Source organism: Mustela putorius, unplaced genomic scaffold (genome assembly GCF_011764305.1).
Source record: "Mustela putorius furo isolate JIRA1106 unplaced genomic scaffold, ASM1176430v1.1 tig00000242_pilon_pilon_pilon, whole genome shotgun sequence".
NCBI lineage: Eukaryota > Metazoa > Chordata > Mammalia > Carnivora > Mustelidae > Mustela > Mustela putorius.
In genome coordinates this window covers 5,536,397-5,608,485 of record NW_025421325.1, presented here as the reverse complement: position 1 = coordinate 5,608,485, position 72,089 = coordinate 5,536,397, and the positions used below count along the sequence as shown (strand labels likewise).

General features: G+C 43.2%; 1 protein-coding gene across 11 annotated transcripts; it reads left to right on the top strand.

The window, feature by feature from the left end:
• The first annotated feature begins 16,141 nt into the window (after positions 1-16,141).
• Positions 16,142-56,013, top strand: MFAP3L (microfibril associated protein 3 like). 11 transcript variants are annotated; one of them, XM_045078307.1, is made up of 4 exons: positions 39,412-39,581; positions 41,190-41,314; positions 41,757-41,875; positions 50,168-56,013. In XM_045078307.1, the coding sequence occupies exon 4, from the start codon at positions 50,182-50,184 to the stop codon at positions 51,100-51,102; it is 921 nt and encodes a 306-aa protein (XP_044934242.1). In that variant the 5' UTR covers positions 39,412-39,581; positions 41,190-41,314; positions 41,757-41,875; positions 50,168-50,181; the 3' UTR covers positions 51,103-56,013. The 11 variants fall into 11 exon arrangements, with proteins under 11 accessions (XP_004758149.1, XP_004758147.1, XP_012914632.1 ...); XM_004758092.3 differs by lacking the exons at positions 39,412-39,581; positions 41,190-41,314; positions 41,757-41,875 and adding exons at positions 16,142-16,270; positions 37,583-38,009 and having other exon boundaries at positions 50,171-56,013; XM_004758090.3 differs by lacking the exons at positions 39,412-39,581; positions 41,190-41,314; positions 41,757-41,875 and adding exons at positions 16,142-16,270; positions 37,583-38,009.
• The last annotated feature ends 16,076 nt before the right edge of the window (positions 56,014-72,089 follow it).

Genomic DNA, 72,089 nt, shown 5'->3' with positions numbered 1-72,089 from the left:
TGAGGGCTCTGTGCTGCTGAGGTCATGCCTCTGATTGTCCTGTTGTTCCATGTAGTTGGAGCCTTGTTGGAGGGCTGCAGCTAGCAGAGTGACTTTCTGTTTCATTTTCTTTTCACCCTTTCATTTGGCTATGGTGTCTAGGTTGCAGTACGCCTTGTTTGCTATTTCTAGTAGTTGAGTGATGTTCATCCCGGCAAAACCATCAAGTTTTTGGAGTTTGAGTTGGATGTCAGGGACTGACTGAGCCATGAACGCTGCATTTACCATTTGTTGGTTCTCTGGTGCCTCTGGATCAAGTGGAGTATATATGCAGAAAGCCTCTCAGAGCCGCTCATAATAAATACCGGGTTTCTCTTCTCTGTCCTGAGTCCTGAGTCACATCAGCCATTTTTGATGTTAGTAGTCCTTTTGGCTCCTTGACAGAGGCCCCACAGGATAGCGTCTTGGTAGTGCTTGATGGCATTCCAGCCTTCCTCTATGTTGAAGCTCCAGCCAGGTCGGTTTTCCAGGGCAGACTCTTGGGCCCCTCCCTCTGGGTTTAAGGTGCCGACTTGTGCCATATCTTTGAGACATTTATGCATCTCCTGGAGAATTTTTCCTCTTTCCTCTGTGTTAAACAAGGTGCAAAGGAGCTGTTGGCAGTCTTCCCAGGCTGGTCGGTGGTCTGGAAGGTGGATTCCATAAGGTTGATCATTGCCCGTGATTTTTCCAAATAGGTGGGAGTGTGATACTTCCAGTTCAGGAGGTCGGTGGTTGTGAAGGGCTGGTAGTAGATAATGGGCCTGCCTGGTTGGGTGTCATCTACTCCAATTATGTCAGGATCTCGGGTTTCTCGGAGGGGCATCTGGTAAGCAAGGATTTCTCACATGAGGAGGTGATGTGTGATGTTCCATGGCTCGTGTTCTGGGGAGGGGTCCCTGTCAGGGACAGTCAGTAAGGAGTCTGGGGAGAGGTCCCCATTAGGAACAGCTGGCAAGGAGGCTGGTGCTGGTTGAGGGGTTACTGGCATCTTGGGGAGTCAGAGATGGTGGGGAAATTGTTGCTGTTGGTGAAACCAGAGGCATCAGTGGGACGACTGATGGTGTAGGAGTGGGTGAAGGCAGAGAAGGTATGTCTGGTGGTGAAATGGAAGGTGGTGGTGTGTTGGGTCCCACTTTGAGTGCAGTTGGGAGGGCTGAGGCAGTTGAGAGGACCGGAGGCCCATAGGATGGTGGGAGTTTGTCATCTGGGTCCCCTTGATGTATAGCCTTATTTCAGATGCCTTTGGTCGATTGTGCGATGAGAATCCTGCACTGTCTCTTGCCATTGACACAGAACTATACCCATGAGGGGAGGGTCCTGGGTATCTCTAACCAGGAACTGATATATGAGAACTTGTCTGGATGTCCTGGGTCTCCCTTGACTACACAATAAATTTGTTGGACAGTGGGGAGGTCTAAGTTTTCTTCTGAAGGCCAGCCATCATCAAAAGTGGGCCACTCCAGCTCACATAGGGTTCTCAGTTTTCCTGGGGTCATATGTACCCTGTAGTCAGCACTAAAGCCTTTCCTGAAGTTTTTTCTTTTCTTTTTTTTTTTCTTTAAATATTTTACTTATTTATTTGGACAGACAAAGATCACAAGTAGGCAGAGAGGCAGGCAGAGAGAGAGGAGGAAGCAGGCTCCCCACCAAGCAGAGAACCCGATGTGGGGCTCGATCCCAGGACCCTGGGACCATGACCTGAGCTGAAGGCAGAGGCTTTAACCCACTGAGCTACCCAGACACCCTTTTCCTGAAGTTTTTAAGCATACAAGCTAAGACAGTGGGTTTGCTGGGTTTCCCACCCATTGTGAAAGGTGTCGCAAACAAAGGGTCGGGTACAGCACTCAGGTGCTGCCCTGCTCGTGTTCCTTGTGGGAACTTAGGAGTCTTAGCTAAGGTCTATCCGTATAAACCCTGGACCAGGCTACTCCGTAGAGTAGATGACCATTATGCCATATGACACTCTGCAGGACTCAGGGTGCAGCCCACTCAGACTCCATAGCCGAAGCAGTGGAGCCATACAGACACACTCATACATTCAAGCGTTCCTCAGATTTAAACAGGTTGGACACCCTCCTCTGGTTATCGCTGGCTAATGGGAGGTGATCAATCTCCCCTTCCATCCTGATAGACGGGTCTGACTCGGACAGTGGCCCTGGGGCTTACCTGGTTCGAGGGGTGGATCCAGTCAGTTCTCGCCAGTCTCCTATTGTTGGTCCAGCAGGACGGAGGCAAGCCGTGGCTGTCCAGGAGAACCCAGCCTTGGGTCCACTGAAATCAGCAGGGCACGCCTAAACCCTAGGGTAGGTACTCCGTTGCCCTCCGCGGCCCATCTCCAAATCCACACTGGTGGCACAATGGGCCAGTGTGGTTGGGTTTCCTGGTCAGGGAACCAAAAGTTGTGGAAGTTCTGAGGTGATCGAGAAACTCAAGCGGCATGTGGAGCGCTGGGAGAACGCAGCTTTATTAACGCCAGCGGGCTCAGCGGGATCCTTCCCAAAGTCTGAGCAATGGACTTTTGCTGGGACAGGTATTTATAGGCAAACTAGGGATTTTTCTCCATTTCTCACAGCTGATTGGCTCAGGGGTCTCGTGGTAGTTCTTAAAGCCATGTGGAAGTGACTTGGTGAGAAGTGCCAAGTCATCCTTGGTGGCTCCTCATCTCAGTAAGGTGGCCATTTTGGGCTTTCCACCTTAGAACAAATCAGTATTTGAATTAAGTATTTGAATTGTTGGTTTAATTAAGATAGACATGTCTTTAAAATTAATCAGTACTAAATGTAAAACTTACTCTATCGAGGTTTGCTGAAGGTCAAATAAGCTCATATTATCTCTGTTGTAATTTGTTAGCAAAAAGATGACTAAACTGACAGTTAACTGTCTCTGAAATTTTGATGGCTAATTGTTAAAATCGCTTTCAAAGTCTTTGGTAATCTGAAACTTTAAAGTTTTGCTTGCATGATAAATGGAATTAAATTTGCTGGACATCTAGGTCTTTCCCAATGGGATAAAGTGCTAAATCACTGTTAACTGAGCATAAATTTGTGTTTTTACTTCTTACTGCAAAGAAACTATGGATATTTAAATCTGTTGGTAAACATGTTTTGTGCTTAACTGATTCACAAGTTTGCCAACTGAAGAATTCTGGTATAACAGTTCATAATTGGTTAATACTTAGTCGTCACTGGAGACTAAGGAGTTTCTAAGAAATTTGCAAATTTCTGCTAACTGTGACTAAGACCGATGGAAATAAGGGAAACAACTCTGTATATGGAAAAGTAGGAGATATGTAAGAAAGATATGAGAAATGGGAATACATTTTTGTTGAAGGTATAAGAAGATAATTTGTCCTAAATGAGAGGGTTGTCAGTAAAGAAATGGCTTGGGACAAAATCAGAATGCCCGGGAAACTTGTAGAAGGTTTTTGATGGGAAATCTTTGGAAAGGAATTTTAGGTGTGGTCAGGACGGACTAAGATAGAAATGAATGGATTATAAAGGTACGCTTTATAGGTACACTATATAAAGGTACATATATGTGTATGTGTATATATATATATATGTGGTGTGTGTATGTATATATATAGATATATAAATTATATATACACATATACATATATGTACACATGTACATATGTACCACATATGTATATGTGTGTGTATATATATATGCTGTATATATATATAAAGGTACACTATAAAAGTACACTTTTGAAAATTCTCTTTTCAAAAGACAAGTTTTCTTGAATTGTTAATCTGCTCTGGTTAAGAAAATGGTGAACAAAGTTTTTCTTTTTTTTTTTTTTCTTCTTTTGTCTGCTCAGAAAACCAGTTTTTATGTTTTGTCTTTTATCCTGTCTTCATTACTTGGTTAAACCTTCTCAATATTAAGGGGGTTACATTTTGCTAACAACTATAGAATCCTATGTATTTGCCTTTCAAATTTTTGTCACCTTGGTTAAAAAAAATAAATTTTTGTAATCATCTGTAATGCTATGCAGGCATGTGTCATAACTTCCTAAGGTTTTAACAAACTCCCCAAGATTTAAATTATAAATGAATTCTCTTTAATTCATTAGGCCTTTTTCTTCGGTATGCTAAGTTATTCCTGAAGTACTGTTTAACAAATAATAAGCCTTAGATTACATTTGGATAAATGCTGTAACTATTGTAAAGATAGTATCCGATTCCTAAAGTTTTAGTGTGTTAATACAAGGTCATCATTACTGGATCTTCTGGCTGTTGAAGTGTTATGTGTCACAGGAATAACCTGGTTTCCTTGCCAGCTCTGTTGTAAACTCTCATCAGATCTGGAGCTATGTCCATCCTGAGTTTTCATCATTTATAATTGTTCTAATTCTCTTGTAAAACGAGTTTTATCTTCAGGGAGATTCATATAAGGGACTTTCAGGGCAACACCGGTATTCAATATCTTTAAGATCAAAACTGAAATGGGTAAGAATTTCCAAAACTAACTAAAGCTGCATTCAAACTGAACAAGAACTAGTAGCATGGGACTAAATAAATTAAAAAGATGACTTATAGTGTTATGACCCTTGTTTGAAATATTGCTGGTTCTCTGCTCTTTCATACTAAGGAAACTTTTTCTTAATCTGTGACTTACAGAAATGTAAAAATATTCATTTGTAAACAAATCAAAGCATTCAACTTCTGTATCTGAACCCTCTGAAACACAAAATGTCTCAGTAAGTATTCCTTCTTCCATGGAAATCCTAGTCATTTGCATAAGTCCAATAAGAATCTGTTCTCCTTGTAACAGGACACCATAGGAAACATTGGTTATTTTACCAAGGTTTTGACTGGAATGTCATATTTGAGAAACATGCTTAGACTCAGATATGACCAGACAGTGTAAAGGAGCTAAGGTTGACTTTATGAAACCTGGAATCATTTATGGAACCGTTGGCCTGATACCTTACTTACAGATTTCCCAGCAGCCTCACCAGGTGAGTAAAGGATGCCATTTACTGGCAGGTGCAAGAGCCTCAGGATACGTTGGGAACCTCAGGAGGAGGAGTTTACCCAAGTCTGCAGGTATCTCAGGCATGTCTGATGGCAACCACTGGGCGTGGCTTCTGGCCTGCAGAGGATACTGAAAGTTCAACCTAGAGATTCCTCATAAATTTCCATCAAAGCAGATTAAGAAAGATCTGTATGATAATGCACTGTTCTTGCTGAGCTTATGTAAATAATTAGACCAAGTTTGTTAAAACTGAACTTGTTTTTCAAATAAATTAGTCCTGATTTGGCTATCTCTGGAAATGAGGGTTATTTTAGAGAGAAAAATTAGTTTTAATAACACGCCTTTATGGGTGTTAAATTCTAGATTTGGTTGTCCTTAAATGTTTGTTTACCTAAGCTAGATAACTTGAGGTAAACTTCAGAGAAGTTACTCGATAACTCGTGTAAACGATCTTGCCTTTGTCAGTCAGTCAGCCCTAGACAAACAGCCTTACTGAGTGCCCTAGCACTGGCCATCCCAGACATTACCGAGCCCTTCCACTTGTATGTGGATGAAAAGGCAGGGGTGGCTAAAGGAGTTTTGACTCAGACTCTGGGGCCTTGGCAAAGGCCAGTAGCCTATCTTAGCAAGAAACTAGACCTAGTAGTGGCTGGGTTCCCCCTAGCCTCCACATAATTGCTGCCATGGCCTCCTGGTCAAAGATGCAGATATATTTACAGAAATGGACTAAATTAGGATCCCCTATGAAGGGGATTGGGCTAAGACTAGAACAGGAAATAATTCCCCCTTGAAGACTAGGAAGAAATTAGTAAGCCAGATACATCAGATACTCATTTGGGGACATGAGCTTAAAGAGCTTATGGTCAAACAGTTCCAGGTTTCTAAATTAGGGCATACGGCTCAGGATGTGGTTGACAGATGTACTCAATGTGAGGCGGTAAATGCGGGAGAAACCAGAATGGAAAGAGGGAAAAGAGAAAGGAACCAGGAATTTATTGGGAAATAGATTTTACAGAGATGAAACTGGGAAAATACGGGCACAAGTATATGTTAGTTTTTGTAGATGCCTTTTCAGGCTGGGTAAAGGCTTTTTCTGCCGAACATGAGATGGCTGGAATGGTAACCAAAAAGCTACTAGAGGTTTGGGTTACCTCTTGCGATCGGGTCAGACAATGGCCCTGCGTTTGTGAGTTCAGTCTCACAGGTATTGGCCAAAGCCATAGGCACTAATTGGAAACTACATTGTGCCTACCGGCCCTGGAGCTCGGGGCAAATAGAAAGAATGAATCGGACTCTTGAAGAGACCTTGACAAAGTTAATTCTGGAGACTGGAGGTGGGTGGGTGGATCTCCTTCCCTTTGCCCTCCTCAGGGCGCGATGTACACCCTACTTAAATAAGGGGACCCCATTTGAAATAATGTTTGGGAGACACCCCCCCCTTGATTACAAGAGGTTGCTATAACAGAAATGACTGATCAGTCTGTACTCCAGTCACTGCAGGCATTACAGTCTGTCTAGCCCACACAAGGATCCTAACTGCCCACACTGAGATGGAGACTGAGCTGGAACCACATCCTTACCAACCTGGGGACTTGGTTTGGATGCGCTGCCACCAAGTGAAAAACTTGGAGCTTCACTGGAAGGGACCCTACATCGTGATCCTGACCACTCCCACTGCTCTCAAGGTCAACTCCCTGGGTCCACTACACCTACATCTGGCCAGCTGACCTGCATGTTATTCTCAAGGACTTTGTTCCAGAATGGAAAAGTTAGTCCGACAAGACAATCCCCTAAAGCTAAGACTGCACCGTTCTCACGTACCCCACTAATGTTACTTATACTATGCCCTCTTCTTACACCAGTATGGGGAATGGAAAGTAACCCTCATTATCCCCCTTCTTCTCTTTACCTTTTGGCCCTGCATTAGGCAGAGTCAGTACAGTTCAACTCATGGTACTCAGACAGCAATACCAACCACTGGACTTTGTTACTGAGCAGCTTGGACCCATGATTGGGTACTTCCTTAGGTTCCTCTGAGAGGGGGAAATGTGGAGGCTAAGAAAAACAAGGCTGTACCCACCCTGAGTCTAGCCCTGACATAAGTGCGGCCATCTTGATGTTCCCGATTATCACAAAATATTTCTTGTGTTCTGACCTACTCAGGTTAGCACTTTAAACAGTCTCTCTCTCTCCTTTAATGATTGATTTTAACCCCTGGATTCAGCTGCCTCCGTCTTTCATAACTCCCCTACACATTCCTTAACTGATCAATGTTGACCCAAGTAGGTAGGGAAAACTCTACGCCCCTACTCAGCAGGAAGAAGTTACAGAAGATGAGACCTTCCACCTTCAACAACCTTAAAGATTTAAGGGTCAAAATTGTTAAGGGGGAAATGTGGAGGCCAAGAAAATTAAGGCCATCCCATCTCAAGTTTAGCTGATGGGGGAAACAGAGGGAGAAGAAAATCATTAAAATTCCTCACCTATTGACAAGCCCTTGAAACAGAGTGGCTCTCCCCTGGGGACTTAACTGCCCTGACCTTGAGATTTTGCTAAGGACAATCCTAGCTTGACCAACCCCCTACCCTGACAGGTCCGACCAGAATCCTGTTAAGTCTACTTTAACAATTACTTTAGGAAACTTTATCTCTAAACCTCTAAGATAGTGTCAAGAATCATTCCCAAGTATATACATCTAAAGGGTCTCACAAGAAGATTTTCATTATTGGTATGAATAACCTTTTCCTCAGACAACAGCTGGCCCCTCAAGGTCCTGGAGACCTTGCTTCCAAAATTCCTTAGAGACTTATATCATCCATAATCCCCTTCCTTTGTCCTCACCCAGGGCCGAGTCCACCCCTACTCTGCCTTTAAAACCTCTGACTGTAATCTGGCTCGGGGTCCAAGTCCCTACTCCGCTGTGTCCGTATACTTGGGCCCAAGCTTAAGCTTGTCAAATTAACCCTTGTGCGATTGCATCGGTGCTTGACTCCTTGGTGGTCTCTCGGATGCGAAAACTCGGGCATAACACGGTCACTGCCAAAACTTCCAGCTAACAGATGATCCTTTCTGCTCAGGGAGAAGTTCATGTGTTTACAGCGTTGGATTCAGCTGCCTCCACCTTTCCTAACCCCCCTACACATTCCCCAGCTGATCAATGTTGACCTCGGTAGGTAGGGACAACTCTTGAGCCCCCATTCAGCAGTAATAAGTTACAGAAGTTGAGACCTTCCACCTTCAACAACCTTAAAGATTTAAGGGTCAAAACTGTTTTGGGGGGGGCACCTGGGTGGCTCAGTGGGTTAAAGCCTCTGCCTTCGGCTCAGGTCATGATCCCAGGGTCCTGGGATTGAGCCCCGCATCAGGCTCTCTGCTCAGCAGGGAGCCTGCTTCCTCCTCTCTCTCTCTTCCTGCCTCTCTGCCTGCTTGTGGTCTCTGTCTGTCAAATAAATAAATAAAATCTTTATTAAAAAAAACTCTTTTGGGGGGTATGATGAGGAAATAGAAGGCAAACTGAGGACAGGGGGGGGAGGGGGGGGAAGCTGACGAGCAGCAACCTCTTGGCACCACCCACTCCTGGGTGGGACCTGTGTGACATTCCTGCAGGAATCACCCATCTTTGTTAACACCTTGCTAGAGGGGAAAAACAACCTTAACCTGACAATGGCAAGGCCTCAAGTTCTCTAGTATCTTGTAGGTTTAATTTAGCATATGAAAGTTCTTTGAAACCTCCTCACATCCTTGTCTTAATCAAGCTTTATATACTTTAAACTGTTTAAATCTCTGTGCTGATGGTCTGCGCCCAAAAAATATTATGCCAAAGTGCAGCGGAAGGACCCTTTAAAAAAAATCAGTGGTCTGGTCCTGGTCCTGTTTTAATTTCTGTGTATTTTTCCTAGGAACGCTGACGGACCCATGTGACTCCCTGAGCGCCTGGTACACACCTGCAATTGCTCACACTCCAGAGGAACTTCTGGATTCATCCCAAACACCTCATCCCACCATTCTGGAGGCTGAGGATTATGGCCCTAAAGCCTGTTCCTCCACAACAGCCACCTCATGGGAGAGCAACCTGCCAAGCAGTGATCCCAACTTGGGGGCAACTGAAGACCCTCACAGTGCAGGCGTGGGAATTGCTGGAGGGTCAGAAAGTTAAGAGTGAACCCAAAACACTTTATCTAGCCATGATAGCACTTGTTGCCTTGCCAGGTATCCACTGCCTATGCCGATACAAGTTACTGGGCCATTGCTCAAGCCATCCGAACTTGCCAAACAAGCATTTGATAATATACAAAATTCATTGCACTCAAATGGCCTTACTTCCTTTATTCGATTGCTGTCACCCTAACTTTTGTCCTGTTTGCGTGTCCTTTGCCAGTCTGCATTCCAGTGGGGTTCCCATCCCTCCGGGGGTTCCCATCCCTCCGGCAGCTCCAATCTGGCCTCCATGAGTTTCATATAAAAAATAAAGAAGGTGTGGGGGGGCGGGGGGCGTGGAGACCAGACTGCAAGCTGACAGGGTCCTTGCAATGTTAGGGCCAGTGGAAAGAGCAGCCCTACCCACCACTGTTCAGCCCTAAAGCGCTGCCATAACACAACTTGCAGAAGCCCGTAAACCACACAACATGTTAGCCCTGAAGCTAGTTGATCTGAGTGGGGCTAGTTGATCTGAGCTAGCCTCACAGTGGGGCTCCTTCCCAGCCTCTGCCCTCACAGAAGCCCGTGCCCACACAGTTTACTTCTGGTGACCAGACAGCAAGCTGACAGGGTCCTTGCAGTCTTAGGACCAGTGGAGAGAGCAGCCCTACCCACCACGGTTCAGCCCTGAAGTGCTGCCATAACCACAGCTTGCAAAAGCGTGTAAACCACATAGCAGGTTAGCCCTGAAGCTAGTTAATCTGAGGCCACGTAGTGTAATAGCACTGAATGAGAAAACTGTTACTTACCTACCGGTAGATTGTTCCATTGAACCATCTATGCAATGATCAAAGGAACTCCCACGTGAGTGTATTGTATCATAATACACGTGAGTGTATTGAATCATAAAACTGCTGTAAACAAATAAACATCTTAGCTTTGGCTGTGACCCTCCCGGTCCCTTTCTTTGTGTTTCTTTCTCATCCCCACCCCCACCTCCAGTTTCTCCCTTCAGTCAAGGCTGGTCCTTGGCATTTTCTGGTGTTACATTTAACTATAAGCTAAAAAGAAAGAACGTAGACTTTCCTTCCCTCCCTTCCAATTCTAGTATACTTACTAAAGAGAGGCATGAAAATCAACGGCACCCAAATGGGCAATTCACCTTTCCGAGTTTATTTTGGGTTTCTCGTTGTGCGGATGTACCAGGTTATTCCGCCTAAGGTCACAGCGATGCAGCAGATGCTCTCCTGGGCTGGAGAACGCCTCCGGCCTGAGTAGCGCTCTGACCTTGGAACCGTGACCTCCTTGTCAAGTGCAGGGAACAAAGGAATGCCCTTGGGAGACTCCTGGAGGATATGTTGGCTTCCTTCAGATGTTCGCTTTCCCACTAGTTGAACAGTGATTTGTTTGATTACTTGGGTCCCTCTACAGTGTCCTCTGCCACTCTATGGTGGGAAAGTGGATGTCTGGCCTTCTCTCCTTCCCAAGGAAATTATAAACCAAAAACTTCCAGCTATGTGCAAAATATAACTTTTCCAGAATCCAAGAGAGAAGCCCCTGTGAAGTCAAGTTTTTACAGAGGGTTCCCTGCAGAACTCACCCAATCTCCCCAGCCAGTCTTTCCAGGGCCCTTTTCACATCTCGCTTAAGGGATCCCCTCTTCTAACCTTCCTGTGCAAATACCGTTCGCCATTCAGAAAGCCCCTACACACGGGAAAAGATTCCTGGATTCATCCCTATGTGACTCATTGTGTGCACGGAAGTCCTGACATTGGGAGGCTTGGCTGCAATGACCATTAATGTTCCAGGCTGGCAAAGTGTCCAGGACAGTAGGGCTTTGGTGCCGTCCCCCAGGGAGGGCCAGGAAGGGCGTGACCCTTTGAGCTGGAGCTTCTGCCCCTTGTGAGTTGCAGGCACACCATCTGCTCTCCTGATTGTTGCTGCTGGCTAACTGGTTAGACCACACACACGTGCACACACACCTCCAAAGGACCAACACAAATGTTCAGTCTAAACCTATAATGAGGAAGGGAGTATTTTTCTAATAGTGATTCATACTTCTCAAGATGCTTCACTCTCCTTGGCCAGCAAATCACAAGATTGTGGAGAGAAGTATTTGTTTTCTGTCATTCCTCCCCCAGGCCCTGTCCTAATTGTGTCTTTTCAGACTCCCAGGAACAAGGAAAAAGACAAAGGTAGAGTCATAGACCTCTTACTGTCCTCTTGCAGGAAAGGGGTAAGGTCAGAACTTCCACAGCCCCACCCACCCTTTGTCAAAGGAGGCTGAATTGAAGAAAGGTGCTGGTGAATAACATGGGGTCTACATGGTTACTGAATAAAAATCCCTGTGTTTCAACACAGAGAAAGAAGCTCCCTTACTATGGGCTCTTCCATATTCTCCAGATTATAAAATAAGTCAAGGCTATTTAATAAGCACAAACATGAATGATACTTTTTTGAAAGGGACCAATGATACCCTTTCCACTCACATATATCTCTCTGACAAGGAAAAAGAATTACTGGGGCTACTTGAAGTTCTAGACTAACAGTTACTATTTTCCCTTTTATCTGTATGAGGTAGAGCTATGTTTCTCAAATACAGTGTGTGAAATCCCCTTGAGGGCTTGTTAAAATTGCTGCCCCCGAGACCATTCTATCCAGGAGGTCTGGAAGACATTCCTCACCCTGCAGGTGGGGAGGTGTAGCTTCCAAAGCAGGTAGTTAATTAAGTTCCCTCCACAGTTAACTCTAGGTGCTCTGAGCAGACAAGGGGAGCTGGAAGAACTCTAAAGAGTATGTTCATTCCTAAAGGGTTAATCTGCTTTCCAGAGGTGCCATATCTTTAACACACAAAAAAATAAAATATATTCTAAGGACTAACTATATAATTAGAGGATAATAACAACCCCATGGGGGAAAAAAACCACAGTGATAAAGAATAATGGAATTTTTGGGTTAATTACCAATACAATGTTGAGCTTTGTGCAATTAGAGACAGATAATACAAGGACAAAAGACTGGCTCACAACACACTTCCCGGATTTCTGAAACTGAAGAAAATTTACTGCGTTTAAGATCAAGTCCGAGATCTTGCTTATATTATTCAAAAAAGCTGGGGCACCTGTGTGGCTCAGTCGGTTGAAGCCTCTGCCTTCCGCTTGGGTCATGATCCTGGGGTCCTGGGATGGAGCCCTACATCGGGCTCTCTGCTCAGCGGGGAGCCTGCTTCCTCCTCCCTCTACCACTTGTGATCTCTCTCTCTCTCTCTCTGTCAAATGAATAAATAAAATCTTAAAAAAAAAAAAGCATAACTATTCAGCAGGTTGTATGTGATATGACTTTTGTTCTGGTACTTTTTCTTTGCATTCTATTTATAATACTCAAGAGGAATTTTAAAAATGAATGAACTTTAAATATTGTATGGGTACAAATGTCGATCATTCATTTATTAAGTAAAACGTTACTGAAAACTGAAAAGCAAAGACACAAAGATGACTGGGGCAAGCCCTTGTTGTCATATGGCCTACAATGTAATGGAGGAGTTGAAAAAAAAAACAAGGTTAGGTGTCAAAATGAAGACAAAGTATATGGTATATAGGTGAAGTATTCCCAAGGAAGTCATCTTGAGGAGGTCGCAGGGCACCAAGCCTGACCTGGACATTGAAGGCTTAACAGTTGCCAAGGGGTGAACAAGTGCAAAGAAGAAACAAAAGAACTAAAGGAACATGGAGGCATGAATTTGCATAGCAAGTAGTTCGGGTTGGCTAGGATATGGGCCATTAGGAGACATTGGCTGGAGATTAATCTGGAGAGGGAGACAGGGGCCAGTTCATGCTTCAAACTTGGACTTTATCCTGAAGGCACTATGAATCCATGCACTAAGGGCTTAGCAAATATACTAAAATATAATTTGCTCAGAAAGAGAAGTCTGAGGAGGCATGGAGACTGGATTGGAGGAAACATGGGGAGAGAGAGGACTCATTTGGAAGGGATAATGGGCCTGAGAGGGTAGTGCAGGTGGATGGTCCATATGCGGAGATGCCTAAATGTAGGGTGGGCAGTTCCCAGTGGCTAGCTGGATGACAGAGGAAAGACAGATGGATGAATCGAGGATAACATCTTTACTTGTGGTGTGCAGAGTTGAGAAGATGCGGGTACCAGGAACAAGTTAGGACACAGAAGCAGGAGAGTGACTCTTGAGTTGCTCTTGAGTTGTGTTTGGGACATACGGAGTTCAAGTTTCCTGAGGGTCACAGCAATTAAGATATTGGTAGACCACATATAAGAGTCCAAACCCAGGGAGATTTGGACAGAATATAACATTTGGGGCAAAGATACTCAAATGTATCTTTGGGGCAAAGATACTCAAAATATTAATAACCAGTACAGACCAATGGTCAGGCATAGATACTGACCAAAGAGAATAGGTACCTGATTGACCAGAAAGAACTGTGGCAATTAACAGCTTGCATGACCTTATGTGTACACACCAACTGAACACCACCTTGGTACTGTCAGTCATCGAATTAGAAGAGTAGAAGGGAAAGCAGAAGGGAAGAGGCCACAGGACAGAACACTTAAGATGGGGTGGTGAAAAGGAAAAGAACCCGGAGGAACCATCAGAAAGATAGGAAAACTAAGAAAGGTTTAGGTTACGGAAGACTGGGGACCGGGAAGCTTCAGTGGGGAAGGAATGGCAGTATGAACTATTAGAGAGACGCCTTACCCACCTCTTCCCCAGCCAGACTGTTTGTGGTGTAGATGTCTACATGGAACAAGAGCACTGCTCAGGAACTTGGGGGGTCTCAAAGCTGAGGGATGAGGGTGACCCAGCACAAATTAGAGTCTAGGGGGAAACACTTAAGCTCTTCCCAGGAGTGACGGTCCACTAAGAACAGTGTCTCCAATCATGCTGAAGTTGAAACAGGGAGGGATGAGAGGGAGAGGTTGAAATGAAGCCAACCCTTACTGAGGGTGTCTCCCACTATCACACCAAACCTCACTGAGCAGCTGACCCATCTGCCCATTTTCCTCCTCAGACAGAAAACAGACACCTATCCCACTAACCTGCCTGGGCTCACTGCAAGGCTCTGGGCTTTTGCGTTTATTCACCTCAAACCTGTAAAATCTCTTCCCTGTAATCTTTCTCCACTTCAGTCTTCTCTTCTGTGACAGAGCATTAAAAGCAAGTTTCCCCACACCCTCCTCAAGCCAATTTAAGCCAGCAGGAGAGCATTCTGCTCATTCTCTGAAAAATTGAAAAAAGATGGACAGGGGTCGCAGTGAACACAGAATTGTTGGAAGGAAAAAAAAAGTAGTATGATACTGTGGTATTATTTGAAAGTGACGACATTTAATCTTTGATAAAACAGGAGAAAATTTAGGGTTCTAGTGCAAATGTGAAGAAGTGAAAATTCAGGGTTCTAGTGCGAATGTAAAGAATACTTTATAAAAAGGGTGTCGGTTTCTTTAAAGAAAGAGGGGCTGAGAAGTTCGTAATTATTGAAGATGCCATAAAGCCAATGCTAAACCAGTATTCCTAATTTTAATCTCTGCGGGAAAAATCAGGCTTTGAATCGCCTGTAAGCCAGATCCCACGCACCCAGCCCCTCAACGCGGGCCTGGCTAGGGGTGACCTGTCCACGTGTCGAAGCTATAGCGCACCTCCAGGGCCCTGCTTCCACCGGCCTCCTGACCTTCGATGTCGTGACAAGCGAGCGCAGCCCCATCAACCTTGAGCAGAACGCCGCGTGCGGCATTCTGGCACTGTCCGGAGCATGCTCAGTCGAATCCTGACCCACTTTGCAGGTCCGAGCTCGGGGCAGGGGGTCGGAGGTGCTACTTAGTTCAGTTTGCCAAGGACGGAGAGAAGGAGGAGAGAGACGGGGAGTTGCTTAAAGATGCCTCTCTCTCCTTGTCAGCGGTCCCTGACCCGGCGGCGGAACATGCCCAGTCTGGCACAGGAGCCACCGGGAACGTCCGTGTGGAAAGTCCACCCTTCCGCGTTTTCTCAGCAACCAAGAGAAGGGGGCGGTACTGGAGCGAAAGGGTCAGATTGAAGGCGTGGCCAAGGGGCGGCCCGAAAAGAGCCGGGGAGGAGGAGTCTGGTCCCAGCCCCAGAAATTGTCTCTCTCAAGTCTAAAAAATAAAAAGTGGGGGTGGTGGTGGGGGTGGTGTGCTTACAGCGCGGAATGGTGCTGCCGAAGTTCTGCGGGCGTTTTTAAAAAATAATTTTAGAATAACATGTCTTACTTCAAAAGCACGGGACTGTCCGTTACAGAATACTTAGAAACAGTAAATAATCAAAAAAGAAGAAAATTAAAAATCCCGTGGAACCCCACCACTCAGAAGCCACCGGGGAACATCCTGCTGTACTTTCTCGCAGCCGCTTCTGTGTGGTCTTTGGAAGTGACAGCATAGGCACCCGGAAAGGCCTGCGAAGCTTTTGATGGCCAGGTGGCCTCCCAGGTGGCCTTCCAGGTGACCGTGGAGTAGGCAGGTCCGGAGGCTGGACGCTCGTCTTCTCCCGTGTCCCAGGAGGGTAACCCAGGAACGACACTGCGACGCGACGCTCAGGAGAGTAGCGCTGGAAGCAGGGCGCTCCCCGACAATTATCAGTCACCTGCCCAAGCACCGCAGCGTCGGAAACGAGCCCTCGGCCCCAGGGACACCCTAGGCGCGCTGGAGCAGATCCCGGGAGACCTAGGCCAGCCGCAGAGCCAGCGCCGGCAGAAGGAGGGACTCCCGGGCACGCTCAGCCCGCCCCCCACCCCCGCGGGCGGACCCCGCGGCTCTCCCAGGTCCGCCCGGCACCGCCCGCTCCGCCCCGCGCCGGTGGCTGCTGCGAAAACCCGGCGGCGACACCCCGCGCGGCCACGCGCCTCCGCGCCGCCCTGCGAGTCGCACTGGGCATGCTCGGCACCGGCCGGCTCCGGCTGCTGTAGGTGGGGAGCTCCGCACTCCCGGCCGCCCGCGGCGCAGCCCGCATAGCTGCCCGGCGCGGGCGGACTCAGCTTGCCCGCAGTAGGCGCTCCCGGGCATCGGGCGCGGGGCGTGGAGCGGGGACAGCTCGCAGACTGGCCATGGCGAGGGGCGCAAGGCGGCCACCTGAGTGGCGCGGCGGCGTCAGGTTAGCAGGGGCGCCCGGACAGCAGGGGCGGGGGGGCGAGGGTGGCAGGGAGCCCGGCACGGGGTGGGCGGCCAGGTCGCTGTGGCCGCTGGGGCCGAGGAACTTTCGGGCGCTTAGGCTGGCGGAGCCTAGGGAGGAGGCGTCGTGCAGGAGGCGCCGCGAGGTCCCAGTAGCGAGCTCCTGCGGGTCGTAGGATGCTTCGAGATCCGTGCGGGGTGGGACCTGGGGGGCGGTGGGCTGGAGACAGCCAGCCACCTCTCAGGCTAGTGCCATAATCTTTCTACGGCGAAGAGCGCGGTGTCTACCGTGTGCTGCCGAGGAGCCTCCCAAACCTCCGGCGGGCAAGGGAAGCCAAGCAGCGGCGGTGGCCTTCGCCGGACTCCAGATCGCTCGGGTCACCGTGCCTCAGTTTCCCCGGGACGGGGATAGGGTATACTGTCCCGTGGCCCGGAGGCCCCGAGTTCGGGTTCTGTGCCCAGTCTGGAGAGTGCTGCGTCCTGATGCTGCAGGAGTGCGGGAAGCTGTGGGTGCAGCAAGCCGCGGGTGCAGCAAGCCGCCGCCTCGCGACTGGAGCTCTCGGAGTTTGTCGCATTTGACTCCATAGCAAGTTAACATCGCATTGCTTCATGGCGTGGAATGGGGAAACGTGCTTCATCAGCTTAAAAAAAAAAAAAAAGAAAAGTAATTGCAAAGCCGATTTATTTTAAGCTGGACTATTAACTTGTCTTTGCCTCCAAAAAAACCCTTGAGCTTGCAAGTTGCAAGATTTATGAACCAAGCTAGCAAAAAACAAAAAGAAGAAGAAGAAGAAGAAGTATGTAGGTTCATTATCTGCTCACTGTAGAAAATAATCTATTATGGTTGAATTGTCATTGTTTTTAAGGATACTTGTTAGCAGAAAAGTTTGGTTACTGTAGCAGTCTTTATTTTGTGTTAGCATATATTAAGAACTTGGAAATCTAGCTTTGGAGAAGCTGAGTGTTTTTTGTAAAGGTTTCTCACTTTTGCTTCTAGATGAAACACATTTTTTTTTTCAGTTGCTACTATGGTGAACATAGTAAAATTGTTCAGGATGAAATGTAAGATGGAAGAAGATTTATATTGAGAAGGGAGAATGCTGGAACGATGTGGTTTTACTGGCATTTCACTTTTACAGAAAAATGAAGTTTGTAGATCCCACTGGGGTTTCTACTGTTGGTTCTTCCTGAAACATTTAGTACCATTACCACTTTTAGGATTATTGGATTTAATCCCAGCAAGGTAAACAATCTTTGTTCTAGTGGGAACCTGTTCTACCTCTCAGGCTATATCCTTGAGTCTGTTCCCGTAAGTACCACTTAGTAGGTTCAGTTGTTTTATTTATTACGCTTATTACAAAACTTGTTTGCATTCTTGACAGACCTTAATAGACTTTGGAGGTGCGTTGACTTTTTGTTGGTTTGTGAATAGCCTTTAATGTTTGTTCTGGTCTGAGATGGCTCCCGCTCTAATTCCAGATCCTCTGTGTGATTTCCTCAGTGAGCTTTATGCTTACCCTATACATCACCAAGATTTAAGAACAGGGAAGGTTTGAAATGTCCGGACAACAGCAATAGCAACAACCTGATTAGTATTTCTACTACTTAGGCCTGAAGTCCTCCATGTTAGCTCAGTTGGTTGGTCGGAGGTGTTCATGGCCCCTAAATGTACTTCTAAATACAGTTACAGAACAGTTTAGAAGTTAGGAAAAAACACCTAACACCAGCACTGAGAAATTGCACATCCCTTCTCTGTAAAACTGCGCCAAGTTGAAAGTCGGCCTTGAAGCATGGCATCCATGAACAGCTGATCCGTAGAGCAAGTCTTCTGTTCTCAGGCTGTGTTCCCAAGGAGCAGGCAGTGATGTCTCCCCCTTAGCCTTGGCTTCTTCCTGACCTAGAGGAAGCAGCAAAGCTTCAGCGTCCCTCTTTGTCAATGTGAGCTTTAATACGGATCAGTAGGCCCCTTTTTGGATCTAAAAAATCTCATTTTTTTCAAGATTAGGAAAAGCAGTGAAATTGAACAAAAGGCGTGTTTGAACGTCATTTATTGCTTCAGAAATTCCTCAAAAGAATGGGGTTTCCTAAACTAAAATGACCCAAACTGACAGGATTTAGATCGAAGAGGGCTTTTACTCTTGCTGATGAAGAAAAAATAGCAAAGTAGACTTTGTATTCAAATTAGGAAATAGGTGATCATTTCTTCTTTTTTGGTGCCTCTTGGGTTCTTTCAGCTCAGCTGCTAGGCAAATAATTTTTCGTCTTATTTCTGTACTGTATGGTGGTATCAATGACATGAGATATTCACAGCAAACTATTGGCCTTTAAAAATAGATCTTCCAGCATTCACATGGCCATAATTTATTCAACCTCTCATTTGACTTGTCATTTGAATAGTTGAGTAGATAAGGCTATTTAAATTTTGTTTAATTTTGGACTTTTTGTTCTATTTTTTTAAATGAAAAACTTCTAGATACTGAAATACCAAATAAATATTGTGGTAAAGTGGCTTTTAACCTCCAACGTAGTACAGTCAGATGTGTTAGATGGGCATCATCTTTGGGAATTCAGAAGTCATTCAGAGAGTATCACTTCGCTCACCTAAACGAGCACTTGGGGTGCCGCTTGCCCTTTTCCAGCCACGCCCAGGAGGACACTTAAAACTGAAATGTTTTGATCCATGGTGGCTTACATTAAAGTTAGAAATGTCTTTTTTTTTTTTTAAGATTTTATTTATTTATTTGCCAGAAAGAGAGGGAGAGGGAGAGAGAGAGAGCGCGCGCAAGCGAGCACAGGCAGGCAGAGTGGCAGCAGAGGCAGAGGGAGAAGCAGGCTCCCGGCCGAGCAAGGAGCCCAATGTGGGACTCAATCCCAGGACCCTGGGATCATGACCTGAGCTGAATGCAGCTGCTTAACCAACTGAGCCACCCAGGCGTCCCAAAGTTAGAAATGTCTTAAGAAAATATCCTTAGATGTGAATGGTTTAAGTTTGCTATAATATGTCCCTGGAATGGTTAAAGAATTCAGGAGTTTGACTGATAATGTGTTAAGACCCAGTTAAGAGCTGTCGGAACTAGTTTCTAAGCTATACTCAAAACAGAAGCCGTGTGAATTTACTATGTTGCCTCTGCCTCTACCTGAGGTCTTGACTTATTAAAATAATCACCTTCATTTTTCTTCCCCACAGTGTTTAATAGTTAGGCCCCAGGGCTGCAGAAATGAATAAGACTTAGTGACTCAGAATCTAGTCAGACAGACATACTTGAGGACAAGTAAACTATAGTGCAAGGTATGTGCTCCAGGAGAGGTATTTGTACGTGGGACTAAGGAGACAAGAGAAATGAGCCCCTTGGGTTGGAGGAAGAGGAGGGCCCTGTGAAAACGGTGGTATTTCCATAGGATCTTAAGGATTGCCTTAGGAATTTGGGTAGAAGTCTTCTAACTGTCCAGGCAGAAGGAACACTACTATGGTAGTTAGAATAATGACCCCTGCAAAGATGTCCACTCTGTGACCTTGCAGATGTGATTAAGTTGAAGATTTGGAAATGGAGAGATTATCTGGATCATTCCATGGGCCGAATGTAATCATGAGAGTCTGGATAGGTGAAGCAGGAAAGCCGAAGTCAGTGTCAGAGTGAGTGAGGCCATGTGAAATAGATTTTGACTGGCCGTTGCTGACTTTGAAGATGGGAGGGGGCCACGACTCAAGAATGCAGGCAGCCTCTAGAAGCTGGCAAAGGCAGGGAGACAGATGCTGTTCTGGAGCAACCAGAAGGAACACAGCACTGCCAGTTCTCGTTTAGCCTGGTGAGATCCCCTTTGAACTTTTAACCCACATAACTGAAAGATGATACATTTGTATGTTGAAGTCACTAAGTTTACGACTTAGTGTCATAGAAAGGAGCAATAGAAAGCTAATACAACCATTATGCAAAGAAAGACTTGGTGTGATGGAATATTGAGCAGAGGCAGGAGAAGGGGAATGCAATGGTCCTTTCATTGTGATGGTGCCATGCAAAGGAGTTTGGATTTTATCTTGTCACATGTAGAGAAGCAGTGGGAAACCAGCTAAGCATTTTTAAACAGGAACATGGGAGGAACAGACTGCTGCCAGACTTATCTTCCTAAAAAAGCAATATATGGCTAAACTCCCAAGTTTCATACAGCTTTTTGACAAAGGGTGTCCAGCCAGAAGTGGTCAGTGACAGAAATCTAGAACCCGCATGATATATAATTCAGTTCTCCGAATTGTTCTGAAATGGCATTTATATACATCTGTGAAATTAATAGCTTAAGAGACTCTTTTTCACAATTTGTAGAAGAAGGTCATAGAAAATAAAGTAGAAGGGCCAAGTCACATTTTGATTCCTTTGTTTCTGCCCATTGTCCTCTTAGCACACAGCTGCTCTGCTGACTGTATACCGCGCAGACATAACCAGGGAGCCATGAGAGCCCAAATCTAGTGAGCTTTCTCTAGTGCAGTTCACTTGAGATGATGTAATGTCACCTGGGCCAGCTCTGACTGGTTGCTGTAGCTTGTGGGGTGTTTGTGGGCTTGTACAGGCTCAGCTGGGAAATGGCCAAAATCAATTAGTAATCTTCACTATAGGCTCCGTATTTGCCAGGGTATGGATGAAAGCTATGATTCTAGATGACCTAACTTCTGTAAGAAATTCAGTCATTCTTTCCAAACATATTTGTTGACTCTTCAATATAAGGGCTTAATTTCTGTCCTAGAAAAACTTGTAGTTGGTCGAGTTGCCATCTCTGTGTCTGGAAAACCTCACCTGAAGAAATCTACCTTAGTGTTAAAGAGTGGCTCTGAACTGAAGCTAAACTATATGTTAGAAAAAATTGGTAAGAGAAAAAATACTTTCCTGACAACATGGAAGCCCCATGGCTACCTGGGGGAATCCTGGAGGGCTTTTTTTTTTTTTTAATTAAATTTTTTATTTTTTATAAACATATATTTTTATCCCCAGGAGTACAGGTCTGTTTCTGGAGGGCTTTTGAACCAAGACTTAAAAGCCAAGTAGGGGTTTGCCGGATGTGTAAGGAAATGAAGGGCAGCATGGCCAGCCGGACACATGCGAGGAAGTCAGGAAAGAAGAGAGGCCAGGGATGTTCCAGAGATGAGAATAGTAGGAGATCAGTAGGAATCAGAGCATGAAGGATCAGGTATGTCCTGCCAAGGACTTTAGCTTTATACTACTGACAAAGATGTGGAATATGTGCTAAGTCTGATCTTTCGTAGTCTGCTGACTTTGGCAACAGCCTGGTCTGTGGATTGGAGACAGGCAAGACTAGGGGCTGGGCAGTGAGGAAGGAGTCTAGTAGAGGGGTGCCCATCAGAGATCATGAGCACATAAAGCTGGGCCCAACAAGAGACGTGTGGCCATGTGGCCGTGTGGGCAGGGAAGGAAAGGAGGAGACATTGGAAGTGACTCGCATGTAATCAGATTTTGTGTGTCAGGTCCTGCAGAATGTGGAAGGTGCCCTCTCTCTAGGGTTCTGCAGAGCACAACACTTTGCAGGATCAGAGACACTGACTTCCGCTGCAGATGCTTAACCAGAGGGACCTGGAAGGGACCAGAGGAGCAGGAAGCCCAAACTCACAGGTGTGTGTGGAGGAGGAAATCAGAATTTCCTTGCCGGACACATACTTTGTAAGGGAAACATGGAAGAGAGAAAAAAGGAATTGATCTCTGATGGTTCTTCAGCTTCTGGGCAGAAGTATTTGGGGATGCTAGTGAGGCTGAAATGATAGTGATACGGGGTAGACTTCCCTAATTCTGCATTGGAAGATAACTGTCTTAGAGGCTGGGCTGAAGTTGACTCTTTGTAATCCGCGGAAAAGAGGAAGTTTGCTGAGCAGATATTTAACTATAATTCAAAATCTTTCCTTCCATTGAGGATTTGAGTTGGCTCATGGTGCCAGGAAGGCTGTACTCCTTAAGGAAATAAATGGGTTGGAATAAAGTGCTCCAGAATTACTCATTGACAGGTCCCACCCAGTTTAGCCCTGGAGAGCCCTGGCTGGGGCTAATTCACTTCATTTTCATCGGTTTATTAAAGGGTACCTCTCCTAGACAAGAGGGGATGCATCTGTTCCAGGGTCTGTATCTTGCTGTACTCTTTTGGAAATAGCAAGAACTCTGTATTTGTGAAAGTGGGAACTATTCCAAGTTGGCCAGTTAATTCCTTTCTTCCCAGTGGCCAAGCTCTCCTGTAAGGAAATAAGTGGATGTATGTGTAGGCACTATGTTTTCTTAAAGATACAAAACCCACTTTCCTTGGTCTTCAGCAGGGGGAGGTATTTGAGTAAAGACTGCATTAGTATTTGGCTCCAAGCTTCATCCAGGACTTTGTTCTTGGCCTTTACACCCCAGGATAGCCACAGGATGGTTTGAACATCTAGTAACCCCTGAGATACCTTGCTCCTCAGCTGCTAGTGCGAACTTCACTTTGTAAAATTTCTGCTTTGTTACCAAAGACAGGTGCTGGGCTGCGTTGCCCTTAGTAATCACACCTGGGCTTCTGCTCTTGCTTTCTCCCCACCCACCTTTGTGCCATTCCTGTTGTCAGTCCCAGGCTGGAGGGAAGGTTTTATTCCTTCAGGGTTTCAACAACGCAGGATTATCTGGTGTCTGAGTGAGTCTTGCTCATTAGACTTCCCAAAGGTAACTTGGTTTTTTCCTTCTTAAGACACTTTTGAGGAACTTGAAATAATTTCTAGAAAATAGTTACATATCACTAGTACTTTGCTTCACCGAGGGCAGAGCATTTATTCCTGTGCAGCTGGACCCAGGACATACAGTGGCCTTTTGCTTCCTTCCTGCCTTCCTAAGGCGTCTCATCTCTACCTCTGTGCTATGGCTGTCTCCCCTTCTTTAACTGGTGTGTTAGTTTTACATTCAAAGTGATGGATCATCCATCCCAGAATCCTCTTTATCAGTTCTCCTAAGTAACCCTTAAGCCCCCTTATTAATTAGAATTGCTGGAGGAATACTCTGATATCCCAGAGTTCTTGAGATGAGGATGCACATCAGACCCATTGCACGAGCCTCGCAAAAACCTACTCTAACATCAGGTTAGATTTTTAGATTAGATTTTTTTTTTAATTAATTTTTTTAAAGATTTTTTTTAAAGATTTTATTTATTTATTTGACAGAGATCACAAGTAGTGAGAGAGACAGGCAGAGAGAGGGGGGAAGCAGGCTCCCTGCTCAGCAGAGAGCCCGACCGTGGGGCTCTATCCCAGGACCCTGGGATCATGACCTGAGCTGAAGGCAGAGGCTTTAATCCACTGAGCCACCCAGGTGCTCCTAAATTTTTATTTTTAAGTGGCATGCCGTGTTTATTTCTATTCTATTTGTCTAAAGTAAGCCATTATTCCTGCTGAGAAAATTATCCTGTCTCCTTTATTCATCCTTCAGGATTTGACCAACCCCAGGGAACATTCTGTGACCTTTCCATCTGGCCCTCCTCTGAATTTCTGTGGTATTTGCCCAGTTTAGTGCTTACTTATATACTGCTTGGTATGTGGTTATCACCAAGATTCCAGACACCATTAGAGTAAAGAACTGATCTCACAATTTCTTTTTTTCAGCTCACAACAGTTGGTACTAAACATAATAGTGGCCTCATAAGTACTTTGAGTTCAGCTTAACTGATATAACTGGCTCCTGGATTTTTATCACTTAGCTGAATTTGACTGCACAGGTGAGACATCATTAAGAACATCTGGCAAGTGTGTGTAGGGCCTGTTCCCATCAACGCTGAGAGGATAGCAAAGCTTCCTTTAAAATTCTGGGTGGCAATCACTGAATCCATGTTTTCAGCTTTCTTCTGGTTTTTTGTTTAGTTAAGGTAATTTTCCATATTGTCGCATGGAAAAAACACTTAATTTGGGGGAAAGGTTGATCTTAGGGTATGCGCTAAAGTCAAGCTAGAAGATTATGAGTAAGATTTGCTTTCAACCAAATTTTGAAAGATATTTGATTTTATGTCCAAAATTTTAAAATAATTTTTAAAAATATTAACAATATTTCAAAATAAGCAATTTTTAAAAAAGATTTTATTTATTTATTTGTCAGAGAGAGAGAGCAAGCGAGCACAGGCAGGCAGAGTGGCAGCAGAGGCAGAGGGAGAAACAGGCTCCCTGCCAAGCAAGGAGCCCAATGTGGGACTCGATCCCAGGACGCTGGGATCATGACCTGAGCTGAAGGCAGCCGCTTAACCAACTGAGCCACCCAGGCGTCCCCAAAATAAGCAATTTTATATAACGATTCTGACAGCTTTAGGTGCTCATGACGTTCAGAGAGTTTGGCCAAGCTTTGGTATTCACTTGGTGGTCACTGTGCATGACGTAGCCCGGGGGTGAGTGTAGATGAGATTCTGTGAGGGGCTTCTCCTCTTGGGCTGGTGGCTGGGCCTCTGCTGCTTTCACTGTCAGTGTGGACAGAAAGAACCGCAAGGGCCTGCCTGTGTCCTAGGGTAGTGTGAGACTCCAACGGGGTACCATCCATGGGAGTGTTTTATAAACCATAAGTGCTAGGTAAGCATAAGGGCCATTGTTATTGAGCTCTTCATAACAAGTCAGATAGGGTTTGAGTTACAGGATCTCTTCTGATCTGCTTTCCACTAAGATCCAGGTCCTAGTGTCTATGAAAAACACTCAGCATATGGGATTCAGATAAATATTCATTATGTAATTCCACTTTGTGATAATAAGCTGGTAAAGAAAGAAGGAGGAAAGGCTTTTCTAACTATCCTCTTCAGTTATCGAGCATATTTTTACAAATAGATGAAACTTGACTCTGCTGAAAGAAGAAACCCTGGGTAATCCACTTCCTACCGTGAATTTGAATGGCCTTAATCAAACAAGCAGAAAGATAAGGAGTTTAAGGGATGGTTTCAACATTTGATGTATAAATTAAGTAGGCGGTTGCTTTTCTTCTCAACAATAAAAGGAATGTATATTTCAGGCATAGAAAATAGTCCCCAGATACATTCTTTGTGGCAGACAGCTGCCCCAAGTCCTCTGACAGACCCACACTCCCTCAGCCTCTGCTCCCGGGCCCCGTTGGGAGCCCTCAGCCTCTCAGGACCCTCTGTAAGGAAAGATGTGTTTCTGAAGACTGACCTTTAAAGAAATCTTGGTTTATATTTTAAGGTTAGTTTCATGGTAAGGACTAGAGCCAGTTACCCAGAATTTCTAAGAAATGGGTAGACTTTGCAGAAAATGTAGGGCAAATGTCAGTGCCTTGTGAGTTAGTAAACTGAGAGGAGATAGAACCAGTATAAGTTCACTCAGCAGATATCCAAGCCCTTGCAATAAGCACAGCGAGTTTCTACACACAGGGATACGACAGCGAACAATGTCCACAGCAGAAGTCCGTCCATCCAGGTGCTCACATCTTAGTAGGGACAGGATAGTTCACAGTATGAAGGAAAAGGCAGGCAGGGTAAAGGGGACAAGGACTGTTGGGGGTTGGAACACACAGTTTTTTGTAAGATGACCAGGGAGGGCCTTGCTGATGAGGTGACATATGAGAAAGGAAATGTAGGAAGTGAGCCTGCAGGCATCCTGGGGACTGACTTCAGACGGAAGGAATAGTTAAGTGCGAGGGTTCCAGTGTAGCTGGCACATTCCAGGATTAGCAGGGCCCCGTGTGGTTGGCAGGGAGCGAGGGAAGGGTAGAGAGGTCAGAAATGAAGATTGCGAGGCTGCTGGGGGCCACATATCGTAGGGCCGTGGGCAGGCCTTCTCTGGCCTTTACCCTTGAAAGAAGAACCCCTGGAAATGCACCTTGTAATAATTTAAAGTGTTTGTGTTTTATTTTCATTTTCTTTGAAGCTTCCCCATGCATAGATTGTTACTAGTCATTAAAAAAGGAAAAAAAAAAAAGTAACGAATGCTTGGTTCCTAGGACAGTCAGTAAATACCTCAACACCAACCATATTTTGTCAGTGGAATTTCGTGATAAAAATTATACCCCCAAATGGCCAGAGCAGACCCAAGACCTCTCTGTAGTGAAATGACGATCTTAAGCCCCCAGTGGGGGACTGTGGTTCGCCTAGACCAGCCCCTCAGTGCTACAGCCTTGCAGGAATCTGAGCTCATTCACCTCAAGCAGTGTGGTGAGAGTGTCTGGAGGGTGTGGATGGAGGGTCCAAAGGCCTTGGGAGCTTGAGTAGGTTTTCTTTTTTATTATAATGCTTAGGATGTGAATAATACTCAAGAGGTTTCCTTCCCTACGGAGGAGAACGAGTAACTGTGTGCTGTGTGATGCACAAGCTGGTTCCTGGGTCATCACCAAGTCACAAATGGCTTGGCAACCACAGTTCTTGGCCCTAATTGAATTTCTGGCAATAGGATCTTCATTGTACATAAAGAACTCCCTCCTCTTTCCCTCTTCTTATTGAGCACTCACCATTCCATCCCTTGGCCAGCCCCAGCCACACTCCTGGTGGTCACAGAATGGTAGATAAGAAGGGGCCCAAGAGATGGGTCTGTAGCTCAGAGGGATCAGCTGATTCCCAGAGGTCATCTACTAACTAGTAAATGGCAAAACTGAGGAAAGGAGTTTTTAGGTTTTAATCCTGAAATGCTAAACTGGTACCCTTTTTCCAGCTCACCCCAAAATTTCTGTCCTTGACTTTAACCTCAGGGCCCATCCCATTTTTTATCCTAGGAACCTAATTCCAACGTTTTGCTATATTATGATCTCAGTTCTCTGGCTGTAGGGAGTCCTGTACCAAGTTCCTTTTCACACTGGCTATCCCTTGGAACACTGGATGTAGTCCTCTTAGACAGTACTCTGTGTCTTGTTTGGGTTCTATTACTACTGTCCTTCATACTCATGATCAATGAAATACCTCTATCACGGGCTGTCCTGGGGTGCCTGAGTGGCTCAGTGGGTTAAAGCCTCTGTCTTTGGCTTAGGTCATGATCCCAGGGTCCTGGGATCAAGCCCCATATCGGTCTCTCTGCTCAGCAGGGAGCCTGCTTCCCGCCCCCCACCCACCCCCCTGCCCCAGGCCTGCCTCTCTGCCTGCTTGTCATCTCTGTCAAATAAATAAATAAAATCTTAAAAAAAAAAATTTATCACGGGCTGTCCTAGCACTAAACAGTCAACCCTCCTCATAATATCACGTCGATGGAAAACTGTCCACAAGTGCATTACATCTGGCGGGTTGGGAAGCCGTCTGTATCCAGTCAGATGGGGAAACTGAGAAAGGCACTTTTACTATGAAGGCCTGAGGAGTTTACAAAGTATACCAGATCCATAAGAAAATGTAATTGTTGGCAATTGCCTCAGTCTATATATTCTATTTAGGAAAGCAAGTTAAGAATACGGCTTCTGATTTATAGAGCAGTCTCCTGTGCTGCACGGCGGACATGCTCTCTGCCCTCCTCTGTCTGGGCAGAGAGCTGTCCAGCCTGGATCTGCTGGCAGGCAGCTAGGGGTCAGCACCTCAGTAAAACATCTCCCTGATACCGTGGGATCTTCTGGCCATTTTTCTAGGCTGGAGGAGAGTTCTTGCTCATTGATGTGTTCAGCCTTCCAGATGCCCATCAGCCCTGCCTGGCTTCACTCTGGATATAGGGGCTTTTATACAGAGCACATCCAGAACTTCTGAGGAAACGAACGGACTTGAGCTGAAATGAAAAAAAGAACTGAACGTTGGCAGAAGTAGTGTGATAGATTAGCAGGTGGCATAAATAATGGTACTAGGCACCCATTCCGAGTGAGTAGGGAAAATATTTTGTAAGGACACAATTATTTTTTAAAGGGAGAAGACACCAGAAAAAATATCTTATAATAGGGACAGGAAGAGAAAGACAGAGGTGCTTCTGGACAGGCTTTAGGTTTTATAGGTGTAGAGAATCTGATACACAATGGTGTCAGAGATTCAAGAAGAACACTGCCACAGCATTGTAACCCCTTTATCTACACTGTAATGTGTTTTGGGTGTTGAGCTGGGACCATCCACTAGTGCATCTATCCCATTTGTATTCATTTCCCAGGTTTGGTTTATTCCCTTGACCATCAGATTCCGGAGGAAGCATCCCTCGGATCTGTTAAGGATTTGCATTAATGGGGCCCGGAACTATTTTAGCCTCTTTATTTAGAATGAGAATTCGAAGACGCTGAATACACAAGGAAACATCAGTAAACTCTTCCACGGATAGACCCAAGATTAGAACAGCTGTCAACGCATGTTTCAGCTGCTGGGACAACTCAGAAATGGCCTTTGTGAAACCAAGAGATTGTAATGTAATTCAGGCCCAGTCTAGGTTTGAGCTTTTTATCCTACTTCTAAGCCACTAAACTGTGTGATGCTGGGAAACTGCTCATCTTCTGTGGGCCTCCCGTTCTCATCTTGCATAAAGGAAAACCTTTATGAAAACACGTGAGTTTTTCCAGATCGAATATTCTAGTTAGGTGAACAGATAATGTATGATAGACCTGTTTTTATCTTGCCTAATGATAATTGTACCTGCAGAGGAAAACCTTTACTATAATCCTTTTTATCTTCCTCCTTTTTAGAAGATTACACTTCTGGGAGCTTTATTTTATATCAGCCTTACTTTTAATCAGAAAAACATACTGTGTGGGAAAATTGTGGTGAAGATCCAAGGATGATTTCTTAATATGATGCACCACCAAAAATAAAGTATTACAAAGATGGCATCTCTGGGCCTAGGGAAGGTTCCTTTTCAGGTTTGAAAAACAGTGATTTAAAAACAGATCCGTTTTTGAAGAGTCTGTGCCTTTCATGTATTGAAAAAAAAAAAAAACAAAAACAAAAACCTAGACTTCTGTAGAGGCCTGAACATTAGTGCAGTTGGTAAAGTAAAGTAGAATTGAGACCTTTTGTTGTACCTCCTAAATTGTTGGATGAGCTTAGAAGAGCTCATCTGGTGGCCATCAACAGCAGTCCTGCCCATCAGGGTATGTATTTTGTTTTACCCATTAAGTAGCTATGAATTATGCCAATGCCATCCAGTTAACAGACAGAGGGGCTGTCCAGAATGCCACGAGGCCTCACAGGGTCTGACTACTTTCTTAAGACAGTCCTACTTCTTCCCATGAGATGCTGCCATACGGCTCCCAGTTCATAAATGTAAGTGTCGCGGAGGCCGCTTGTCCTCACAAACCTTCATCGGCCAGGACTTGTAGAGCAAGGAGAGTGTGAAGCCAGGGGGAGAGGTCGGTGGAACGGCAGGAGCCACCATGGGCTCTGCTCAGCCACACGGCCGGCATTCGGGCCTTCATCCAAGTGTAGCAGCAACTGGGCAGTGCAGCCCCAGGGAATTGTCAGTGGAAATTCCTAACTCATGTGTTCATGTGTATTTCGCCCACCGTGCCAGGCATTGGTTCTTAGAGAATGAAACACTCCTTTTCTCAGACGGCTGTTGGTATGACCATGGGCACTGCTGCTCCAGAAGTCCGGGGTTCATATCACCTGCTGTATAGTCAGACACTCATTAAGGCCTGCACATTCTAATTCCTCTACCTCTTTTGGATCTGCCCACGTCTTGGCTTCCCCACTGCTGTTAGTCCGTGCCCCGGTTCTTTGTTTCCTTCCTTCCTTCCTCTGTGTCATCAGCCACACTCTGAGCAAGGTGATCTAAACACGAAGCTGGCCATGTCACCTCCCCCTTCCAGAACCTGTGAGTGCTCCCCATCCTTGGTATTTCACACCAGTCCCTCCGTTACGTGGACCGGCCTACCTCAGTCTTCCTCCTCCTCCTCTCTTCTTACCGCAAAGTGGTGCCTAATTCTGTGCAGCTCCCTAAATGTGCAAGGTTCCCTCTAATCAGCATTTTCTTCAATATGCTCTTCCTCCTTTGGGGTCCGCTTCACTCCCTTGGTCTATTTGGTGAACTCCTTTATAACTAAACTAAAGGGCCACTTCTTATAGAATGTTCTCCCCGGTCCTTCCAGACCGCTTGGGTCTCCTCTCCTGTACCCTCAGCGGATCTTTGACCTCTTTCTGATGGAACAGTTTTCACATTTTTAGTTGTTGCCTTACTTTTCTTTCTCCACCTACTAGATTTGCAGATGAATGAGGGTAAGGACTATGTCTTACCTTTATACTCCTCATCCCTGGCAGTATGCCAGGCACGGAAAAATTCCTCCGTTAATGTGTAGTGATTCGGATTGAACTGACCTATCTGGGTACTTCGAAAAGTAACCTAAACACAACGTTCTTCCATTCTTTCCTGTAATGATCCCATTTGCCATCTAAGTGAGCAGTTACTTTTGTGTTATTAGAGGCATTAAGAACTCTACACAGACAGATTCTAGAACATCTGTAGGAAAGAAACAGACAGTATGAATCTTTCTGCAACGTAACTGGACCCATTCAGATAAAACTTACTATACTTAGCACTTACATAATTTGATTCTGGACTGTAGTAATTGCTGCAGGAATATTCTTGTTCTGCAAGGTTTTTGGACTTTGGATTCCCATTGTTCATATTCAGACACCACGTTAGCTACCTAAAAACTCTGTATATGTTGATCTTAAAAGAAATTAGGGGAGTCCACATTAGGGCCATAACAAAAATGGCCTCATTTGCCTGCCAGTTTTAAAAAGTTAGTGTTTAGGGGCGCCTGCATGGCTCGGTTGGTTGGGCGGCTGCCTTCGGCTCAGGCCATTGTTCCAGGGTCCTGGGATCGAGCCCCACATCGGGCTTCCTGTTCAGCAGAGAGCCTGCTTCTCTCTCTCCCTCTGCCTGCTGCTCTGCTTACTTGTGCTCTCTATTCTGTCAAATAACTAAATAAAATCTAAAAAAAAAAAAAAGTTAGTGTTTATGATTAGAGTATTTCAGTGTCTTTCTTCATTTCCCATGAACTTGAGATGTCTTCTTGCTGCATGAGGAGAAACCTATCAAGAATGTGTTCTAAACTAAAAGGCAGCCTTTGTGTCTATGGCATCATTTATGCACAAATGAAAATAGTGGTCACTCTCAGAAGATGTTGTGACAAAATCTAGTTATGTAACTACAAAATTACTCATCATAGTTGATGGGGAAATGGCAGCATGAACTGTGCCAAGAAAAAAACAACAATGTATATTCATTTAGTCCAAACACCCTTAAACAAGGGGCCCTTTCCTCCCAACTCCAGAAATACATGGCCAGCAGTCATGTTTTATTATAGGTGAAGGAACAAAAATAAGATCCAGCAAAGCATTTTATTACATGTTTTTAAGATAAAATACAATCATTGGGAAATAGGGAAGTGGCTGAGTAAAGAAAGGACATTTGATGTCTGCTAAATATTTTCTCTTTTGTTTTATTTATAGAAAATATTCTATGAAAGTTTTCCCAAAGGCCATGAGCAAACACATGAAGCTTAACAATTTGTCCATTGTAGCTTTTGTTAAACCCTGGTTTTGGAATCTGTGGCCTTTGTTCTTGTATTTTGAAGGACTGCATTTTAAAACTGCTGGATTATAGTGCTCATGGTTTAGTCATTGGTAGCTAAAGTCTTTCACAATGTTACAGTGTTATTAACCGAACTTTTCAGGATGCCGTCTGTAACATCTGACGGGCTGCACAAAGTACATTTGTAGAATATTTCTCAGTGCCCAAAGTGACATGATGTCTATATGCTTTTCTGGCAATACATTGTGAATTTATTCCAATTGCCATTGGATCCCAAATAAGTGTGGCTTCATATAGCAAGTGTGTAAGCATTACTTAGGGTGCCCAGTACTCAGAAATTTCTACAGAGCTTTTTGCGCAGGGTTTCTGCCATCAAGGGGCTCTGCTTGTAATTGTGAAAAGAAGTTTCTTCAACACAAAGCTAAGAAAAATGTAAGATCATATGCCAGGGAGGAGTGTCACAAGTTCGGTACAAGCTACAGGCTCATTGGAAGATTAGAAGGACTGGGATGGTTGTGAACAATGGGGCCGTGGGAAGGGGAGGGTGACACCGGGATTGGGTGCTGGGTAGGCAGTCAACAAACATCTCCAAGCGTCACCCAGACCAGCCAGTGCTCCTTCTGCATACTCACTGCTAAGCTCATTTGCACCTGGAGAATGTACTGGAATTAGCTGTATCTCTCTCCCTGATAGATTATAAGTGGACTAGCCTATGGCTTAGTGAGCTTTGTAGCACTCCCACACCCAACTGCCTGCCCCAGACCCTAGCAGTGTGGCCAGCACACAGACCATACTTCAAACAAACAAATAGACAAACAAACCTCAAAGGGCATGGTATGAAATCCGTCAAATTCCTACTGACAACTTTTAATTCATTAGTGTTAACCAGTTAAATGCTTTATTTTAGAAAATAAATGTTCACAGAGTTTTTGAGCAAAAATGCATTGACACAAACAACTTACAAATCACCTGTTGTGATTTCTGTACTTTGATAACTTTTCAAAATAGGAAAGGATGGGAGTGAGATGGTGGAGGGAGGAATGAGTGTGCTACCTGAAATCCTGCATTAAGATCACAGTCTCTGCCTCTGTACCTGTGAAGGTCTCTAAGGGAGCTAGTTATAGTTTTGGAATAGTTGCTGTGTTTCTAGCCCAAAGTTCCTACTGGCATCATTAAAATAAAATAGAACAGCAGTGTCCCATTCTCTTTATTCTTGCTAGCACAAGGTGTTTGAATTAGAAAACCACAGTGGCCAGCCTTTGCTTGAAAACAGTTTTAGAGTTCTGCATTTTATTTATTTATTTTTTTTAAAGATTTTATTTATTTATCAGAGAGTGGGGGGGGGGGAGCGAGCACAGGCAGACAGAATGGCAGGCAGAGGCAGAGGGAGAAGCAGGCTCCCTGCCGAGCAAGGTGCCCGATGTGGGACTCGATCCCAGGACACTGGGATCATGACCCGAGCGGAAGGCAGCTGCTCAACCAACTGAGCCACCAAGCCATCCCTAGAGTTCTGCATTTTAAAACCCAGTTTGATCTTCCGTTGGTTGCATTCTCCCTCATTGTGAAAAAAGAAATGGTATAGTCTATTTACTACACACACTTACTGGAACCTACCTCGTACTTTGTGTAGTCTCTCATTCTCCCCCAAGCTCTTTAGTTAGGCATTGGGTCTGGTATAGGCATCAGGGAGTAGCAGTGACCCCAGATACTGTCCCCAGGATGCTCACTGCAGTGTCTGTCAGAGGGGCAGCTAGTGTATTTTCAGACTCGAGGCCCTGCAAAAGGACCCAGTGCAGAAAATCCCTTGTAATTATTTCCAGGTGGTGGGAGGGCAGTCAGTAAGGTCTTAAAACCAAAAACAAGGTAGGTCTTCTAAATGCTATAATAAAAATCAACTTGAGAAGCGTAATTTCAGCAAAGCATGCTTTATACATTATGCTGACAATTCTTGTCTATCAAGCCGAGGGTTATGTAAGTACAGTATGTACATAAATCCTTAGAATTGTCCTGTACTCGGTGAGTTCTTGGCCAAAAACACACAGCCAGTGAGGGTGGTTAGATCCAGGATCCTGGCCCAGTCTATCTACAACCTGAGGCCATGCTCTTAACTACCATCCTGTACTGAATCGGTCAGCTTTACAACTTCCCTGTTCAAAGGAAACCACGAGTTAGCCAAGTAGAGAAAGCATTTACAAAGTCATAACAGGGTATGTGTCATGCTGCAGCAGCCTGTGCTATCTCCCATAAACCACGATTCCTGCTGGTGGAGAAATGCGTTGGCTTTCCTGGGGCAGGAAGGCACTTGAGTGTATGTGGGAGTGTGGAAGTCTGCAGCACGAAGAAAACTCTTTGTCTTTCCCACTGAAGAAATGTATGGTCTGAAGCTAATTTATCACCCCTGATTTATTTATCTCCTCAGTTTCATTGTCTACAGAATCGGCATAATTATTTCTGCCTTTGGAGAGAGATTCATTTATTCAGTAACTTGTTGTCCGGGAGGACTTGAGACATGGCAGATACCAAGATGAATGAGGCAGACAGAGCGGTTTGTGTGGTACACACCCAAGGAGAGACGTAAACATTAGTGGAACAGAATAGTTTAGAAGTGGACTCACTGTTGATGAGAAGAAGACAAGACAATCCATTGAAAAAATGATAGTCTTTTTTAGAAATGGTGCTGAACTAACCGGATATCCATATGGGGGAAAACTGAACCTCAGTCCTTACCTCATGCCATGCAGATACACACAGCAAATACCGGAATGAATCAGTGTAAACATGAGGCACAAGGGAACTTCTGGAGATGGTGGAAACATTCCATATTTTGTTTATTGTGGCAGTTACATAGTTATATACATTTGTCAATATCCACTACAATGTTTACCTAAAATGGGCAGATTTCATTGTTTGTCAATTATACCATAGTAAAGTTGATTTTATTTTATTTTTATTTTTATTTTTATTTTTTTAAGATTTTATTTGTTTATTTGACAGAGATCACAAGTAGGCAGAGAGGCAGGCAGAGAGGTGGGGGGAAGCAGACTTTCTGCCCAGCAGAGAACCCGATGCAGGACTCAATCCCAGGACCCTGAGTCCATGACCTGAGCAGAAGGCAGAGGCTTTAACCTACTGAGCCACCCAGGCACCCGTAAAGTTGATTTTAAAAAAGAATCATATCCCGTCACTCCTTTGCTTAAAATTTTCCAGTGAATGTTAGGTAAATCCAAACTCCTTACTCTGTCCTACAAAGTCCTAGGTGATCTGCACCTTTCTACTCTGACCATCCTATAGTGTTCCATTTGCTTTTGTTCTTCCTGGAATGCTCTTCTCCCAGATCTAGGTATGGCTGATTCCTGAAGCAGCTGTAGCCCAGGGGCCACCTCCTCAGGGAAGTTCTCCCTGATTACCTGACTTCGCATTTGAGTATCCTGTGGTGTGTTTTCCGAAGTGTGCATCATTAGCCAAAATTCTTATTTACCTAATATTTATTTATTGTCTGTTTTTCCCCATGAAAATATAATATCCACAGAACAGGAGAGATACGTCTTACCTACTCTTCTATCTCCAGGATCTGTAATAACGCCTGCCTAAGAGTTCATGTGCAGTAACTATTTAAAAAAATATTATAATACAGTAATAAAAAGGGTAAGGCATTCAGATTCTATAACGTAGACAATGCAGAAATACTGAAGGTTGCTAAGTAAAAAAATGGCACCATAGAATTTGTGTCGCAGAATGGTTATAGGGATCGGATTGGGAACCGGGGTAAGACCAAAGGCAGGCAGTTTATCTAGAAGGCAGCCACACCAGAAGAGAGGGGGGCTAACCTGAGCCTCAGAAAGAGGACACAAGGGATGGAACAAGCCAAGCAACACTTAAGAGATGGGGTCAGCAACCTGTAGCTACATTCTGAGAGACCCAGGGTCACAGTGGAATTGAGGATTCTGTCCATGCATACCTGAGCTAATGATGGTGCCCTGAACTGATAGAAGGGATGTGGGAAATGTAGCGTAGTTAGCAGATGAGTTTGGCTTGGGAGTGTTAATTTTGAGTTACCTGCAAAACATCCTCCTAAAGCTGCTCCGTGCTCCGTGTTACAGCTGGTAACACCTGTCAGAAATTCAGGAAGGAGTCAGGACTGAGGACAGGGATTTGAGACTTCTTAAATAAAGGCATGAAAATAGAACTTGGGTAATAGCTGAGGGTAAAAAGAGAAGAGGGCCAATGATGAAACTCTGGGGGTTAACTGCCTTGTAAGGACTGGAAAGAGGAAGAGGAACCAGTGAAGAATAATGAGAGGGGTTAAGAGGAATGGAGTGTGGAAGCCAGGGAAGGAACTTTGTTCGTAAGAGTGGCAATTGCCACAGAGCTCCGGCAAGAGAAAGACTGAAAACTTGGCAACGTGCAGTGACTGGTGACTTGAGCAAGAGCTGTTTCAAGTAAAGAGCAGGCAAAATGCGGAATGTAGTTCTTTGAGGAGTGAGTGGCAAGGGAGGGGGAGGAGGGAGTGAGGATAAGATGCAGAGGATTCTTTCCAAAAGGTGGCACAGTAGGAATTCGTGCCTGCACAACCTAGTAGGAGAAGGCGGTCTTTTGAGAAAGGTAAGGATACCACTGGGCTAAGGTGCTTGATTCAAAAGCTTAAGGAGTCTATGGGCATCTTGGGAAAAGGATACCGAATGGACTCAGCACTGATACAGAGATTACCAGATATCACTGAGGGCCTGGCGGGGGTTGAGGTGGTTCTTTTAGTTTGGTAGTAATGAGATGGTGGTGTGATTCTTTCCAGGAGGTGCACCAGCCTCCTGGGTACAGGCCCCGGGATGACAAGCGATCAGCTTGATCACAGTTGCATCCTGGCACAGTAGTTGTGGCGGAAGGATGGGGTGAGGATATTGGGGACTGTGGTCCATGTGATTGGGTCTAGGCTGAGACAGAAGTGGAGCATGCAGGTTGGGATGGGGAGTGGAGATCGAGACTGAGGAAAATGGAAGAGCTAGCAAGTTCAGTGAGGGGAGTCAGAGATCTGGAAGAATGGGCGGGTACAGCTAAAGATGGTAGAACTTCAGAACTACTTGGCACTTTGGAACTTAGAGTGTGGAGAGATGAAAGGTCCAGGGTGTGGCTACATGATTTGTGGATGAAATGGAAGATAGAGATGTAAGTGAAGGTTAGACCTTTGGACGTGAGATGTGTAGCCACCACAATGTCACCCCACTTCTACTAATTTTCCCCTGCCTCCGGGAGACAGATGAAGACCGAAACCAGGGAATTCAGTGAGTGATCACGGGTTGGTGGATGGCAGTTAATGTGGAACAGAGGGAGCTAGATGGGCTGAAGCTCAAAGGAGCATGAGCATTTGCCTGAAAAGGGGGAAGCCATATGTAGAAGCCGTAATGGGGAGTGAGGAGAACGCCAGACTGATTCCAGTAGAGCCCTCGCAAATGCTGGCAGCACGCAAGCTGGGGCCACTGAAATCAGCTAGAAGGAAAGAGAAGAGGGGAAGAAGGACCCCAGGTGAACAGTCAGGTCATCCGCAATAGCAGCAGGTGACAGGGCAGAAGGAGACCTTAGCATGCTAAATGAAGGAAGCCTGAATTGGTTTGGGAACTCTCAGAAGTCATGTGATACAAATTTAACATACAAAGCCTATATTTGTTCCTACTAAGAGCCATATGTTTCAATAGCAAACATAACAAAATTACACTCTTACGATTTCTGTGGAAAAAAATACCTTAACATTCGGAACATCTTCTCGTTTGTGTGTTTGAAAATGATAGAAGTGTATATTTTACATGGGTTTCTAACATTTTATAAATAAAGTATTAACGTTTGAATGCTAGTATTTATGTGTGTGGGTTTTTGTTTGTTTGTTTGTTTTTTAAACAGGTTCTTAATCAGGAACCAACTCTATGGATCCAGGACAGGCTTGTCCCACGGCCTGCTCTGAACAGCTTGCTGTCCGATAGAAGATTCCCATCGGCAAACCATCTCTGTTGCCTTATAGAGCAAGCAAAGAAGATGGATCGATTGAAGAACCATCTGCCTGTGTGCTTTCTACCTACTGTGCCCTTTTTAATCCTAGTATCCACTCTCGCGACTGCTAAGAGTGTGACTAATAGCACTTTAAATGGCACTGACGGGGTCTCGGGCTCTGTGCCTGTCATCATTGCCAGAACTGACCATATCATAGTCAAGGAGGGGAACAGTGCCTTGATCAACTGTAGTGTTTATGGCATCCCTGATCCACAATTCAAGTGGTATAATTCCGTTGGCAAGCTGCTGCAGGACGACGAGGGGAAGGAGCAAGGAGGAGGTAGGCTTTCACGTTGTGTCAGATGTCATCGAATAGAAACAGACGCTGGAAGCCACACGGAGAATGTTAGTTGCTCTTATTCAAGTCCTTTAAAGATCTCGTTCTGTCTTCTTTGCTAAGGCAAGAGAGAGAAATATATATCGTTAAGGATTCAAAGCAGTAATTAATTCATAGTCTTCACTCTGCCACTCAGAAGACCAAGGGCAAACATAAAAGTCTCTTAAAAGGCTTCTTGGAATTTTATAGTATAATGCATACAAAATGTTACAGGGGCGAATGTAAAGTGGATTTCCCATTAGTATACGTTCCATTTATAAGGGAGTTTTATTTCGTTTCATGGGGCTGGCTCTAGTATTCAGTATAGCAGTTTATGGTTAAGCGTCAGTTTAATTCATTGACTGTGGATTTAAGGACCACACTTCCTAAAAGAAGTCTCTGTGCAAAGTTGTCAGCCGCTGACTAGAGATGGCTCTGTGCTCCCCCAGACCTGGCTGAAGTTTCTAGATTGTCTCTTGCAGCTGAGGCCAAGACAGAGGGAGGATTCAAGAGCAAGAAATAACATGTGGCAATAGGGGAGTGTTTGGTTTTTAATGAGTGCCTTTCTGGCCAAGAAATGTGAATCACCTACCTAAGCACCAAGCTTGCTTCAGGAAAGTCTCCAGCCAGAGAGAGGATTGGTTGGGTCATTGTGAATTTGTACATTTCTTGATTGAGATGGGAGAGGTACTTGTCTGAAAACCCAAGCCTGCTTTAATTGATCTGAAGGAGTTAATGTGCTTTCTCAAGCATTTACTGTGTGCAGTAGGGGGCTGAGGGTGGGGGAGTAAAACAACCCTTGTTCCTGAAGCAGCAGCTTACTAGTTTCTGTCACCTTTCATTCATATTGTACTTCCCAGTCCACACCCTTTGACCAATGAGTAATCCCCAGAGAGTGTCTGCTGCAAGAAAACCTACACTCTTAATCTCTGTCCCTCATTTCATCTTCTGTACTCTGAAAAATAGTAGAAGCTAATGTCTTAGGTCTTCTTGGGAGCTGAGTGAATGGCGTTTTCTTACAATTACATGTGGTTGAGGCCACTAGCAGTCCAGCTCCCTGGGACGTGGGGTTTCCTTATAGTGCTCTCATTACATTGCTTTTGGTTAGCCATCCAAGGATGTATAGTATGACAAAGCTTCTTCTCTTAATGTTATATATCACATGTGTATCTATTGGTTTAACCTAGGAGAGCAGAACTCTTTGCCCACCAAGTAAAATTATGGGTTAAAAATTTGGATTACACTTGGAGACAGTGTAATCCAAATCCCTCTTTTACCCACATTTCCCAAGGTCCTACTGTTACTAAGTGGCTTTGACTAGAACCTTCACTACTGATGATGAGAAGATGAGACACCACCACCCCTTAGCCCACAGGTGGTTTCCATTCCTCCCGTTCCTTCCTCCTAGACTCCCAAGTCAAAAGGAAGTGATATCACACTTGTGAGGGGGCAGTCACCGTGGTAACATACACACTCTCCAGTCCCTGTACCTCATCAGATCTCTCCGCAAGCTGGGCCACTGTGAGGAATAACAAGGTAACTGAAGTGAGGGGAACAAGGACTCCAGACCTGCATCTGCCTTTCACATGGATGTGGAAGCACAGGTTATGCCGGGTACCCAGGAGCTGGGGCTGGGGCCCCGAGCCCCTGAGTCTTAGAGGGGAAGACAACTGTGGGAACTTTTGAGCGCTGGGCCTGAATTTCAGGCGCAATATTTTGAGGGCATTCCTGAAGTAGTACCTTTCTCCTTCAAAGAGATCCCCTGTTGCCTCCATTGAAAAGGTCCTTTCAGCTGTTGACTCAGTCCGGCAAGCACACGGTGCACCTTGCCTTCTCTACCTGTGTCCTGCCTGGGAAGCTGGCCTAGAGGGAAGCCCCACATGGCTTAATTGCCCTTTGTTTTGTGGGTGCTCAGGAGACCCTATGGTAACAGCCTGTCCCAGACCCTGGAAGCAGGGGTAGCCACCAAAAGCCTTTGGCGCAGACACCTGCTCCGTCAGAAGCCAGTGCTTGCGTCACTGTGCAGCCGGCAGTATTGCTGATAAGCCAGTTAGCTGTTTTTGAATCTCGTAAGGAAGATGCGCTGCTGACTTTTAAAAAGAACTCATTATACTAGTACTTGATGTTCCAACTCAGCTTTTGTGTTACGATGCGTAGTGATAGTTGGAACATCAGTAACACAGGGTAATACAGAAATGACTACACCTAACCAAGCAGGATACAAGAAAGCAGAAATGAGTCCTCATCATGCAGTATTCGAATTTTAGTGCTCAAATGGCCTATTAGAGGACCCATAAGTCTTTAATTCAATTTCTGATGGGGAAAATGCCCATATTATGACTATGGACAAAAATTTCAGTTTTCAGGCTTAGTCTAGAAGTTTAAATAGAGCAGTGTTTCCCTTATAACTCAACCAAGAGGTAATTGAATGTAGTATGAAAAATGATGCTAATATTCCAGAACATTACCTAGATACAATGGACTACTGTTAAACCAAACTAACAAAATTAATGCAATTTTCATTAATAATCCCTACCATTGAATAAGCCCCCCATACCAAGTTTCAGATACTATTTCTAATCCTTACAACACATGTGATGGGTAGATGTTACTAATCTTTATGCATAGAGATGAGGAACCAGGTAAACAGGATATTACACAACCAGTGTGTGGCCAAGTGTGTGTGTATTCTCCTCTGCCCAGCCAGTATCTGCTCACCCTTTAGGTCTTGGTAGGCGAAAACCATTGAAGAGCATTGAACCCAGATGGGGTGAGTGCGAGAAGTCTTCCTGGATGGAAAGCGCACGGTGATCACCCCCATCACAGTCACAGATGGGTTAGGATGCATGCTACCTCGTGTACACACGACCTGTGCGTGCACACACCCATCGTCAGAATCCAGGAACACACCACCATTAGCATGGAAAGGAGGAATGTCATTTCTTGGTTATGCTGGAGAAGTGAGATCGCTATTATTCATGCCAGCACTGCCAGTCCTAGAAAGAATGGGGCTATTTCCTGTAGGAGCAGCAGCTGCTTTGCCTTGGTTCACTGGTGCTTGTGACTTAAAGTCTGCAGGATCAGGAGAGGCTAACGTGTAATCTATTTCTGGAGGAGGACTTTATTTTCTTCTTCCTTTGGTAGTTCACCGAAGGACATGTTGGGGGTGGTCCACCAACCACATTACAGAAATAACTCAGAATTCGAGTAACATGCATAACCACAAATGGCCACAGACTGCACTGTTTTCACATTTCCTTCTGCTAGAGGTGAGTAGAAATAGATAGTTGTCAGAAAGTATTATGAGAAAAGACCCAGTTATTTCAGGTACGAATTAGCCAGTGTATTTTTCTGTGCTTTCTTGCTCTGATTTTAAGCCATGTAAATGCACATTAGCATCTTTATCAGATGATAAATAGCAAGCATTTCAAGAAAGTCAGCTGGTATAGGCCTTGGTAAACACGCCTGGCTTGTTAGTGATTACGTTTGAAATTCAAGTTAGGTTTGAGACTTGCTGTGGGTTTGTCTCCATAGCCTTGCTGCATTCTTTCACCAAAAATATTGAAGAAAAATAGAACAATCTTTGAAAGTAAACATGCACAGAGTAAACTGAGCTGAACTGCTTAGAGTTCACAGGTGTCACAACTGGAATTCATGGTTACAAGTTTTGCATTTCTTGTCACTCCATTGTTTTTTATCTCCACTTTTCAGGTATTTTGAATAGACTATGAAACGCTTATTAGCTATTTCTGCAAGGGACAGCAAGCTGTGCCATAGCTTCGACCTCCCTGCTTACTATATGTAGAAGGAGGTCCATTTCCACCTGGAAGGTAAATTATTCTTTGCCTCCAAGATCGGCGTGAAGTAGCTAGCTCATTAAATCCTGAAAATGTGCTGAATTCTTCTTTTAGTAGATTCACTAAGATGAAAAAATCAACTTATCAAAGGCTTAAAACAAGATTGATGTAATTATGAATATATTGTGGGGAATTCAGAAGAATCACACAAGAGTCTTTGAGCAAGTGCCTCAACTTTCCTGAGCATCAGTTTTTGTATCTGTAAAATAGAGGCAATCCTTTTTTATTAGCAGGTGGGGCTGAGAGTCTTAAATAAACTATTGTATATGAAATGTTTTGGATAGTTACCTGGAGCACACCAAGCTGTCCATGGCAGCTGCTCTCACTGTTATTGGTAATACTGTCCTGTGTTGTCACAGTAATAGATTCCAAGGGCTTAAATCTATGTTTCATAGTCCAGTGTGTTTTTGAAAAGACAGGAAATAATTTTCTGGGTGATTTCTTATTCTCTAGCTCAGTTTCTCAACCTTAAAAGCGTTTAATTGATACAAAAAATTTTATGTCCCTTAAAAGTTATTGGAAATTTCAAAACAAGGTTGTGACTGCAAGGTTAGCAGGTCTGGAACCCTCTTCTCCCTCAGAGACTTAGCCTTGCCCCAACATCACTCTTGGGTACAAAGGGCCCATTGATAACCAGTAATGCTTCTATCTCTGAGAAGGCCATATATGTGCAGATTACTAAGCATATCATGCACAAGATAAACTTCACATTTGCCAAAACCAGTGGTTCTCAGTAGGGGCCTGTTTTCCACCCAGCAGCCATTTGGCAAAGTCTGGAGATACTCTTCGTTTGTCATAACTTGGGGGAGGAGAAGGAGGAAGGGGGAGATGATACTGCTGGCATCTGGTGGGCAGAAGGGAGGAACGCTGCTAAGCATCCTATAATGCAAAGGATAGAATTACTGGGCACAAAACATCAGTGGCGTCAAAGCTGAGAAACCCTGATCTAACCCAAAGAAGCAAGCAATTCTCAGCTAACTAAAGAATCGTTCCAAAGTAGATCTTCAGGTCAGTTGTTTGAACCCATTAAGTATTTTCCCACAAAAGTGGTTTAATTTAAAGTTATTTTGGTTCACTGAGCCATTTCAAAGGCCAACCTGATAGCCACCATCGATAGTTATTCTTTAATGAGGTGTGCTCTCTTTGGGATATGAATTCAGAGTGCTCTACTCTCAGCTGTGAAAAGACCCTTCCAGACCCATCTCAGATAAGGATGACAGCTGAGAGTCCCCAAATGGAAGTTATTTATGTGAACCCAGTGTAGGGTGCTCTTGTCTTGGAAAACCACCTGTAGCTCTTCTCAGAAAAGACTGTTGTTCGCCTCCATGGAATTACATGCTTGGCACTTTTTTAAAAAATTAAGATCACCAGATCAAATTAGCTAGAGGGTCAGTTGTTTCCTTAGCCAGGAAATGCAAAGACAATAGGTCCTCGTCAGATATTATTTATACCTTTAAGCAGAGCGTCACTGCAGGCTCTGAACAGCGTGGCCTCCCCACCCCACACCTTTCGGCGCTGAAAACTGAGCAAAGCCAGTATTATCCCAGGCCACCTTTGCTCCACGTGAAATAGGAAATAGCTTGTTAGAACTGCCCTAGTACACTCTGAAGAGGTCTCTTGGGAGGACTGGGGAGTGGGAGCGGGGACAGGGAGAGGTACAAGAGCTCTCGCAGCCTGCAGTGTTTATAACCAGAGTCTTGGCAGTGGCTTCAAGGAGCTGTCATCTCCTGCAGAAGCCTTATAACAGGTGCAACCATGCAGTGCTAAATTTGTTTTCAATTAGGCTTTTAAATTATTTTTATTAACATATAATGTATTATTAGCCCCAGGGGTACAGGCCTGTGCATCATCAGGCTTACACATTTCACAGCACTCACCACAGCACATACCCCCCGCAATGTCCATACCTCAACCACCCTCAATTATGTTTTGTAAAAAGATGTGGGTCCTTTGTCATCAGCGGTCTGTATTTCACATATTGGACAAGAAGTGCCACGTTTATAGGCACTACCCACATGTGCATTTTAGTCTTATTTGAAGAGTGTCAATTCAACATGTTTCTCATTCGAGTGAACCTTGTACTCCATTTATGTCAGCATAAACATTTCTTGGAACTCTTACCACATAAAAATGTTTACAGATTTTTTTTTAAAGATTTTATTTATTTATTTGACAGACAGAGATCACAAGTAGGCAGAGGCAGGCAGAGAGAGAGGAGGAAGCAGGCTCCCCGCTGACCAGAGAGCCCGATGCGGGGCTCGATCCCAGGACCCTGAGATCATGACCTGAGCCGAAGGCAGTGGCTTAACCCACTGAGCCACCCAGGCACCCCACCACATAAAAATGTTTAAAGCTGGTTTCAAGAAAGTAACCTACTTATTTTGGCCAATTGAACCCCCTCTAAAAAGCATGGGCATGTAAGGCTCCAGAGCCTTCGTCCAAATGGGATTGTGAATAGAGCTTTAATCTTTTCAAACCACTTAACAGATAAACTATACATAAACTTGTTTCCACATTCCCAGAAAGCTATCACCAAAGAAGAAGAAATCCTTATCTAATGAGTAATCTGCAGGAGATTCTAAGAGCTTAGTATTTGGGCATAATTGTTGATGTCTGATGTTCCATGGTCCTCAGGAAAAGCTGGGGAAGTGTTGGATTGCAGTGGACATGGTGTTTGAAGGAAGCTATAATTACAGTTTCTTTGTAGGTTGTGCTCTCACTTTCTTTGTAGTTCTTTAGTTCTAGAAGGTATACGGACGCTGCTCATTTCTCTACAGCACGAATTTGGTCAGAAGTTGCATGAACCATAGCTCTGATCCGGGGCCATACTGTGGCTGGACACTGAGGCACAGTCACTGTGACAGGTTTGACATATGATGCCATATTTGACTGCAGCCATATGACGCCATATTGCCTTGCTTCTCATTACTGGACAGTCTGCCTGACGCTGTCCCAGTGACATGACATTGTACTTTGTGGAGCGGCTTCCCCCCTGCATGTGTGTATGCCCCACAGTGAGCATAGTGGTATCGGGTCAGCCACCCTCCTGGCTTGGGACCAAGGTTATTATGGTTTATCCCAGGGGATGTTGGCAGGGGAAGAAAGTTCTGGAGCTATGTCCCTGGGAGAAAAACTATCTTGAAAAGGAGATTTTTTTTTTGTTACCTCAGTTTTCTTATATTCATTAATATTTTTCCAGTCAAGTTAAGGCTTGTCTGATTTGAAGAATTTCAAGAAATCTAAAAGTGGGTCACAGATTATATTCATTCTGAATTTCTCCAGATGCCTCCATATCAACCTTCCAAAAGTTTTGCCAACTCCTGCCTGCAGTGTGTGTGAGCGTCCCTTTTCCCCATTCTCTCAACATCATGTCTAATCAGTGCCTCCCCACTTTTCCTGGCATTCTGAAAGCTTAAAATGTTACCTTTTAAAAAATTACTTTGATCTCTTTCAGTTTCTCTGTAATGTAATCCTTAGTGATTTTTATATTTAGACACTATATTTTTTCTGTGACCTATCCATATGTTTTCTCCATTTTTTTCTTTTGGGTTATTTATCTTGATTTATAGGAGTTCTTTTTGTTCTATACTGATGAAGCATTGTCAAATATTAGCATTTTCTCCCTGTCATTTGCATTTTTTTTTAAAGATTTTATTTATTTATTTGACAGAGAGAGATTACAAGTAGGCAGAGAGGCAGGCAGAGAGAGAGAGGAGGAAGCAGGCTCCCCGCTGAGCAGAGAGCCCGATGCGGGACTCGATCCCAGGACCCTGGGATCATGACCTGAGCCGAAGGCAGCGGCTTAACACACTGAGCCACCCAGGCGCCCTGTCATTTGCATTTAATTTTATTTAGTATGACATATTCTGTAGTGTAAACACTTTTAATTGCAGAGAAATCCGGTGTTTTCCTTTAGTATTTCTGGGATTCTCATGATGCTTTAAAAGGCCCTCCTATTCCCAGTTTGTAAAAATGTTCTTATATGCTCTATTAATTTTGTACTTTCAATTTACATTTAGATCTTCAGAATACTTAGAACTTTATTTTTATGTATCACACAAAATAGGAGTATAACTTTATTTTCTTTTAAATGAATAGTCAATTATCCTGAAATTCTTTTCCCTGCTGATTTAAAATATCTTCCTTATTTTTTAAAATTCCCATGCTTATCAGCATCTGCTTCTGGACTTTTCTGATTTTCTTGACTGGTTTAATCAGAGGTCAGAGAAGGCTTTCTCAGGGAGTGCAATGAGAGGTGAGGTGCTATCTAAACTGGGCTAAGAACGTGTAAGGTAAGGGCTTGGAGTGAGGAGGGAAGAGAGCTTTCCAGGCAGAGAGAAAAGCATGTGGGAAGGTCCTGTGGCAGCTCGAAGAAATGAAATAAGGCTAGCTTGTCAGGGGGAAGTCCTGCAGGGCAAGGGGTTCCTGTTCTCCCACAGGATAAATAGGAAGCTCTTAAGCACTGGGATAATTGACTCTGCATTCCTCTTATCCCTGTCTCCACCCTACCCCTTCTCTTTGGTGTTTGTCGGTCAGCTGGAGGAGCAGTGTCTGGCTTCCCTCTTTTGCTCATACCCTCGTGGCGTCCCCTTCCTGTCTGTATCCCCCAGCCTGCCCTCACCCCATACCTTTCTAAGAAGCTGGTGCTCAGCCCCACTCCCCTGGGCCAGTGTCTCTGCCAAGTGATCCACAGTTGTTTGTAGCTGTCGATGTCCCTTCTTGGGCTGGATGATTTTCTCGTCAGGGATCTTACTCATCTTCGTATTTGCACAGTCTAGCATAGAACCCAGTGCAAATGCAATTTACCCAGTAATATTTGTTGACTAAAGGCATGAACAAGATTTTAAAAAGATCACTGCCCTTCTAAAAATGTCAGCCTTTTCTTTTTTCTCTCTTTTTTTTTTTTCTGTGCCACGTAATAGACACTGCAATGACAGCTAAGAAATATCTGTTAGCTTTTCTCTTTGCAAAGGAGGGATTGTCCGCACACTACTTCTGTTCGCATGTGGGAGATTTTCACGTGTGGTTTTGGTGTCTGGAGTTTCTTGGGGAGACTGTGACAGATTCCTTGGCAAACTCTGGTCTCCAGTAGAGGAGACTCCAGCATCCCTCTCCTACTGTGTGTGGCAGTATTTTATCATGAAGCCTTCAGGTGAGGGTCCCCTTACAGGACCACAGCTGGTGGAGAGGAGTTGGGGGAAGAGCTTTCTGAAAGATGAGCCACCATCTGAGCGAGGCACAGGACGTGAATAAGTGAACCACTGTCAAGGGCTTTAGAGAAACATTTTGCACATCATCTTTGGTAATATATTCAGAAAGTCGTGGTTAAACAACCGCCTCTTTCTTTCCTCTAAAGTCATTGCATGTAGAACGGACTTGGCATCGGCTGCTGACATTTTAGGTTTTTATTTGTGAAGTGATGCAGCTTAATGAAAATTCAACACATAAGTTTGACATTCCCACTCAATTACCATCTTAAATACATGAGAACAGCACTGTATCTCCACTCCATGTATAGCCCTGATGGTTTCCTGAGACAGTCATTGTGGGTTATTTTTGTTTCTTTAAAGTTAAAGCCAAAGTCAGGACCCTTCCAGAACGAGTCTCAGGGCAGGGTATTTATAGACAGAGGTGAATGGCAGTGTGCAGCAGAGAAAATGCTCTCAAGATGATCCCAGCTGCTGTGTTCCATATGGAGATTCTTTGTGTGTCTGGGCCTGAAGATGTGGGAGATACTCTCAGTGTGCAGTTTATGCCATCTTCCTATTTTTCAGGGCTCCAAATGGTAGTAGAACATGCAGAAAGCTTTATTTTGTACTAATCAAAGGTCAGGCTTAGACTGAGAGGAAATCTGTAGTCTTAGGATCAGCCTTTAAAAAAAAAAAGATACAGATATACATCACCTTTGAGGTTGGTATCTTAGCTTTTCTGACACTGTAGTCTTTGGAAGTGTGTGTGTGTGTGTGTGTGTGTGTGTGTGTGTGGGCTACCAAAGACCTGCTTTGTGACCCATAACAATTAGAATACAGTTATCACTGAACTATTTATTATGTAGGTATGAAAATAAAGCTGTTTATAGTGCCATCGGATGCCTGCCTTCTCAGTTTAGTGTTCTTGTTTGCATTTCTTCTCCTACAGCGCAGGTTCCAATTATTTTGGAGGTAATTCCTCCATAAAAGGAGTGGCCATGGGTGGTTAGGAGGTAACAATTTGGCCGTCACCATTCCCCATACAAATCACCTCACCTTGCCCTCTTCCATGCTTTCTCTGTTATATTTTCCAACAAAAGAAGGAAGGTAAATTTGAGAAACTACTATTGAGTATAGTCTGTAAATCTCTAGAACCAAGTACCTTACACATCCCCAATAAGCTTTCAGTCATCTAGAGCTTTTTTCCTATGTCTGCTGTCGTCCACTTCCGTGAAACATGTAAATTTTAAGAAAGTCAGTGGATAATTTCCCTTGCCTCAGATCATTTCCATATTTGAATAGATCTGCAGCTGAACTATCAAAATCCAAGTTCAGGGAACAAAGAGGGTAGAAGGCTTGCCCCAGCCCCATCTAAATGAGAGGTTTCGTAGACTGGGTGCCTAGGTTTGTCTGTTAAGACACAGTCACAAGAAACTGAAAATTCACTAGATTTTCCAGACCAGTGTTTTCTATTCTTGGGGAAAATACACTGGCTGAATTGTTAGAAAAGGGTTACTCAGGGACACCAGGAACCACTCTCCACAGATGTTCTTTCAGAAAGCGAAGTAATGGGACAGCATAAAACGAGAGGCGCCCTGCCAGATCCAGCTTGGCTAGCAAGGAGAAGGAACTGCAGGCCCTCAGAAGGCACCTTGCTGCTCTGCCTAGCTTTCTGAAGAATGTTCCTTGGACCAGAAGATGCTGGAAAAAAGAAGGCCCTCTTTTGCCTCCTTCCATAGTCACTTAGGTGCTCACAAATTTAAAGTAGGGTGGGGAAGGGAACATGAACATGTTGCTTGTTGCTTTGGGGAAATACCAGACTTCTAAAAAAATGAAAAGTCACCGCCAGAAGGGGAAGAAACAAGAAAACAATGCAGGTCAAGAATAGATGCTTAAAAGGGAAACTGATGTTAACTTACCTCATCTCTCAGGAGAGGTTCCTCCAGTTGGCTTAGGGAACTGGAGCGCTTTTATGGAGAACTACCTGCCTGCCTGCTCCTCAGAACTCCCAGGGACTTGATCTGGACCTTCCTTTCTCTGTAGGACAGTATAGGGAGCTCGTAGGACTTCAGAAAGCATCAGACCCAAGACCTGGCAGCCAAACATTGTGTCATGTTTCCCAGGGGTCTTCTGACATGTGGGCGCACAGGCAAACTAAGAGTCAGTCCCAACTAAAGAGTTTCTCCTGATTCAGAGAGCTTCATTGCCAGGGCAACACTAGATCCTTTCCAGGCCATAGAAGGAAATAAGAATTGCACTTACCAACAAGCATTCCCCATTATGTGAGGCTTCTTTTCAACTTGATGGGTCTATAATTTGCAAGGCTAAAACAAATTGATAGTAATTCATGCCCAGCCTCTGAAGGTTCACATTGTTAGCTTGTAGCTTTTAAGTACTATAAACAAGTCCTTGTAAATTCTCAAAATTAAGGATATGTTAAATTTTAGTTAACTGAGGTCATACAAGGATAACTCCAACCTCAAATACGAGAAACCCAGGTAAACAATTACAATTTAATTAACTTACTGTAGATTTTATGTTGATCCTAAAATACCTTATATTCTGAGATGCATTAAACTCCCCAGTGAACTTATATCCAGCAGAGCCATGCTCACAGGCAGGTTAGAAAACCAGATGCTACATTTACAGCATTCTTTAACAGCACAAGATTTTCCAGATGGTTTATTTTTCCTATTTCTCACAAAGCCGTGGCAATTCATAGTATAGTTTTGGGATTAAGGATATAGCCTTTTGAACTTGAGTTCTTTAGCTAGCTCTGCTCCTTCCAAACTTGGTGACCTGGGGAAGGTGGTTTAACCTAACACCACCTTCGTTTTTTCATCCTGAGAAGGGGAGCCAGGATTCATACCTGCCTCATTGGAGTTGTTTTGAAGATGAAATGAGTTAGTATACGTCACTGTCTGGTGCATGGTAAAGGTCCATTGTCATTATCATTTGTAGTAGTAGAAGCAGCAGCAGCGGTCGTAGCAAGAGTTGTTTTTAGTAACGTGAGAGTTCATAGACACTTTGGTGGGACCTGTATGTCCTTGGTTGAATTCTCCACTCTTCCTTCCAGCAGGAAAATGGCAGATGCACGACAGCGGCCTCCTGAACATCACCAAGGTGTCTTTTTCGGACCGAGGTAAATACACGTGTGTTGCTTCTAACGTCCATGGCACTGTGAACAACACGGTGACCCTGAGAGTCATCTTTACCTCTGGAGACATGGGCGTCTACTACATGGTTGTCTGCCTCGTGGCCTTCACTGTTGTCATGATCCTGAACATCACCCGCCTCTGCATGATGAGCAGCCACCTGAAGAAGACCGAGAAAGCTATCAACGAGTTCTTTAGGACAGAAGGCGCCGAGAAGTTGCAAAAGGCATTTGAGATTGCCAAGCGGATCCCCATCATCACCTCAGCCAAAACTCTAGAGCTTGCCAAAGTCACCCAGTTCAAAACCATGGAGTTTGCCCGCTACATTGAAGAGCTTGCCAGGAGTGTGCCTCTGCCTCCCCTCATTATGAACTGTAGGACTATCATGGAGGAAATCATGGAAGTGGTTGGGCTGGAGGAGCAGGGGCAGAATTTTGTGCGGCATACTCCAGAAGGCCAGGAGGCCTCTGACAGGGATGAGGTTTACACGATCCCCAACTCCCTGAAGAGAAGTGACTCGCCCACCGCTGACTCGGACGCCTCGTCGCTGCATGAGCAGCCCCAGCAAATTGCCATCAAGGTGTCTGTGCACCCGCAGTCCAAAAAAGATCCCGTGGGTGACCCAGATGGTGTACAGTTTGAAGTCAAAGATGAAGAGGAGACAGAACCGTCTGCTGAACATTCCCCAGAAACTGCAGAGCCTTCTACGGATATAACCTCCACGGAGCTAACATCTGAAGAACCAACGCCTGTTGAGGTATTAGATCGAGTCCTGCCACCAGCCCACCTGGAAACTGCAGAGCCAGCGGTGGCACATGACAAAAACACCTGCATTATTTATGAAAGCCATGTCTAATATCAACTACGAAAAGCTATGCATATCAAGAAAATCAGGGGCTGCTCCTTGTAGTGCAGATGTAGTACGCACTTGCCGCTAAGCCTTACCAGGAGACTCTCATCCCTTAGGTAGGAGTGATGCCATTTTCAAAGGGGAAACTCCTGAGTGCAGGTATGATGTGACTGGAATTTCCCCAGTAGAAAAGGATGCGAGAAACATCAGGGTGCAGAATCGATAATACTGGACAGAAGGCGTCTGTCCACCTGATACGAATTTTAGAGGCTCTTCTCTGCCAAATACCTTAATGGGTGATGCCCTTTTGGCAAAGAAAATATTACTATAAGATATTCTGAGCTCAAGAGCCCTGTCCAATGCACACTGCATTGCTTTTCCTTTAAAAAAAAAATATAGGTCTGCTACAATAGCAAATGCACGTACATGGGTTTGTTGCACTTTCTTCTCAGTTTTTATTCCTGTCATTATTCCTTTATAATGGAGTAGTCGATATAGAAATACTAATTGCTCTTTCCGGTTTAGTCCTCTTGGCCACTTTGTCCTTATTTTCCCCTTGAACATGTACCTCACAGACTTTGGTATCAGTCACTCTAGTAGCAGGGCTGATATCTATAAGTCAAGTTGTAATGTTCCATAGTTACTAGGCTCATTATTTTTGTCACTTCCCAAGCCCACTTTCACACATCACTTTTTTTTTTTTTTTTTTTTTTTTGGTTTCCAGTGAAGCTGCTATTGTGAAACTGAGAAAACCTTTGTCCAGGAATAGCACTTTAATGGCCAAATAAAAATGTGTTTACCTGTCCAGTTCTGAGAGCCTTTTGGTGAGCTCAACTGAAGTATGGAGGGAGATGGTAAAAGGTTGAATATACCCATATTACCCATGAAAACTGCTCTTTTTATGGTTACATAACATCATCCTACAAAGAAAAACAGATTCTTTGTTTGGAAAATGTATTGCTTCCAAGGACAGAGGCATTTGATGAATCCCTGCAGGTTGTAGAGTTTTGGCTTCCCCGGAGGGCTTGCAGGGGCATATGCCTTTGGGTAACTCAAACACTGGATCTGGGGCAGCAAAAGAAAGATCTGTGAGGCCATGTAACCAGGTCCTTTTGTGGACCACACTTTTATGAACCACAGAGCTAACTCATTAGTCTTGAAGGGGAGCGTGAAAGGTTAGAAAAATGGTGTAGTTGTGTCATCAAATTTCATGTGAGATTGTGGAATTATTTTTTAGTCTTACAAGAAAGCAGTTGTACATGAGACTGAATGATGATGGAAAGAAGAAAAAGTCGGTCTATGTAAAGGCCAACACCTTACCTGACCGTGCCAATAACCAACTGCCTGACTTTGGGCAGGTCTGGGTCTCAGTTTCCTTTTGTCAGAGGAGAGAGACTAGATGTACTCTGAGCACCATCTAAATGGTCTCACTCTCACAGAACCAAATAAATATCATCATGCTTTTCTCTTTCCAGGTACTTAACAGATTTTTACTTTCTACTCTGGGGTTCAGCTCACGTTGTTTATGCTGCAGGACTTACTCAAAGAGGATCAATTTCAAATAATCATAGCATTTTAAGCAAGTTATGGCTGTTCTCTCCCAAACCATCATTAGGATCACTTTCATAGTTGAAATTTAATCATGGTGAGAATGAGTGGTATTTCATTTTCACTTAGAACCTTAAAGTTTTAAAGGTCATGGCCACATCAAGTGATGGGGTCATGACACTGGAGGTTATACAGGCCACGCTGGTACTGAGAGCAGACCCAGATGTTTAGTCCTCACTCTGTCTCTATCTGGATGAGTGACCTTGGACAACTCCCTTCCCCTCTCCAGGGTTTAGTCTTTCTCTTCTGCAGAATATGGGTGTTGTGCTTGATGAGTCACAAGATCCCTTCTAGCTCAGACATCTACTGCTTTCTAGAAAGTTTGTAATATGCCAAGATGGAATGGCCTGTACTCAAGAGACAAACAACATTGGGAGCAAAACACAGAGACAGGAGATTGGTTGCTTTTGTGGTCCTGATTTTTACAAGAAATGTGTCTGGCTCTGGAGCCAGAGGACGGTGGGTTTGGCTTTAGGGGTGGCTTCTTCATTCATAGATAACTCATGTGGAAGGCACTCTGACAAGACCTGGAGTTTGGTCAGACATCACTTGGCCAGGAAGGAACCGCTGGCATCCAGTTAGAAGTGTCTTGGGTGATCATGGAAAGCAACTAGTAGTTCAGCAGTCAGGAGAAACCATGACTCCCGATGGGCTCTCTGGCTAGGGTTTTATGTATTCGTGTTGCAAACCAGCTTTATCTCCACCTCTCAGAATATAAACATTATCCACTTGTCATGGAGGTCAGCAGATTCTTAGTATGGATCTAGGTGTCCAAAACAAGAACAGAGATTTAAGCTCACTTTGTGATATTATGTGAACTTTTCCCCATTCTGTTCAGTTCTCATTCCATTTAAACCCATGTGCAGATTTCCACATGGAAATTACAGGAGAAGGCATCAGTACGATCTAGACATTGATTAGGAATTAAAAATGTAAAATCAGCAGATATTTTTATGAAGCAGGAGCAGAAATGTGTGACCAAAGAATGTTCCAGATTGGTTTTAGCTTCTTAAGACTGGGGAGATGATTATACAGATTTTCCAAACTTTTCCCTTCTGAGGCATCAAGAAGCTCTTGACACAATAATGGCCAACCTAAAAGGAGGTTGGTTTACAATGGAGATTGCTCCTTCCTGAAATTCTGCGCTCTTCCTATCCATCTTACAGCTTCTTTATGAGAGAAAGGCTCTCCTTCTAGAATATAAAATGCAGAAAGACCTTGTGACTTTCAGCTGATTTTTCAAAGATAAACTGTTCAGCTTCATAGAAATGCATAGAAGTATGGCTGTAGGTATGTGTGCTTGTGTGCACGCATGCGCATCAGGCTCATTTGGGCAGTTTTAAAACCTTAACACTAAATCCCAAGCCATGTCCTTTGGGTCTTATGTAGTCATTCTCAATATCACACAGTTTCTGGTTTCTGAGTCATAACTCTAACAATTTTTTTTCTTGAAATTCTGAAAATGATTCAGATACATGTGCATATTTAATTCACTTAGATGACCTGTAAACTTGGACGGTATTTATTCTAAATGGAAAAAAAAATTTTATACTGAAAAATCTATGTAATTTATAATGGTTTTCTTTTATATATTATATTTTCATATATTTAGGGCACATCTACTGTTCTCATCTTTTTGTATATCATACTCGGCAAAAAAAATATTAATACTTGACTAAAATCTCTAGGAACCAAATGTGACATATAACGTATAGAAATTGCTCTAAAAAGATCTGAATGTTCTCACTCATCCCAACCATTATTGTGCCATTACATCTGGAAGGATTTGTCTCAGATGCTTGTGAACATTCCTTTTTTTTCAAAAGTGAGGTTAAAAGGCCTGACATCCCACAAGGGATTCTGGAATCTCCATCCTCCCCTTACCTTTTGTATTGTTTGTTTCATTTTTAACTGTAGAAGTCTGTGTTGTTTACGTTTCCCTTTGAAGGGCAAAGGTGAGATAAGAAAGCAATTTGACAAAAAAAACTGAATTGAACTACGGCTGTGTAAATTATTTAATGGACTGATGACATGTTTGAAGTCTAATGCTTGGATTGTTATTTGTCGGTGATCTAGGATCTGCTCAGCTCTTTAGCACATGAAGAAAATGTAAGGCACAAAGAGTATTTGCATGTTGTGAACAGGCACCCTCTCAGTGTAGTGCAGCCAACACAAATCAGCCTAACTATAGAAACACCCATCCCAGCCACTGGAGACACGGTTTTAGAAAGGCAAATCGACAACTTTTATTCGCAGATTGAAATACAGTGTTGTACTGTGCTAAAACTCTTACTGGCGGCCCCTATGGTTCTGTTCACAGGGGATTTCCTCTCAGTGTTTCATTTGGGAAGAAAATGGGACATTTAACTTATCTTTCATATACTCTATTTTATAATCAGCACAGTCACTCTGTGACTATTCTGCACCTATCTTCACAGATCCTTTTGGCATTCCCTTAAGATTATAATCCCTGTTTCTAGTCTTCCTTTTTAAACTAATTTACTGGTACTCTTTCAGCCTACCAAATTTCATTGTATATTCACACACATATTTTGAGCACCTGATACCTTCAAGAAACTAGACATTGTGACATGCACCTATTCAGTTAAAAATCCCTCAGTAGATAACAAAGTTCATTTTCCTAATGACTTTTTTTTTTAGGGTTTCTACAGTGATTAGCCAGGTTTGGATTCAACAAATCAATGGTGGGGGGAAAAAAATCAAAAGAAACTTGCTTAGTATGTTTTCCAAAGGACTGAGTGTGTGTCTGTTACACAGAAAGAATCATCTGAGGGGGATAATGATCTTTGAGATTTTAGAGATACCAATTTTAAGGGGGCTAATACTTAGAATACCACAATCAAAACCGAAGCTGTTAGGGAATGTAAAAATAGAAAACAAATAGCTCTAAGAATATTCTGGCATAAATTGATTTTATTTAACCAGTAATGAAAACCTTCAGATGTATCTGTCAGACACCATAGAGCTGCTTACAATGAGTTAGGGTCGAAGAAGATGCTTGCTTGCACTTAGGTTTTGGCTTGCTATAGCTCTAGTTCTGGATGTCCTTTTTTAAAATTGGAAAATAAGATGAAAAACTTTATCTGAGCAAAATGTCAAACTGTTGATTTCGTGAACTATGAATGTTCACTTTTTAAAAATAATTTAAAGATACAAACAAATGACTTTTAAGTTGATGTTATAGTAGCAAAACAAAAACCATGTGTTCCATCCTGTATTTTGATTGTTGCTTTAATAAAGGATTTGCGCAGGTGTGTGGATTATGTGTCATGTCCCACCTGAAGGACATTTGATTGTGGCCTGATTTACTCTTTCCAGTGGTAGGACATCTGTCACCAATTCTTTTCTCTACCTTTTGCATCCATGACATACCTGGAGAGAAAAAAAAAAAGGAAAAAGGAAATAATTTATATGTAAAACTGCAAAATTTATCCAAATTCAGAGACTTCAACTCCATCTTAACAAACTTTGTAGCAGTGCCTTTTTATCTTTATCAAGAAATCATTTTTAACATGTAACATCAAGCATTCTGTAGAGAATCAGAAAGGCCAGGAAACTCATATACTCAACATTCCACAGAAGATATGAGTAATAGATCTGCCTAGACACCACCTAGACAACAACCAAATCCAGGTCAAATCCAAGAACATGCTAAGTAGGTTCCTTGTGACAATCCCTAAGCTTCAAAAGTGGAGTTCCTCTCAGATAAGAGAAGATATATGAAGAAAACAAGAAAAAGGGCACTACCAAACGGGAAAGCAAGACAAAAAGAGCAGAAAGTAATTTACAGCAGACTGAAGAGGCAAACAAAATAACTGAGTTATCCAATAAACTATGCATATAACTAACCATTCCGAGGTTCTCCCAAGCGAAAAAACAGTCTAAGAGAATTATGCTGGCATTAAGGGAAGAATTAACAATGATTGTGTCATTACGAAAGAGAAAATAGGAAAGTTTTGTGCTAACCAGGTAACTTTGGTGCATATTTTCAGACCTGGAGCAAAGAGTTGCTCAATTTTTTGCAGGTTTTGGAGTGCTATGGACCTTAATCAAGGGAGCTAGGTAAAGATTAATATGAATTGGAGTGATTTTCAAATAAGCATATAGTCACTGAGTGGGAAAATAAATGTGAAGTTATCTGATTCGCTTATCTTTTTTACAATGTGCCTACAGGTAGTCATTCAGCGTGGCTTGAAAATCTCTGATAAATGGGGAGCTCATTTCCTCCTGCAGTAGCATATTCCACTGTGGCTGGGTTTTAAGTGATGAGTCAAATTAAAGTGGTACCACACTGGTCCTTGAGCTACCTGGAGCTGAAAGTGTGAGTTAGTCTTGCCACAATAAAATTGCCTTTTTACTGTCAACACAAAACTAAAATTGTAAATGTATTCATGTAAAAGGATTACAAAAATGTGGGGCGCCCCGAAGCTACTACATTAACGTGCCATGTGGCTAACACCCTTCTGAGTGAATGGCTTCTGCCAGTGGGTAGTAGAGGCTGAAGTCCGGTGAATCAGGCGTTCCCCCCTCCCAGCCGAGATGTCCTAAGGCGACAACTCACTAAATAAAGGATGGTTAGCAGCCAGAAGGAAGAAGTGTACCAAGCAGCAGATTAATTGCCTCAGTCTATTAGTATACTTTTGAAAGGCTATTAGAACTGACTACTGAGAGAAGTATATATATGTGTTAGGTGGCATATTGAGGTATTTTAAAACCAATTGGATTAGAGCTGTCCCCAATTGCATTTACACTATTAGGTAAAATGAAGATACCCAGGGTAAAAAAATAATTTTACTAAGATATTAAATAACTAATGAGTAAGGTAAAAATACAAAGATTGATAAAACCATATGAATTTCTCAAAAAAATTTCTCACTACCAGTGGAGTGGGTTTCCTTACAATTATGTTTTAAAGTTCATTATGGATTAGGTGTCCCAGTGAATTATGCAGAAAAATCACCTGCACCTAGAACTCTTAACAGCATTAGGGGACATTTTGTGCAGTGAAAATGCTGTACAACACCCATTTTCTGAAATTTTTCATGATTCTTAGGAAGCTGATGTGTACTGGAGACCCCTGAGGTGGTCGGTGCCTCTGGTTTGAAGTCTGATTGCCTCTCATGTCTGCTGGGGCTGCACGCTTCTTCCAACTAGGCCAATGGTGGGGTGAATAAAATTGTCCCAAAGCTGTAAGAAGCTTCCTAATTCAAACCATCAAGGAAAGAAATGACAAGTGTGTTTAAGAAAGAGGTACAACTCTCTGTCCTGGCTGTACTGAACGCCCCCACTGTCGGTGATGTTTCCCACTCTCATCCCCTCTAGCAATACCTCAGCTGTTCTGCCAAGAGAACCAGGTTACTGTGCGTGAAGTAAAATGCTTGATTACAGAAGAGAGTAGGAAAAAAATTCATCTACCACGTAGTAGACATTTTATCAGTTTAACCTAAAAGAAATAAAATTTATTTTTAAAGATTTTATTTATTTATTTGATGGACAGAGATCACAAGTAGGCAGAGAGGCAGGCAGAGAGAGAGAAGGAAGCAGGCCCCCGGCTGAGCAGAAAGCCCTATTCGGGACTCAATTCCTGGACCCCGGGATCATGACCTGAGCTGAAGGCAAAGGCTTCAACCCACTGAGCCACCCAGGCGCCCCTGAAAGAAGTAAATTTTAATGCTGGTTATGTTTGAAATTATTTTAAAACAAACATTACAAAAATTATGAGTTGGCATCTTTGTAGAAATGTGTTCAACTAAAGAAATTTGAAAGTGTTAAGACCTTAGAAATTGCAGATGATTTAAATACATCCTATTTATAGGGGGGGGGATGACCGGCAATGTAGACCATTTGTGATCATTAAGTTTTTTAATGTGCAGAATGTAACATTCCTTATTTTTTGGTCATCACAGTAATTACTGTAATTAATAAATTAATGAAACCCTGCCAGATAGTGAAAAAAATTTCATCTCCCAATTCTAAATATATATGTACTATTGCATCATGTTAACTATTTTGTTACCTTTCATTCCACAATGGGTTTTATGTGATTGGGTTAAATATATTGTACATTCTGTGAGTCCTTTGAAATTGGAAATTGCTATGTTTCAAACAAGCTCACTAATTCTCAGTAATCAAATATCTTATTCCCAATTATTTTGAGTCAAGAGACCTTTACGGTATGATTAAAAAAGCAGAACAGCTAGATGATCTATAAATGCTTTATCTGAAGCTAAAAATGGAAGGCTTTCTGCTGTAGCACAAGAATAAGACATTATTATGCTATGCTTACATACAGACCACACGTTCATGTCCACCTAAAATTCTATGTTGAAATCCTAATCCCCAATGTGATGTTATTTGGAGGTGGGGCCTTTGGTAGGGGATTAGGTCATGAAAGATGAAGCCCTCATCAATGGGATTAGTGCCCTTATTTAAAAAGACCCCACACAACTCCCTCACCTCTTCTGCCATATGAGGACACAGCAAGAGGTCAGTGTCTATGAACCAGGAAGCAGGCTCCCACCAGACACTGAATCTTCCACTGCCTTGATCTTGGACTTCCAGCTTCCAGGACATAAAAAACCAAAACAAAAACAAACCCTTGTTTATGCCACCCAGTCTAAGGTATTTTTGTTTAGTAGCCTGAATGGACCAGGACAGCATGAACAGTGTAAAACAATGCAATGTAGGAAAACATAAAGCATGCAGCTGATTTCCTCCAAGTCCTTACATATGGATTTGGATTGCCTTTTTAAACATGATCCTTATAATTTTTTTGACACTTCAATATAAAAATCAATACAAATATAGAATTATGAACTTTCAATTATTTTTCTTCTTTATTAAACATGTACATTCACCAGGATAGGAAAATTATAAGATAGTCATGATTGTCTTCTTTGTATGAAATCTAAAGAAGATAGCTTTGCCTTATGACACCAAATTTAGATTCAATCCTTTACCTAAACACAAAACTGTCTCCAACTGGTAGCAAAAATGTGTATGTACCTACAATGGTAGGATGAACCTTGCTACTGTTTGTGAACATGTGTGTTTGCTTCTGTGTTGCACATATGAATTTTATCTTCCTAAATACTCTGACGCTAGAATAGCAAACACATTTTAATTAGACTTTGTTTTAAGATCATTGTGGATTCATTTGCAGTTGTAAGAATGAATACGGAGAGATCGCATGTACCCTTTACCAGGGCCCTACAATGGTAACATTTCACAAAATTATAGTACACTATCACGATCAGGATATCAACTGACACAATTACCAGTCTTAATCAGATTTTCCCAGGTTTACATGCACACATCTGCATATGTGTATTTTGTGTATCTACCACCATAATCAAGATATGGAACCATTCCATCACCACAGGGATCCCCTGTGTGGCTCTCTTACAACTACATCTACCCCCATCCCACCCCAGAACACATTCACTGTAAATCAGTAAACTCAGATAACTAAAATGTGTCTGGGGAACCAACTGTATTAAGTGTGTTTTTCCATAGAAATATGTTTAAATTTATCAGTTTCTTGATATCTGGTTTCCTGTCCCTTTTGAAGGATTCACACGGTGAAGACAGAGAGTTGGTTTCTGAAACACAAAGGAAGGACAGCCACATATATTGAAATTCTAGAAAACTCTTGAGAAGCAGGGGTCTGAGTAGCAACAGGTCACAGTGTGTTGGTGGGGGAACTCTCGGACATCCCATTCATACCCTAAGCTGTTCCTGTAGCCAAAAGATAGCAAACATAGAACAAAGGCATGATTTTTACATGTCTTTGCAAGTCTCAAGGAAAGAAAACGTAGTCACTCCAGTATCTAAAGTGTCTAGTACTCCAGAAATTCTAAAACTAAGGGTGGTAGAAAATCATGAGTGAAGATTCAAACTACCTCTGTGATACTGGTGGTCTTGATAGCCTTGTATTCGTCTCTCTTAGGTAAGACAGGACGTAGAATTTCAAAGCCCAGAACCTAGGCCATAATGAGATATCGATTCTGATGTTACCATAAGCATCAAGGGCCTTAGTAAAACCCTAGTAATGACAGTCACCATTCAAGTATTGAAATCAAGACAATTGGCCACACTGTTGAGGAAAAAGATCCTCTACCTACCCAGACTGAGGGAATGTGCAGGAGGCAGATTCCTAAGCAGGGTCACTTGAGTCTTAAAAGATCCTCATTCAAAGCCACTGAAATGGCACCATGAAAAACTCATTCCTTCAGAGTAACGTTTTCTCTTATTACACAAATACCCTAGGCTTGTAATCACTTTTAGCCTCTGTCAGGCATCATGAATACAGAGAAGGAACTGGTTTAATCCTATGACTCTACCTAACAAACAGCTGAGATCTGAGCACCTGGGGGTGAGACGTGTTTAAAGGATAGAGGAGAAGAATGTTGAGTCCAAGGAGACTTTCAGAAGGACAGACCTAGACAGAGGTCCAGAGCAGCCAAAAAGCTGAATGCTGACCTCACAGAAATATGAGAGGAGTTGCCTAAGGGAAGTACAAGAAAACTAAAAATAAAATAAGTATGAGAAATATAAAAATTTCATACTATTCCCTAGGACAAGCCATGCCCAGATGATCAGTGAATTTTTAAAATCTGGCAAACAGTATATGCACTAGCTTAATACAAATCAGTCATTAAAATCGCGGAAAATCATACTCATGTAATATCTAGTCCAAAAAAAATCTTCAGTTTTTAAAAAATTTTATTTTTTTAAACTTCTTTTCAGTGTTCCAGAATTCATTGTTTATGCACCACACCCAGTGCTCCATACAATACGTGCCCTCCTTAATACCCACCACCAGGCTCACCTAATCTCCCATACCCCTCCCCTATAAAACCCTCAGTTTGTTTCTCAGAGTCCACAGTCTCTCATGGTTCGTCACCCTCTCCAGTTTCCCCCAACTCACTTCTCCTCTCCATCTCCTCATGTCCTCCGTGTTATTCCTTACACTCCACAAATAAGCAAAACCATATAATTGACTCTCTGCTTGACTTACTTCACTCAGCATAATCTCTTCCAGTCCTGTCCATGTTGATACAAAAATTGGGTATTCATCATTTCTGATGGAGGCATAATACTCCATTGTATATATGGACCATATCTTCTTTAACCATTCGTCCACTGAAGGGCATCTTGGTTTTTTCCACAGTTTGGCACTGTGGCCATTTGCTGCTATGAACACTGGGGTATAGATGGTCCTTCTTTTCACATCTGTATCTTTGGGGTAAATACCCAGTAATGCAATTGCAGGGTCATAGGGTAGCTCTCTATTTAATTTCTTAAGGAATCTCCACACTGTTTTCCAAAGCGGTTGCACATACTTGCATTCCCACCAACAGAGTAAGATGGCTCCCCTTCCTCCACATCCTCTCCAACACATGTTGTTTACTGTCTTGTTAATTTTGGCCATTCTAACTGATAATCATGTCAAAAAATGGGCAGAAGACATGAACAGACACTTCTTCAAAGAAGACATACAAATGGCTAACAGACACATGAAAAAATGTTCATCATCCCTAGCCATCAGGGAGATTCAGATCAAAACCACACTGAGATACCACCCTACACCAGTGGGAATGGCCAAAATCTCTTCAGTTTTAATCCTTCTTCCCCCTTCAATTACACGAACCTCAGTGCTTAAAGCATTTTGTTCTAAGCCGATCAGCAGTGTCCTGTTATAAAAAATCGAGTTAAATCATTTCTAAGAAATTACCAGTGAAAGTGGCAGACTTTCAGCTGAGTAGCAACACTGAAGCATCTTTGAAATACTTGTTTGTTTTGAATGTGATATATTAATTAGGATGTTTTATTTCAATCACGTTAAAAAATGTTCTTTACAATTGCCAGATCAGTAACACTACTATTCTTTATTTTCCACTCAAGCCCCAAGATTAAACACAAAATTTGCACACCACACTCTAACTATAATGCTCAATTTTATACTGTTCTACCTAAGTTTTGCTCTGTTTTCTCAGCACATGCTGGATTTCACAGTCTTACAGAGTTGTTTCTAGTCATTTATCAACAGTGGAATGTAACATTTCCTGTCTTTTTTTTTTTTTTTTTTGTCAGAGTAGTTAGATAAAGCAGGGTAAAAACCCTTACGATTTTTCTTTGGTCCTCCCTCTGTAATAACCTTCCTCAATCTTACAGGCAAGTTAGCTTAATAGATGATCCTGCATTCTAAAAAAACAAAAAAGTAATTTTTCCAAGACCATACGAGAGTCTTCAGCCTGTGAACTCTCTCCAAACAGGAATCACACCCAAATTGCCATATTGTCACAGTTCTTCCTGCAGAACCTTAAGGATTACTGACCTTTAGTAAGTGTTAAATAAAACCTCCTATGTCTTCTAGCTAATTAAGATTTATTAGGATTGGATTAAATGTCCTCATTTACAGGGGCCAATAAAGGGTAAAAAGTACATTTTGAAGAATCTCTTTGAGCCTAAAACCATACCTGTACAGATTCCTGTGATCTCAGGATGTTTTTTCTGGGTAGATTTCTTTTTTTGTGAACAGCATATAGCTTAAAGCTGTAAATTTCTTCCCGTGTTCTCTTCTTTCACACTTTAACCTACTATTTAAAAGGGCTGCTTAAAAGTCCTCTCCAGGGGTGTCACGGTAAGACAATTTTCTCCAATTAAAAATCTGCAGCAAATCCAAGAGAAATGAATTGTGACATTGAAATTACTTCTATGTTATCACATGTCATGTTCTCTGCAAGAACTATATAGTCACTGGAAGATGGAGCAGAAGCAAATCCTGTCCTTTCTGCGGTGCAGAGATTGGCCAGGATGGTCCATGCATCCCAAAAGGTTAATACATTGCCTGTACAGATTGCCCTCGTTTTGTTCTAGGTTTCTTTTCCCTAAAAAACAAAAAACCAAAAACCAAAAACCAAAAAATGAAACAAAAGAAAATTCTAGAGAATCCAGTTCCTGGAGCTCGTGCTACCTCCTCCTTAAGTCTTTACCCAGACATGGGATGCCTGAGTGGCTCAGTTGGTTAAGCTGCTACCTTCCGCTCAGGTCATGATCCTGAGGTCCTGGGATCGAGTCCTGCATCGGGCTCCTTGCTTAGCTGGGAGCCTGCTTCCTCCTTTCTCTCTGCCTGCCTCTCTCCCTGCTTGTGTGTACTCTCTCTCTCTGCAAATAAATAAAAATCTTAAAAAAAAAAAAATATTTACCCAGGCAGACTAGCTCTGACAGAAAAATAATCCCCAAACAGCTGACAAGTTTAAATTTTCCTTTCCTAAATGGTAAGGTGTTTGTCTTCCCCAATTTGCTCTCAAGGCACAAACAGGGCAGCGCTGTGCATGGACCTCATTGTAGGAGCAAAAAAAATCAGGTACATTAGGTGAGGGGATTATTTCAAGATAAAGAAGACTGCAGAGAGAAACACAAACGGCATAATATACCAACTGATACATATATTGATTCCGAAATCGTGAGCCTGAACATCCTGGTGTTGCCCGCATGCATTTCGCTTACGCGAAAGACAGTGTCTACGTGAAGAGCCACTGTTGACCACTCGTTGGGAGACAGAGGCCTTCTGCAGCTTGCTGCTGCTTCATTTTCTCGAGGACTCACCACTGTTTCCTTCCTTCCTCCTCTTTTCCCAAAGAAACCCAGTTTCCCCTTATCTTTTTTTGCCCCTGCATCGTGGTCTTTTTATCTGCCAGGTTGGACCAGTTACCCAGCCTGGCCTCAGCCCCTATGGGTAATGAACACTTTCGTTTTCCTCCTGTCTTGAAATTAGTCAGTTGCTTCTCAGTAACCTGGTGCTCAAATTTACACAGGCAACTTCTGAATACACCCCAAGACATACTGGCATTTACTCATATCTCCACCTTAATTATCTCTGGCTCCTCCACCCATTCTTGGTCACCAAATGTCTTCGCTGAGACACAAAAATGTCCAAACATGAATTACCTTCAGGGGGTTAACTTTTCCTCCATATTTTACAAAGGCCTTTGAAAGATAAGCTGCATATTTCCTTAATTCCACCTCTTTCCAAACTTCATAACTGATTAGGCTCAATTTATCTCCACTCTCCTGACTCTGCCTTACTGTTCTGACCCCCAGACCTCTCAAACTCATTCTCATTCTCCCCTTCCTAAGCCTACCTTCCACTGACCCACACCCTGAACAAGTTACCGCCTTCAGAATATTATCATCATTATTCATCCTTGTTCTCTGGGACACTGAGCAAACTTGTCTTAGAGGCCTTGGGCGATTAGGCCCTGAACTGCTTCCTTAAGTGATAAACTGTTTATGTACCAGTGTGCCCCACTTCCCCCATCATCCCTGCGCATGTGTTCATGTGCCTACACACGTGTACATACAACCCAGCACCAGCATCCTCTTGCAAGGAAGAAAAAGAAGTGTCAACAATGATGTGAGCCATTCTGGTCATTCTCAGAAACAGTAAATACAGATCATCAAAAGGATAGGTCTTAGAATGGCAGAACCACGTCACAGTTCAGCACACATGTGATCTTGCAACAGAAGGACTGATAGCTGCAACCATGAAAATCTACCTATCCCCTCTCAGATCCTCTCTGATGCCCCATTCAGACAGAAACACACTCATAACAAAATAAGCCAGTTCTTTGTCCTGCTTCTAATACCACCCTCCATCCTGAAGTTCAATAACATTCTAGAGGCAGTGGCGAAGGCGGAATTCAGAGCCAGATTCCAAACTTGTCTCTGCTCGAGTCCGTCTGCGGCCACTCTTCACGCTCCCCTGAATGGCCTACTTCCATAATCGCTGTTGCATGAATGTGAGAACGTTCTGGGATCCCGGAGTGCTCCACTGACCTGGCATCTGGCAGGGTGGCTCAGCTGCTGCCTTCTTATGTAACCTTGCTCTGCCCAATCTCACTGTAAATCCTCTTTTCTGGCATTTGCAGAGTCATGAGAGGCTGGACCCTAGGTACTATTTAACGGCAGAGTAAAAATCCTTTTGAACCCTCTTTGTAAGTCACATCTCTCTCCTTATTTGCTGTGTTTCTCTGAGTTCCATTTGACCTCTTTATCACCACTTGGTGAAAGAACTGTCAGATCCAGCTATGGATTGAAGGTGGGCCCAGGTGTTTTTTACTTTTATGAGACTATTGTACAAATAAAATCTTAATTGTTCTTGCTAAGTACTAAGGAATTCAATTTTACCAATTATCAAGTGCTTACTTTGTAATCTGTCCTTAAACTAACTGAGTCAGAACAAATCCTACTGTGGAGTTGGGTTACATTATCTTCTTAGCCAATAAGCAATATTGGAAATGAATGGGGTGCATTTACCCTACAGTTTCTCTGATCTAATAACATCTAGGTCTACTTCTGTTTTACACTGTGTATTAAATTTAAGCTAAACAGCAAGAAAAAATTAAGGGTGAGAAAATGTGGAGAGTAATCCTAAATAGTTCTCAGAATTCCCCCATGCATGGGTATGTATTGCATCGTTTTTCTTCAGGCCAGCAGATTAGAGATTCCAGAAGTTCAATAGAATCTCCCTTGTGTTAATTTTTAACGAGATAATTATGCATCTCATCACGATACTTACAAGTGAAATGCAGTACACTAAACTTGATAAGCAGGAAAGTCTGCCTTGGGAAGAACTAGGCATTTTTTTTTTTAATAAAAGTATCCTTCATCTTGATATTGATGCATATGACTCTTGACTCATTGAAAAGTGGTGTTTTCCAGTAAAACAAAACAACCATCTTTTTGTAAAATTCAAATAATAATCTTCAGATGAAAGATCAAAAACTATTACAAATTTGGAGAATAATGCTGAAGCATATTGTTATTCAAACTCTCTTCCAGATTAAGAGTATTTCTGAAGTGAAAAACTAAGTTATCTATCCTCTTTGTAGTTAATATAATTCTGAATTCTTTGCTCTTTAAGAATTTTCCCTCATGAGGTCCATTACTGACCGTCTGAACCAAATAATTTCCCTTTTTTCCAAAATTTTATTACATTTTCATTGATCAGATGGTGATAAGAAAAGGATTGAACAAAAAGCTGGTCACTCTTTAGTAATTCAACTCTATTTATTGGGTGTTTGTTACAATCAAGGAAATACCAGTCTCCAAGATGAACACAAAAATGAACAAGATCTGGTTCCTGTCCTCAAGAACTTTTTTGGTTCCTGTCCTCAAGATCTGATTCCTGTCCTCAAGAACTTATTTACTATATATCTTATGTCCTTTTTTTTTTTTTTTAAAGATTTTATTATTTATTTGACAGGCAGAGATCACAAGTAGGCAGAGAGGCAGGCAGAGAGAGAGGAGGAAGCAGACCCCCCACAGAGCAGAGAGCCCGATGCGGGGCTCGATCCCAGGACCCTGGGATCATGACCCGAGCCGACGGCAGAGGCTTTAACCCACTGAGCCACCCAGGCGCCCCTCTTATGTCCTTTTTTAAAAGGACATAAGATATATAGTAAATAATTATAATAGATGGTTGAAAAGTAATAAATGCCTTCATTAATAGAGAGATAAAATCCCAGTGAAATCAAAGGGATGAAGAACACAATAGTTTTGACTGGGAGAAATCAAGAGATCTTTGTAAAGAAAATGGTAATTTCAGATAACCTGTGACTGGTAGTTAGGATTTGAACAGATGAAGATAAGAAATTCAATGTGAGATGAGGGGGTCAAGTCAATAAAAGACAATAAAGGACCTTGTCTTGGACTAGAACATAGAATGTGAAGAGGACAATAGTGACAAGGAAGGTTGAGAGGTCAGTCGGATGGAGCCGCTATTTGGACCTTGTATGCCAGCATGTAGAGATCAGGCTTTATCCTTGAGCAATGTGGACACACTAAGGAGAAAGTAAGCATGACAGATCTCTGTTTTTGAAAGAAAAATGGAGGGACACCTGGGTGGCCCAATCGGTTGAGCCTCTGGCTTTGGATTTTGGCTCAGGTCATGATCTCAGGGTGGTAGGATCGAGCCCCACATCAGTCTCTGCATTGAGTGTGGAGTCTGCTGGAGATTCTCTCTCTCCCTCTTTCTCTACCCTTCCCCCTGTTCGCCCACTTTCTCTCTAAATAAATAAATAAAATTTAAGAAAAAAGAAAGAAGACTGCAGAGAACATGGAAACTCTCTGCAAAGCAGTTCAGAAGACTTCTGATGAACTAAGTTAGTGGCAGTGAGAGTAGAGCAAATGGAAGGCATGTAAGAGTATTTCTAAAATGACATTTTTGAGGGCTTGACAACAGACTGTTTCTGGAGTAAGAGAGTAGGGGGAGCCAAAAATAAATTGGAGATTTTAAGCCTGGATGACTAAGAGAATTATAGTGCCATTAGCAGAAATAGCGGGGAGAACATAAAGAAAATGGAACATTTGAAACAATTGTAATTATTAATGTGATTTTTAAAAGTCCTTTTAGTACCTCAAAATTCACATAGATGAGTATATAGACATGCAATGTGACAGAAATGTTTTCTCTCAGTACATTTGGAATTATTAAATATCCTCTTGTCCTTGGACTGATAGAGTAGGCACTTAGTTAGACATGAGCTTGGGCAAAAACAATGATAAACAAGTGACACATTAGAAGCCCCGAGGCACAATATCCTGATTTTGTGACTTTCAAGACCCAGGGGGCTAAGAGACCAAGAGGCACAGGTACCAGAGCATATCCTCTCCTCTTCTGCCTCCTCTACCTGCCCCCAAGGTAACCCCTAGACTCATTATAATGCTTTTGTATTGTGATTTGAGCTCCCACTCCCCTGGGGAAAGGCTGCCATGACAGTTCTGGTACAAAACTTGCAGGGTCCGTCCTTTGGGAAGAGTCTTCCAAATGATTAGACGCAGCCTCCATTAGAGACCACCCCTGTCCATGACCCAAGATTTGGCTCACATAAAAAGAAAAGACCCCTGTAACCTCAGGGCAGTTGCCACCCCTGGGCCTGCCTGCTTCTCCTCCTGAGAGTGTACTGTCCTTAATAAACTGCTTTGTGCTTGCTACCTTCCTTCTGGCTGCTTTATTTGAGCATAAATCTTTTGTGGGGCATTCAAGAACCAATCTCCATTCACATAATGCAATCTCTCCCACCAGTAAGAAAGACTCCCTCACACAGCAGAACTTTAAGAACCTGCTATGATATGAGAATATGCGAGGCATTTTTGTGTATTGAAAATAAAATACAAATAACACTGATTTTTCTAACACTTAAAAATAAAATCAAGGGGCGCCTGGGTGGCTCAGTGAGTTAAAGTCTCTGCCTTTGGCTCAGTTCATGATCCCAGGGTCCTGGGATGGAGCCCTGCATCGGGCTCTCTGCTCAGTGGGGAGCCTGCTTCCCCTTCCCTCTCTGCCCACTTGTGATCTCTATCTGATAAATACATTTAAAAATATTTAAAAAAAAATAGAATCAATACTTTGTCTTCTGTTGAAAATAGAAACCCATCACATTTAGTATCTTAACTAATTAATTCCTGGGAAGTCTTATTGTTATTCAAAAGGCCCCAAACCAACGAAGAGAGGATAATTCTAAAGACATGTTGAGCAAACAACCAGAAGTGAAATGGCTCCGTTAGGATGCTTTTGGCTGCCCTAGGAGGAAACCCAACTCCAAATGATTTAAACAACGTTAGGATTTTTTTTTTTTTTTAAATCTCACATAACAAGAACGCTGGAGAGTTTCCCAGATTGACTAAATCATCAGCATAATTGAGTACTAAGATTTCTCCAGGCTTCAACAGTCCCATTTTCTCCTTAGTCCTTCACCTGGGTTCCCTCATGATTATCCAAGTAGCAAAAGCAACTGCAGGTATGGTCTGTTCGTACTTGCCATTTGGAAACAGAAAATTAAAAAGCCTTACTTCTTCTTATTCCTGTTAGTTCGCTTTGTTTTAAGGAAGGAAAATCTATCTCATCCGTGCACCCAGCACACTTTCTGTCACACACATCTCATTTCTGGCACGGAGTGAAATGCCCATCCTTAAATCCGTCACCGGCTTATAGCAACCAAAACACATACCCTGTTGATAGGGCCAACCTCCCCCTGAAATCCTCAACTATTAAGAGGGGTGATCAAAATCAGGGCTCTAGTGAAAAGGAAGACAATACAGATGAAGTTGGGTGACAACCAGTGGTATCTGCCATGATCTCAAGGGCAGGAGAGAGAGAGAGAAAGAGCGGGGGCAGGGGGAGAATAATCAACTTGAGAATGGATTAAGAGGGTGGATTTTCTTAACACTTCATATCAATGAATTCAGAAATTGAGAACAATCTGCCCTTATTTTCTGTCACTCTTTCAGGGGCCTTTTGTAGCCATAGAAACTAGCACTGACTGATTAGAATAAAGTTCTTGGCCTCTTCAGCCACAACCAACGTTTGGAAGGGAATTCAAAGTCACCAGAGAGCTAGCACTGATTCTTGGGAGAATGTGAGCACGAACCCTCCTCACGATGCCAAACTGGCACAGGATACTGCAGCCACTCTGCAATGAGCAGTACACAATAAACAAGCCAAGAGAAAGAGCTTCAAGTCCTAAATGCCCTCTTGAGAGAAGAGAGAAGGCAGTTCCTGGGAACAGTGAACAAATCCTGTCAGAAAAGTAGAATCATTGATTTCTACCATGAATGACTAATCATTATGGTGTGGTTTCGAATAGAAATACAAGTTCTACAGCCCAAAGAACTACTGGCCCTATCTGCTGTGATGTTCCCTTTACACTTGCTTGATAAAAGCATCCCAATAAATTAGACTGTCTAGAGTTTGTTTAAACCAGACCATCGCAGATTCATGAAAGTATTTACCCACGAATGCAATTTTCATTTCCATTTGTCGTGCCTGCGGGAATTTTTTTACTCGATTAGGGATGGCTGATACATGTCTGAGGTTTGGGGAAGGTAAATACTGCCAACACAGCTGAGTTCTTTGTATCTTCATGTCAATGCACATGGTACTTTTAGCCTGTCAATTTAATAAATCTGTGCATTTGCCATCTCACGGCAATAGGAAAACCTTGAAAAATTCATGCTCATGTGTCTAAAGCAACTCACTGGACACCTATCTTTACCAGCAAGTTAACAGATGCAAGACACCTATAACTTACCACCCAAGTTATCAACTCACTGGGTCATACACAAACACTACCGCAGCCAGGTGATCAAGGACACCCTGGCCTGTTTGTGGGCTCTACTGTTCTCCATTCTCCTCTATTCACGTTCTTTTAAATCAATATAAAGAATAGATATCAATATACCTAAATCAAATAGATACCACAGAATAATGGTGGTGATCAGAAGAACAATAATTATTCACTTGACAAGTGTTATTAAATGCCTGCTAATGTATATGCTAGGAACTATTCTAGGTGTTAGAAGTGCAGCAGTGGACAAGGCAAAAATATTGTATGACATTTATTTATTTTTGCTAAGGCAAAAACAACAATGCAGGGTAAAGAGAAAACGAAGTGTGGTCGGTGAGGACAGGGCCCTAGTCTGTATGTAGCGGTCTTTATGTGAAGGCCTCAATTATAGGGTAATATTGAAGAAAAACCCTGAGGAAATTTAGAGAGAGCAAGCCAAAGCGGGTATCTGAACAAGGAAATTCTAGGCAGGGGGGAGGAATGAGTACAAAATGCCGAGAGAGAAGAGCGCTCGGTGTGTCCCAGGAGCAGCAAGGATCCAGTGTGGGCTAGTGACAGGGAGCCCCAGGACGTAAGACAGGGAGGAAGAGGCAAATTTCCCAGGCCCTGGATGGCAACTTAAAGATCTGTGATTCTAATTTGAGATGGGATACCCCTGGAGGACTTTGGTCACAGTAATGATGGGATTTAGGAAATCAGCAAAATGAGAAAATTCAATACTAACTTAAAGTCCCAGGATTCAGATGAAATTGTGTGGTGTAACGACCCTAAAGGCAGGCTTTCAGTAGAGCACAGCACCTCTTTTCCGACCCTGACTCCTCTCACCACTCTTCAGTGGCACAGAGTCTGTGCTCTTGGCAGAGTCCAGCTCAATCTGTCCATCTCTACTCTGGTTGACAGCGCATGCTGTGGGGTCTTCCGCCACTACCTAAACCCCCTTCTTGTGTTTGAGGAATCCTCAACCTCGAGATAGAGGGCAGCTCTCACTCTAGAAGCTTAAAAAGCCCAATACTCTACCAGTTTCCCTTGCAGAGAGAACATGGCTTCACAAAGAAGACATAGCATATTTAGAGGTCCATTAGGAAGATGGTGGCCTGTGGAAGCAGGGGTCATGGACTCACCAGCCTTCCTTCTTCCAGGGCCAGCAATGGCAGAGGTTTGGTCATACCGCTCATGCTAGTCCATGTGATCGTAGTGGTACGAGATGCAATGTCTATTCGCAGTCTGAGG

Coding starts and splice junctions, on each gene's coding strand:
- MFAP3L (XM_004758090.3), top strand. CDS start 37,715: ATGGATCGATTGAAGAACCATCTGCCTGTGTGCTTTCTACCTACTGTG. Junction 38,010..50,167: donor GGGGAAGGAGCAAGGAGGAG/GTAGGCTTTCAC, acceptor TCTTCCTTCCAG/CAGGAAAATGGCAGATGCAC.